This window comes from Triticum aestivum, chromosome 5D (assembly GCF_018294505.1).
Source record: "Triticum aestivum cultivar Chinese Spring chromosome 5D, IWGSC CS RefSeq v2.1, whole genome shotgun sequence".
NCBI classification, from domain to species: domain Eukaryota; kingdom Viridiplantae; phylum Streptophyta; class Magnoliopsida; order Poales; family Poaceae; genus Triticum; species Triticum aestivum.
In genome coordinates, this window is record NC_057808.1 from 163,017,860 (window position 1) to 163,089,948 (window position 72,089).

Sequence of the window (72,089 nt, forward strand, 5' to 3'; positions counted from 1 at the left end):
CCCCAAACAAGTCTCCACTTAAACCATTATTATGCAACCTCCGTGCAACAATGACCCCCAAGTTATATTGTTTATCTCCTAAAACAGCACTCTTGAGAACACTAAGATCAGGGACACACATGTGACATGCTTCATCTTTACCATTTATACACCTACCTATGAAGAGCAAAATAATGTATAGCAGGAAAATGAATGCTCCCTATGGTAGCTTGTGTTATGTCTCTAGATTCCCCCACTGTAATACTAGCAAGAAAATCTCTAAACTCATATTTGCGAGGTTCACTAGCACTACCCCATTGTGGAAGTTTGCAAGTAGTATTAAAATCCTCTAAGTCCATAGTGTAAGATTTGCCGTGGATATCAAATAGGACAGTGTGAGAATTATGTGAAGATGAAAATTTGAACCTTCTCACAAAGGAATCAGTTAGGTAGTAATACTGACGGCACTTATCTAGCATGAAGCCCTCTAGTTCGGCATTACGCACATATGCGTCAAATTCCTCCTTAATTCCTGCCTGGACCATGAAATCTTCCGACGGCCATTCACAAGGCCGCACTTGAGCTTCTCTTGGTGGTTCATGGTCCGGCTCACGCAGTGCGGGCCTGGGTCCTTGCTTCCTTGAAGAACCACCTTGGAACAATTTCCTAGACATATTTCTTCCTCTGAAAAATTTCTGAAAATATTAATAACTCAAAATAAAAGTGAACCAAACTCAACAAAATTGGTAGCAACTACTCCTACAAGTGCCTAGAGACTATATCATGCATTAGAACTACTTGGGACCATATAAATTTGACATGCAAGCTCAAGAACAAGGTCACCTAGGCAGCAAAAATTTGCAATGAATAAAGCACTAGAACAAAAACTAATTGGACCATTGGAGGAGTCACATACCAAAGAACAATCTCCCAAAGCAGTTTGTGAGTGGAGCTTTGAGCAAGGAGATCGAAAATCGCAGCAAAATGAGCAAGAACTCATGCTTGAGTTGGTTGGTGATTTTTTGGGAGGACGAAGGAGTGTGTGGTGGCTGGAATAAGTGCAGGGGAGCTACTAGGGGCCCACATGGCAGGGGGCGCGCCTAGGGGGTGGGCGTGCCCTGCACCCTCGTGGCCAGGTGCTTGCTCCCCCTGGTGTGTTCTCAGTGCCAGATATTCTCAAATATTCTAGAAAAAAACATATTTCATTTTCGGGGTATTTGGAGAACTTTTATTTTTGAGGTATTTTTTATTGCATGGATAATTCAGAAAACAGACAAAAAAATACTATCTTTGCTTTATTTAATCTAAATAACAGAAAGTAAAAGGAGGGTACAGAAGGTTGTGCTTTCTAACTTCATCCATCTCATGCTCATCAAAAGGAATCCACTAACAAGGTTGATCAAGTCTTGTTAACAAACACATTCCGAATAACCTAGAACCGGAGAAATTTCGAATAACACTATGTTACCTCAACGGGGATATGCACATCCCCAACAATAAGAATATCATATTTCTTCTTGACAGTAGGAAGAGGAAATTCAAAACCTCCAATAGTAATCGATGGAATTTTTCCAATAGAATTGATATTGTGGACTTGAGGTTATTTCTTCGGAAAGTGTACCGTATGCTCATTTCCATTAACATGAAAAGTGACATTGCCTTTGTTGCAATCAATAACAGCCCCTGCAGTATTCAAAAAGGGTCTACCAAGGATAATTGACATACTATCGTCCTCGGGAATATCAAGAATAACAAAGTCCATTAAAATAGTAACATTTGCAACCACAACAGGCACATCCTCACAAATACCGACAGGTATAGCAGTTGATTTATCAGCCATTTGCAAAGATATTTCAGTAGGTGTCAACTTATTAAAATCAAGTCTACGATATAAAGGAGAGAGGCATAACACTAACACTGGCTCCAAGATCACATGAAGTAGTTCTAACATAGTTTCTTTTAATGGAGCATGGTATAGTTGGTACTCCTGGATCTCCTAGTTTCTTAGGTATTCCACCCTTAAAAGTATAATTAGCAAGCATGGTGGAAATTTCAGCTTTCGGTATCTTTCTCTTATTTGTAACAATATCCTTCATATACTTAGCATAAGGGTTCATTTTAAGCATATTAGTAAAGCGCACACGCAAGAAGATAGGTCTAATCATTTCAGCAAAGCGCTCAAAATCCTCATCATCCTTTTTCTTGGATGGTTTAGGAGGAAAGGGCATGGGTTTCTGAACCCATGATTCTCTTTCTTTGCCATGCTTTCTAGCAACAAAGTCTCTCTTATCATAACATTGATTCTTTGATTGTGGGTTATCAAGATCAACAGCAGGTTCAATTTCTACATCATTGTCATTACTAGGTTGAGCATCAACATGAACATTATCATTAACATTATCACTAGGTTCATGTTCATCACCAGATTGTCTTTCAGCATCAGAGATAGAAATATCATTGGGATTCTCAGGTGTGTCTACAACAGGTTCACTAGAAGCATGCAAAGTCCTATCATTTTTCTTTTTCTTCTTCTTAGAAGGACTAGGTGCATCAACATTAGTTCTCTGAGAATCTTGCTCAATTCTCTTAGGGTGGCCCTCAGGATACAAAGGTTCCTGAGTCATTTTGCCCCCTCTAGTCATAACTCTAACAGCATTATCATTCTTCTTACTATGTAATTCATTGAGCAAATCATTTTGAGCTTTAAGCACCTGTCCTACTTGAGTGGTAACCATAGAAGCATGTTTACTAATGAGTTTAAGTTCACCATTAACACTAGCCATATAATCACTCAAGTGCTCAATCATATAAGCATTATGTTTCAATTGTCTACCAACATAAGCGTTGAAGTTTTCTTGTTTAACAATAAAATTATCAAACTCATCTAAGAATTGGCTAGCAGACTTATAACGAGGAATATCACCTTCATCAAATCTATAGAGAGAATTTACCTTTACTACCTGTGCCGGGTTAACAAGACCATGTATTTCTTCAACAGGCGGCAAATTAAGACCATGTATTTCTTCAATAGGAGGTAAATTCTTAACATCTTCAGTTTTAATACCTTTTTCTTTCATAGATTTCTTTGCCTCTTGCATATCTTCAGGACTGATAAATAGAATACCCCTTTTCTTTGGAGTTGGCTTAGGAATTGGTTCAGGAAGTGTCCAATTATTTTCATTAGTCAACATATTATTCAATAGTAATTTAGCTTGATCAACTGTTCTTTCCCAGAAAACACAACCAACACAACTATCCAGGTGGTCTCTCGAAGCATCGGTTAGTCCATTATAAAAGTTATCAAGTATTTCATTTTTCTTGAGAGGGTGATCAGGCGAAGCATTAAGTAATTGGAGAAGCCTCCCCCAAGCTTGTGGGAGACTCTCTTCTTCAATTTGCACAAAATTATATATTTCCCTTAAAGCAGCTTGTTTCTTATGAGCGAGGAAATATTTAGCAGAGAAGTAATAAATCTTATCCTCGGGACTACGCACACAACCAGGATCAAGAGAATTAAACCATATCTTAGCATCGCCCTTTAATGAGAACAGAAATAATTTAAGGATATAGTAGTAGCGAGTTTTCTCATCATTAGTGAACAGGGTGGCTATATCATTTAATTTAGTAAGATGTGCCACAACAGCTTCAGATTCATAGCCATAAAAAGGATCAGATTCAACCAAAGTAATTATCTCAGGATCAACAGAGAAATCATAATCCTTATCAGTTACAAAGATAGGTGAAGTAGCAAAAGCAGGGTCATATTTCATTCTAGCATTCAGAGATTTTTCTTTCAGCTTAGCTAATAATTTCTTAAGATCACTCTTATCATTACAAGCAAGAAAGTCTCTAGCAGTTTCTTCATCCATAACATAACCCTTAGGCACAACAGGCAATTCATATCTAGGGGGAGAATCTTCATCATCACTTTCATCAATATTATCAGTTTCAATAATTTCATTCTAGCCCTAGCAAGTTGTTCATCAAGAAATTCACCTAGTGGCACAGTAGTATCAAGCATAGAAGTAGTTTCATTATAAGTATCATGCATAGCAGAAGTGGCATCATCAATAACATGTGACATATCAGAATTAATAGCAGAAGCAGGTTTAGGTGTCGCAAGCTTACTCAAAACAGAAGGTGAATCAAGTGTAGAGCTAGATGGCAGTTCCTTACCTCCCCTCATAGTTGAGGAAAAAATCTTAGTTCTTTCATCTTTCAAGTTCCTCATAGTGATCAGCAGATATAAATCCCAAGTGACTCAAAGAACAGAGCTATGCTCCCCGGCAACAGCGCCAAAAAATAGTCTTGATAACCCACAAGTATAGGGGATCGCAACAGTTTTCGAGGGTAGAGTATTCAACCCAAATTTATTGATTCAACACAAGGGGAGCCAAAGAATATTCTCAAGTATTAGCAGTTGAGTTGTCAATTCAACCACACCTGGATAACTTAATATCTACAGCAAAGTATTTAGTAGCAAAGTAATATGATAGTAGCGGTAACAGTGGCAAAAGTAACAGTAGCAGTTTTGGTTTTGTAGTGATTGTAACAGTAGTGGCGGAAAAGTAAATAAGCGAAGAACAATATGTGAAAAGCTCATAGGCATTGGATCGGTGATGGAGAATTATGCCGGATGCGATTCCTCATGCAATATTTATAACATAGGGTGACACAGAACTAGCTCCAATTCATCAATGTAATGTAGGCATGTATTCCGAATATAGTCATACATGCTTATGGAAAAGAACTTGCATGACATCTTTTGTCCTACCCTCCCGTGGCAGCGGGGTCCTATTGGAAACTAAGGGATATTAAGGCCTCCTTTTAATAGAGTACCGGACCAAAGCATTAACACTTAGTGAATGCACGAACTCCTCAAACTACGGTCATCACCGGTAATGATCCCGGTTATTGTCACTTCGGGGTTAACGGATCATAACACATAATAGGTGACTATAGACTTGCAAGATAGGATCAAGAACTCACATATATTCATGAAAACATAATAGGTTCAGATCTAAAATCATGGCACTCGGGCCCTAGTGACAAGCATTAAGCATAGCAAAGTCATAGCAACATCAATCTCAGAACATAATGGATACTAGGGATCAAACCCTAACAAAACTAACTCGATTACATGGTAAATCTCATCCAACCCATCACCGTTCAGCAAGCCTACGATGGAATTACTCACGCACGGCGGTGAGTATCATGAAATTGGTGATGGAGGAAGGTTGATGATGACGATGGCGACGGATTCCCCTCTCCGGAGCCCCGAACGGACTCTAGATCAGCCCTCCCGAGAGAGATTAGGGCTTGGCGGCGGCTCCGTATCGTAAAATGCGATGAATCCTTCTCTCTGATTTTTTCTCCCCGAACGTGAATATACAGAGTTGGAGTTGAGGTCGGTGGAGCACCAGGGGGCCCACGAGGCAAGGGGCGCGCCCAGGGGGTAGGCGCGCCCCCCACCCTCGTGGACAGGGTGTGGGCCCCCTGGCCTTGATTCTTTCGCCAGTATTTTTTATTAATTCCAAAAATATTATCCGTGAAGTTTCAGGTCATTCCGAGAACTTTTATTTCTGCATAAAAATAACACCATGGCAGTTCTGCTGAAAACAGCGTCAGTCCGGTTAGTTCCATTCAAATCATGCAAGTTAGAGTCCAAAACAAGGGCAAAAGTGTTTGGAAAAGTAGATACGACGGAGACGTAAGCGTCTAGCTTGCTCGCCATGCAGCGGGTTCTAGCTAGCTAACTCGCTCACTCGCGGCGCAGCGGCAACTAGCTAGCCCGCAGTGGTGACAACAACAACAACAGCTAGCTAGCTCGCGAGCGGCGATGGCGACGTGCAGCGACAACAGCGAGATTTTGCGTGCTTGAAGCTCGTACTAATCTTAGGCCCGACAATTGTTTTCTTGATGTCCATTGTTGTTGTTTGATATGTATTGTTGTTCTTAATCAGATGTGGTGGATCCTGGTTCTATAGCTGTGCTTCGATTTTTTATGTTTGAGTGCACTGTGTCTCCTCGCCCGTGACCATGACGAAAGCAGGCATGGATGCACCGCTACAGAAACGCCACATGTCAAGGACGACAAGCTTACCGATATGTTTTCATTCACCAGTGTCTCGTGCACACAACAATACACACATGTAGGCAATGAGGATGCACACCAGTCTAAAAGGAGTAATATAGCACTATGCGTATGCAGATTCGGGAGTGGACGCCTAACCGGACTAGCGACGACGATCAGGCGCATGGTGCACGTAGCGGACACCAGCAGGCAGGATGCACATCTAGATGCCATCAGCAAGGGTGTCTTGACGATGATTGGCAGCAACCACATTAAGTGGCGAGTGACGATTTGATCCCATGGATTCAAGGGTGATCGGAGAACCACCAGCGTCGTTGCTACCTCTTGAGCATTGCGTTGGTTTTCCCTTGAAGAGGAAAGGGTGATGTAGTAAAGTAGCGTAAGTATTTCCCTTAGTTTTTGAGAACCAAGGTATCAATCCAGTAGGAGACCACGCTCGAGTCCCATGCACCTACACAAACAAATAAGAACCTCGCAACCAACGCGATAAAGGGGTTGTCAATCCCTTCACGGTCACTTACGAGAGTGAGATCTGATAGATATGATAAGATAATATTTTTGGTATTTTTATGATAAAGAGAAATAAAGATGCAAAGTAAAATAAACGGCAATAGAAATAGCTAAGTGTTGAAAGATTAATATGATGGAAAATAGAACCGGGGGCCATAGGTTTCACTAGTGGCTTCTCTCAAGATAGCATAAGTATTACGGTGGGTAAACGAATTACTGTCGAGCAATTGATAGAATTGAGCATAATTATGAGAATATCTAGGTATGATCATGTATATAGGCATCACGTCCGTGACAAGTAGACCGAAACGATTCTGCATCTACTATTATTACTCCACACATCGACCGCTATCCAGCATGCATCTAGAGTATTAAGTTCATAAGAACAGAGTAACGCTTTAAGCAAGATGACATGATGTAGAGGGATAAACTCATGCAATATGATATAAACCCCATCTTTTTATCCTCGATGGCAACAATACAATACGTTTCGTTTCCCCTACTGTCACTGGGATCGAGCACCGCAAGATTGAACCCAAAGCTAAGCACTTCTCCCATTGCAAGAAAGATCAATCTAGTAGGCCAAACCAAACTGATAATTCGAAGAGACTTGCAAAGATAACCAATCATACATAAAAGAATTCAGAGGAGATTCAAATATTGTTCATAGATAATCTTGATCATAAACCCACAATTCATCGGATCTCGACAAACACACCGCAAAAGAAGAGTACATCAAATAGATCTCTAAGAGAATCGAGTAGAACTTTGTATTGAGATCCAAAGAGAGATAAGAAGCCATCTAGCTAATAACTATGAACCCGGAGGTTTGAGGTAAACTACTCACACATCATCGGAGAGGCTATGGTGTTGATGTAGAAGCCCTCCGTGATCAATGCCCCCTCCGGCAGGACGCCGGAAAAGGACCCAAGGTGGGATCTCACGGGTACAGAAGGTTGCGGCGGTGGAATTAGGTTTTCGTGGGTGCTTCTGATGGTTTGGGGGTACGTAGGTATATATAGGAGGAAGAAGTAGGTCGGTGGAGCCACGAGGGGCCCGCGAGGGTGGAGGGCGCGCCCTGGGGGGTAGGCGTGCCCCCTACCTCGTGGCTTCCTCGTCTGTTGCTTGACATCCACTCCAAGTCCTCTGGATCACGTTTGTTCCGAAAATCACGTTCCCGAAGGTTTCATTCTGTTTGGACTCCGTTTGATATTCTTTTTCTGCGAAACACTGAAATAGGCAAAAAACAACAATTTGGGTTGGGCCTCCGGTTAATAGGTTAGTCCCAAAAATAATATAAAAGTGTATAATAAAGCCCACTAATCATCCAAAACAGAATATAATATAGCATGGAACAATCAAAATTTATAGATACGTTGGAGACGTATCAAGCATCCCCAAGCTTAATTCCTGCTCGTCCTCGAGTAGGTAAATGATAAAAACAGAATTTTTGATGTGGAATGCTACTTAGCATAATTTTCAATGTAACCCTCTTATCTGTGGTATGAGTATTCAGATCCGAAAGATTCAAGATAAAAGTTTAATATTGACATAAAAGTAATAATACTTCAAGCATACTAACTAAGCAATTATGTCTTCTCAAAATAACATGGCCAAAGAAAGTTCATTCCTACAAAATCATATAGTTTGGTCATGCTCCATTTTCGTCACACAAGAATGCTCTCATCATGCACAACCCCGATGACAAGCCAAGCAATTGTTTCATACTTTAGTAATCTCAAACTTTTTTCAACTTTCACGCAATACATGAGCGTGAGCCATGGATATAGCACTATGGGTGGAATAGAATATAATGATTGGGGTTATGTGGAGAAGACAGAAAAGAAGAAAGTCTCACATCAACGCGGCTAATCAACGGGCTATGGAGATGCCCATCAATTGATGTTAATGTGAGGAGTAGGGATTGCCATGCAACGGATGCACTAGAGCTATAAATGTATGAAAGCTCAACAAAAGAAACTAAGTGGGTGTGCATCCAACTTGCTTGCTCACGAAGACCTAGGGCATTTGAGGAAGCCCATTGTTGGAATATACAAGCCAAGTTCTATAACGAAAAATTCCCACTAGTATATGAAAGTGACAAAACAAGAGACTCTCTATCATAAAGATCATGGTGCTACTTTGAAGCACAAGTGTGGAAAAATATAGTAGCATTGCCCCTTTTTATTTTCTTTTTTTTGCCTTTTTTTTCTTTCGGCCTTTCTCTTTTTTTGGAACAATGCTCTATGAATGATGATCATCACACTTCTATTTATTTACAACTCAATGATTACAACTCGATACTAGAACAAAGTATGACTCTATATGAATGCCTCCGGCGGTGTACCGGGATGGGCAATGAATCAAGAGTGACATGTATGAAATAATATGCATGGTGGCTTTACCACAAATACGATGTCAACTACATGATCATGCAAGGAAATATGACAATGATGAACGTGTCATGATAAACGGAATGGTGGAAAGTTGCATGGCAATATATCTCGGAATGGCTATGGAAATGCCATAATAGGTAGGTATGGTGGCTGTTTTGAGGAAGATATAAGGAGGCTTATGTGTGATAGAGCGTATCGTATCACGGGGTTTGGATGCACCGGCGAAGTTTGCACCAACTCTCAAGGTGAGAAAGGGCAATGCACGGTACCGAAGAGGCTAGCAATGATGGAAGGGTGAGAGTGCGTATAATCCATGGACTCAACATTAGTCATAAAGAACTCACATACTTATTGCAAAAATCTACAAGTCATCAAAAACCAAGCACTACGCGCATGCTCCTAGGGGGATAGATTGGTAGGAAAAGACCATCGCTCGTCCCCAACCGCCACTCATAAGGAGGACAATCAAAGAACACCTCATGTTTCAAATTTGTAACACAACGTTTACCATACGTGCATGCTACGGGATTTGCAAACTTCAACACAAGTATTTCTCAAATTCACAACTACTCAACTAGCACAACTTTAATATCACTACCTCCATATCTCAAAACAATCATCAAGCATCAAACTTCTCTTAGTATTCAACACACTCATAAGAAAGTTTTTACTGATCTTGAATACCTAGCATATTAGGACTAATTTCACAATTAAAGCAAATTACCATGATGTTTTGTAGGACTCTCAAAATAATATAAGTGAAGCATGAGAGAACAATAATTTCTATAAAACAAATCCACCACCGTGCTCTAAAAGATATAAGTGAAGCACTAGAGCAAAAACTATATAGCTCAAAAGATATAAGTGAAGCACATAGAGTATTCTAATAAATTCCGAATCATGTGTGTCTCTCTCAAAAGGTGTGTACAGCAAGGATGATTGTGGTAAACTAAAAAGCAAAGACTCAAATCATACAAGACGCTCCAAGCAAAACACATATCATGTGGTGAATAAAAATATAGCTCCAAGTAAAGTTACCGATGGACGAAGACGAAAGAGGGGATGCCTTCCGGGGCATCCCCAAGCTTTGGCTTTTTGGTGTCCTTAGATTACCTTGGGGTGCCATGGGCATCCCCAAGCTTAGGCTCTTGCCACTCCTTGTTCCATAATCCATTAAATCTTTACCCAAAACTTGAAAACTTCACAACACAAAACTTAAAGAAAATCTCACGAGCTCCGTTAGCGAAAGAAAACAAAACACCACTTCAAGGTACTGTAATGAACTCATTCTTTATTTGTATTGGTGTTAAACCTACTGTATTCCAACTTCTCTATGGTTTATAAACTATTTTACTAGCCATAGATTCATCAAAATAAACAAACAACACACGAAAAACAGAATCTGTCAAAAACAGAACAGTCTGTAGTAATCTGTAACTAATGCAAACTTCTGGAACTCTAAAACTTCTATCAAAATAGGACGACCTAAATAATTTTTTTATTGATCTGCTGCAATTGGAATCAGTATTTTATCACGTTCTGGTGATTTTTAACAATTGTTTTCGTGAACAGAAAGTTTCTGGAATTTTCTGCAAGATCAAATAACTATCATCCAAGAAGTTCCTATAGGTTTAACTTGGCACAAACACTAATTGAAACACAAAAACAAATCTAACCAGAGGCTAGATCAAATATATATTCCTAAACAGAACCAAAAAACTAAAAACTAAAAATAAAATTGGGTTGCCTCCCAACAAGCGCTATCGTTTAACGCCCCTAGCTAGGCATGCAAGGATAGATCTAGGTATTGCCATCTTTGGTAGGCAATCCATAAGTGGCTCTCATAAGAGATTCATAAGATAATTTAATTTTCTTTCTAGGGAAGTGTTCTATGCCTTTCCTTAACGGAAATTGGAATCTAATATTCCCTTCCTTCATATCAATAATTGCACCAATCATTCTAAGGAAAGGTCTACCAGGAATAATAGGACATGAAGGATTACAATCTATATCAAGAACAATAAAATCTACGGGCACGTAGTTCCTATTTGCAACAATAAAAACATCATTAATTCTTCCCATAGGTTTCTTAATAGTGAAATCCGCAAGGTGTAAGTTTAAAGAGCAATCATCAAATTCGCGGAAACCTAACAAATCACACAAAGTTTTTGGAATCGTGGAAACACTAGCACCCAAATCACACAAAGCATAGCATTCATGATCTTTAATTTTAATTTTAATAGTAGGTTCCCACTCATCATAAAGTTTCTAGGGATAGAAACTTCCAACTCAAGGTTTTCTTCATAAGATTGCATTAAAGCATCAACGATATGTTTAGTACAAGCTTTATTTTGATTATAAGCATGAGGAGAATTTAGCACGGATTGCAACAAGGAAATACAATCTATAAAAGAGCAATTATCATAATTAAATTTCTTGAAATCCAAAATAGTGGGTTCATTGATATCTAAAGTTTTGACCTCTTCAATCCCACTTTTACCAAATTTTGCATCAAGATCTAAAAACTCCGAATTTTTGGGACGCCTTCTAACTAAAGTTGACTCATCTCCAGTCCCATCATTATCAAGATTCATATTGCAAAACAAGGATATAATAGGGGACACATCAGTAACTTTTAGATCTTCATCTTTATTCTCGTAAAAATTAGAAGAACACGCTTTCACAAAGCAATCTTTCTTAGCACGCATCCTAGCGGTTCTTTCTTTGCACTCATCAATGGAAATTCTCATGGCTTTGAGAGACTCATTGATATCATGCTTAGGTGGAATAGATCTAAGTTTCAAAAAATCAACATCAAGAGAAATTCTATCCACGTTCCTAGCCAATTCGTCAACTTTAAGCAATTTTTCTTCAAGCAAAGCATTGAAATTCTTTTGAGAAATCATAAATTCTTTAACACTAGTCTCAAATTCAGAGGGCATCTTATTAAAATTTCCATAAGAGTTGTTGTAGGAATTACCATAATTATTAGAGGAATTACTAGGGAACCGCCTAGGATTAAAGTTTCCTCTAGACGCGTTGTTACCAAAATTATTCCTACCAACAAAATTCACATCCATAGATTCATTATTATTCTCAATCAAGGAAGACAACGACATATCATTAGGATCAGAAGAAACACTCTTATTAGCAAATAATTTCATAAGTTCATCCATCTTTCCACTCAAACCATTAATTTTTTCTATCGCATGCACCTTTTTACTGGTAGATCTTTCGGTGTGCCATTAAGAATAATTAACCATAACATTATCTAGGAGTTTAGTAGCTTCTCCTAAAGTGATTTCCATAAAAGTGCCTCCCGCGGCCGAATCTAAAAGATTTCTAGAAGCAAAATTCAATCCGGCATAAAATTTTTGTATAATCATCCACAAATTCAAATCATGAGTAGGGCAATTACGTATCATTAATTTCATTCTCTCCCAAGCTTCTGCAACATGTTCATGATCAAGTTGCTTAAAATTCATAATATCATTTCTAAGAGAGATGATATTAGCGGGAGGAAAAATACTTAGAGATAAAAGCATCTTTGCACTTATTTCAAAAATCAATACTATTTTTAGGCAAAGACGAAAACCAAGTTTTAGCACGATCTCTAAGCGAAAACGGAAATAGTTTCAACTTAACAATATCATTGTCCACATCCTTCTTATTTTGCATATCACACAAATCAATAAAGCTATTTAGATGGGTAGCGGCATCTTCACTAGGAAGGCCGGGGAATTGATCTTTCATGACAAGATTCAGCAAAGCAGCATTAATTTCACAAGATTCAACATCGGTAAGAGGAGCAATCGGAGTGCTAAGAAAATCATTGTTGTTGGTATTGGTAAAGTCACACAATTTAGTGTTATCTTGAGCCATCGTGACAAGCAAGCGATCCAACACACGAGCAAACAAGAAGCGAGCGAAAAAAAGGCGAATGAAAAAGAGAGGGCGAATAAAACGGCAAGAGTGAAGTGGGGGAGAGGAAAACGAGAGGCAAATGGCAAATAATGAAATGCGAGGGATAAGAGTTTGTGATGGGTACTTGGTATGTCTTGACTTGTGCGTAGACTCCCCGGCAACGGCGCCAGAAATGGCTAGTTGCTGGGAGTCAAATCTTGACTTGACTTGGCGTAAGCCTCCCCGGCAACGGCGCCAGAAATCCTTCTTGCTACCTCTTGAGCACTGCGTTGGTTTTCCCTTGAAGAGGAAAGGGTGATGCAGTAAAGTAGCATAAGTATTTCCCTCAGTTTTTGAGAACCAAGGTATCAATCCAGTAGGAGACCACGCTCGAGTCCCACGCACCTACACAAACAAATAAGAACCTCGCAACCAACGCGATAAAGGGGTTGTCAATCCCTTCATGGTCACTTATGAGAGTGAGATCTGATAGATATGATAAGATAATATTTTTGGTATTTTTATGATAAAGAGAAATAAAGATGCAAAGTAAAATAAACGGCAATAGAAATAGCTAAGTGTTGGAAGATTAATATGATGGAAAATAGACCTGAGGGCCATAGGTTTCACTAGTGGCTTCTCTCAAGATAGCATAAGTATTACGGTGGGTAAACGAATTACTGTCGAGCAATTGATAGAATTGAACATAGTTATGAGAATATCTAGGTATGATCATGTATATAGGCATCACGTCCGTGACAAGTAGACCAAAACGATTCTGCATCTACTACTATTACTCCACACATCGACCGCTATCCAGCATGCATCTAGAGTATTAAGTTCATAAGAACAGAGTAACGCTTTAAGCAAGATGACATGATGTAGAGGGATAAACTCATGCAATATGATATAAACCCCATCTTTTTATCCTCGATGGCAACAATACAATACGTGTCGTTTCCCCTACTGTCACTGGGATCGAGCACTGCAAGATTGAACCCAAAGCTAAGCACTTCTCCCATTGCAAGAAAGATCAATCTAGTAGGCCAAACCAAACTGATAATTCGAAGAGACTTGCAAAGATAACCAATCATACATAAAAGAATTCAGAGGAGATTCAAATATTGTTCATAGATAATCTTGATCATAAACCCACAATTCATCGGATCTCGACAAACACACCGCAAAAAAAGAGTACATCAAATAGATCTCCAAGAGAATCGAGGAGAACTTTGTATTGAGATCCAAAGAGAGAGAAGAAGCCATCTAGCTAATAACTATGGACCCGAAGGTCTGAGGTAAACTACTCACACATCATCGGAGAGGCTATGGTGTTGATGTAGAAGCCCTCCGTGATCAATGCCCCCTCCGGCAGGACGCCGAAAAAGGCCCCAAGATGGGATCTCAAGGGTACAAAAGGTTGCGACGGTGGAATTAGGTTTTCGTGGGTGCTTCTGATGGTTTGGGGGTATGTATGTATATATAGGAGGAGGAAGTAGGTCGGTGGAGCCACGAGGGGCCCACGAGGGTGGAGGGCGCGCCCTGGGGGTAAGGCACGCCCCCTACCTCGTGGCTTCCTTGTCTGTTGCTTGACGTCCACTCCAAGTCCTCTGGATCACGTTTGTTCCGAAAATCACGTTCCCGAAGGTTTCATTCTGTTTGGACTCCGTTTTATATTCTTTTTCTGCGAAACACTGAATTAGGCAAAAAACAACAATTTGGGCTGGGCCTCCTGTTAATAGGTTAGTCCCAAAAATAATATAAAAGTGTATAATAAAGCCCATTAATCATCCAAAACAGAATATAATATAGCACGGAACAATCAAAAATTATAGATATGTTGGAGACGTATCAGTCGTCCTTGACGCCCGTCGACCAAAGTGACAATTGTGTTGGATTCACTGATTGCTCACATGATGGGTGGATGTGTTGCTGGATCCGAGTGGCACCGCAATGGCATCCATAGTCAGCACGACGTAGACATGGCCGCTCGGTTGCCTGCAATCCCGCTTCAGGTAGCAAAAGCTGGGCTGCGGGAGATATCAGAGGCCGGAGCTGCCAGGCCTAGGGGAGGATGTCGGCGTTGGATCGTCGGACACTGGGTGGGGCAAATTAGACTCACGGCGGCGGGACGCCATAGGCGGCGGCGAGTTGACCTTTGTAGCCTTGACCATCATCCAGTAAGATAGACGGGGATCTCGATCGAGGAGAGTTTGTCTCTTGGACAGGCTCCACCTGCTCTTTCTGGAAGCAGCCTAGCGGCGATATGGTCACTCGGCGAGATTTTTATGGAGGAACAGGCGTACCGGAGAGAGATGGGAAGATACACATTGTTGGACTGGAGTTATTTTTTGCGGGCAAACTTGAGGAGATGGGACTCCACCGCTTGCCATTGGCTTGGTATTATTGACGGACCATGGGTGGCTCTGGAAGCGGACCAAAAGAGGAGTCAAATCACTGGAATAAAAAGTATATTTGAAATTTATGACGTGACTGGCCTGCTGAGATGGAGTGAGGTGAATGGCTGCATGTTGGTTAGTAATGTGGATAGCTTGCATGCCAAAAAAAAGTTAGTAGAGATGAACTATTTATGTATAGATTATACTGTACTAGCAAAAATGCCCGTGCGTTGCTACGGGAGACACAATTGATGTGTATTTAAATTTAGTTAGAATTAGATGAGCAAAACACAACGATAGTTCATGCGAAATTTAATGCGCACCAAAATTTTAGACCCACACAATAGGAAGTTATATACGGATTCCAAATGAACTTAAATTTTCTATATAGAGCTATGATTCATCGTCATATTCTAGGTTAAAATAGAACTGGTTATCTTCTCCCGACTTGAAATATATTCCATGATGGTTGTAGATGTGATGTTCGCATGTGCTGGGTGGCTGGTGAGCACCAATTGTCAGCGATCCGTGCCGCTGTCACACAATATTAACAAAATAAAAAAGTGGAAATACTGGCATTTTACACAAACAATTCTAGAAAACAAAAATAGTAGGTACCAAGCTGTAGAGGTCCTAAAACATGGTTTCAATCTATACCAATATAAAAGACCCAAACGGGCAGATCCAAACCATCTCGACCGTCAAATCATGTTATCTAGCAGTTTAAATCGCTCCAATGTTGAGCACCAAACACGTTTAACGCTCTAATTACCCACCACTGCCATTGGTTATAAATACGTTTTGACTCAACGCTATCCCATGAAATCTGCCATGTAATTAATATCGTACCATTCCCGCGAAAAAAGTAATTGATATCTTACCAAATACCAACGTGCAACACATATATCTTACCTAATATAACGTGCAACTAATATCCTACCTAATATAAACGTGCATTGCACGTACATTATTACTAGTTGTAATAAGGAGAAGAGCGTACTGCCTTATCTCTGTAAATATCATTAATATTACTCATAATTCCTACATTATCTCCGTAAATATCATTAATATTACTCATAATTCCCCTTTTATCCCTCCAGAAAGAGGAAAGTATCTCTCTTCTGATTTCATGTATCTCTCCTTGTATTAAAAGAAGGAAACTATCTCTCTCGATTGCATGTATCTCTTACTTTCCTGGACTTACTGATTTACTTGCCACTAACCAACAAATTTGCCAAGGGTACTTTTGTCCTAACACCTCTATAATTGTGTGCCTTGATCACCGTGCCCAAAAAAATACACCTTACACAAAGGAACGGAGGGAGTAATAAAAAGCATAAATAATGAGATGACACGGTTGATTGACATATTAATACATTTTATGGAAGACTTTAATTGACTCGGTAGCATGTGATTTGCTTTTATTATTGGGCCTTTAGAGACCCATAGGAAAAAATGTTGTTAGCGTCGATACAAACGGCCATCGTTGCAACTAGAGAAACAAAAAATTGTACATTTCTAGAGACACATTGTTGTTGCTAATTCTTCTTTTCCCCACCATTGTCAATGGTGGTCAAGTTTGTCCGGATCACACGATCCTCCTCAACCATCTTCAAATATTCAGCCCATAATCAAATCATTCCTTTCCGAATCATACAGTCAACCGTCTTCAAATATTCAGCCCACAATCAGATCCGTCCTTTTAATTATTAGCCTCACATAATCCATTTTTACCTTATTAATTTGCTGCTTTCTAAATACTATTGGAATCTTAGAATCAACATGCTGTGAAGAAAGAGCAGAATAGCAGACAGAGAGACAGGGGACAGAAAAAATAACTCAAATAGCGGATCAACATGATGCTACTTGATCAATACCAAACCAAGATGCGTAACCATGACAGCTGGTGCTGAACTCAGATACACACACTAAATGTTTTGATATGCCAAAATAAACGCATTAAAATCTTTTTAATTATCCCAACTATTTTTCAGAGATTGCTCTGCCGTTGCTAATTATGATGTTGTGCTATACTGTTATTTCATATAGAGGGAGGTCAGGGAGGAGAGCAGCAGCCCGCTGTTGTGATTTTGTTCATGCTGCTGCCTGGTTACTACCACACATCTATACAAAGAACACATAGCACATAAGGCTGCTACCTGCTGCTTTCAAGGGGATACATACCTCTGTTGTAGCCGCCGCGGGCGACATTGGATGGCTCGACAGATGTTTTTGCTCCTCCGGCAAACTCGGCGGCGACATTGGACGTGACCCCGAGCATCTGCTTCGACCAGGGAGACAGTTGATTTTGCACCGTTGCCATACTCTGGAACAACCATGGCCCCATGGAAAGATATAGAGGAATTTGCACCGTGGCCATGCTCTTGTGGTCAGGCCACAACCGTCCCTTCATCTTCAGGCCACCGTCACCCTCGCGTTCCCTGTCCATCAGGCCGCACCCCACAAGCTTCTTTTCCATGTCCTTTGTCACCATCCCAGCAGAAGCTAACCCACAGCCGGGTGCATCAGCCGGATCAGATGCGTGTACGACGGCTTTGTCCATCGGAGTGGTGGCTTGTTTGCCTGTGACGGTCCAACCTCTGCACCAACACTCCCCCTTGGCCTCTCTCTCGGTCTGATCTCTCGCTGCGGGAGCCAAGCGGAAGGGTCCGACGGCACCATGGTAGAAGGGGCGGGGGGATCCGTCGCCGCAGCGTCGAGTATCGTCGGCGGTGGAAGGCTGCCGCGGGTCGCCGGCGTTGGAAGGCCGCGTGTGTGGGGCACTTGGGGTAAGGATAGGCGTGTCGGCGGGGTAGACGATGGTAGCGCGCGGCAACGACAGGCGGTCCGCGCGGGGCGCGTCGATGGGGGGGCGGCGTGCGGCGAGTGCGGCGAAGGGGGGCGGGCCGGCGGCGCGCGGCGACGGTGCGGGGCGTGGCAGGAGGTGGCGGCGCGCTGGAGTGGAGGTGGGATTGGGAGGTTGGATCGTGCGGGCAGCTGCTTATTTTCTTTTCTTTTTCTTGCCCGTACCGGTTCGAGTTTGACATATTAGTAGGACTTCGGGTTGAATACAGAAAACCACATGGACCTTTGTGTAAAAACGTCGCGACGGTGAACCTGAGAGACTCAACCCGTGCTTTATTATATTATTATTAGGGAAAGATACGAAAATACAAAGGTGAACATGGTGCGCGCGCACTCACATGAATAGTAAATTCATAAAAAATACTAGAAAAAAATAAAAAAATCTGAAATTTCGCGGTATGAAACTTAGTCGATCATTCTACTCACGTGTGAAGTTTCATGATGTATTGACACCCATGGTATTTTTAGTGAAGAAAATACAAATGTGACCATACTATTCATTAAACAATGTTTTTCAATATAGCTTCGATTTTGTCATTTTTGCCCAGATTACCGTGATTTCTTCGTGAAACTTCATATGCGAATATACCGGTTGATTGTGTATATTATAAAAATAAGTTCATATTTTTTTAATTTTTTCTAGCTTTTTTTTAAATTTACTATTCATAAAGGGTGCGCGCGCACCCATCTTCACCAAATCCGCGTGCAGAAAGATATGGTTACTTAAAAAAATAGCAAGGATACCCTGGGTTTTCCTTTCTTCCCCTTCGTTGCTTCCCCCACCTGCTCTCGTCGCCGTCGCTGTCTTTCTCTCTCTCCAAGGAGGCCAATGGCTGACGCCAACGAGAAGGCCCCTCCAAAATCGAACCTCGAAGCAGACCTGATCGCTTCGATCTCCCCCTCCTCCACTTCCTCCGGTGCTCGGAATGCCGTGGCGATCGAGAGCCAGTTCGCAGACCTCGCAATCTCTGACGAGCTACCCAAGCCTTCGGGATGGGGCGATGATGCCGTCCTCGGTATCGCCGGAAGCGATGAGATAACCGGAGAGATCACTGGAGGAAAAGTGCAGCCGGTGGCGACAGCGGATTCGAGGCCTCGGTTTCCGCAGCGTCACGCGGAGCCGGATTGTACTTACTACTTGAAGTTCGGAACTTGCCGCTTCGGGATGAAGTGCAAGTTCAACCATCCGGCGCGAAAGAAGAAGAATAGGGTGGGTATTTTGCGGCTGGGGTCAGTATTAAGGTTCTCGTTATTATGCTCGTCTTTTTTTTTGTTTTTGCCTTTTGGGAGATTTTCGTGTGCTTTCGATCTGGTTTTTGTGATGTTGAAGGGGGTTTGGTGATTCGTGGATGGGTTAAAGGGAGGCATCCTTTTGTAGTTTTTCCTTATGTTGTTTTTGTGTGTGCATGCATGTGGTTGTATGCAGGTGAAAGCGAGTGGGAGTAGCAGCAGCGGGAGCAACGACATCAGTAATAAAGCTTTTCCGCCGGACGATGATCAGGTGATTTGGCCCTTTAAGCTTCTTCTGCATGTGTGTGGTTTTTTGGGGGTGTTTGGTTTGCATGTGTGTGGTTTTTTGGGGGTCTTTGGTTCAGGGACTTTTTAGTCCCCGAGACTAGAAAAAGTTCCTAAAAAGTCCCTAGGAACCAAACGGGAGGGACTTTTTCTACAGGGACTAGAAAAAGACCTAGGACTTCTGAACCAAACACCCCCTTTATGTACATGCATGTCTGTCTTAATTTGGCACCCTTCTAAGGTTGTAGAAGAGATTAGCTTTGAGACTGTCAGTGGTTGGCTGGAGCAAGGGATGCCTTCTCTAATGGATTATATTTTAGAACTTATTTTGGTTGACATCAATATTGTCGACGATTGAAGCAGCACAAAGTTTGTGGAGGAGCAACTCCACCTTGCTGCTACAATGTGTACAACACAAGTGTTGAAGGAACAGCTTCAACGTGCTGCGCTAGATATCGCTCTAGAGGCGAATGTAGGTTGATAGGGCAAAGTCAGCAGAACTCCTAGGGCACAAGATCTACTCCAAGATCTTAGATAAGAACAACAAGTTCTATTATAGGTAGGGGTACATAGTCTGCCTCCAAAGTAGAGGCGAGGACCTCTATTTATAGGGCTTTGGGAAGCCTTCACATACTTCTACTTATAGCTGGAATACTCTAGAAAACAGTAGATAGGATAGAAAAGAAAAGGAAAGAAATACTACACTAGAGTGGAAGCATCTAGAAGTAGCCAAACAGATCTGGCATGTGTTTTCTTTCTTCTCATCTAGTGTTCCTCATCATTCTCCCCTGGTTGTTTGGAACTCGCCCTCGAGTTATCTTCATAGAGCGCTTCTTCTGGATGGTAGAGAGTCAAGTCCGCAACATTGAAAGTGTTGGAGATACCCATGTCACTTGGAAGATCTATCACATAAGCATTATCATTTATCTTCCTCATGATAGAGAAGGGCTCATACCTTCGCTGCCTAAGTTTCCCTTTAACACCTAAAGGCAGCCTCTTTTTCAGAGGTAGACCATCACCTTATCACCGACTTGGAATGATTTTGGCCTCTTTTTGCAATCAACAAGTTGTTTATATTTCTGATTTTGTGCTTCCAAAGCGCCGCGAATCTCTTCAAATAACTCGGTGTAATTATCAGCAAAGGACAATGCTGATTTTGAGTTTCCCCTTGATGGCAGCTTCACCAGGTCCACCACATGTGTTGGAACTTTAGTGTAGACAATGGAAAAAGGGCTCCTTCCTATGGATCTATGCTTGGAGTTATTGTAGGAGAACTCTGCAAGAGATAAAGCCAAATCCCATTGCCCCTTTCTTTCTCCACAAATGCAACGGATCAGATTACCCAAAAACTTGTTCACCACTTCCGTTTGTCCATTTGTTTGTGGATGAGCAGTGCTAGAAAATTTCAATTCAGTGTTGAATTGCTTCCACAAAGTGAGCCAAAATGCAGCAAGAAACTTGCTATCACGGTCTGAGACAATGGACCTTGGAACTCCATGAAGTCTGACCACTTCTCGAAAGAATAGGTTTGCCACATGATGAGCATCCGTTGTCTTGCGGCATGGGATGAAATGAGCCATCTTAGAGAATCTATCCACGACCACAAATACAGCATCACTTCCTCGTCTTGTTCTTGGCAAGCCCAAGACGAAGTCCATAGAAATGTCCTCCCGTGGAGCAACAGGAACAGGCAAAGGCATGTATAACCCTGTGTTCTGGACTTGGCCTTTGCAGGTCTGACATACGGGGCGCCGTTGAACGAACTTTCCAGCATCTCTCTTTAGTTGTGGCCAAAAGTAGCGAGCTTCCAGGTTAGCGATAGTCTTGTCCCGTCCAACATGGCCACTAAGATCACTTGAATGGAGCTCTCTAACCAGCTTGTCACGTAAAGAACTTCTTGGAATGCACAAACGATCATTTTTGAAGAGATATCCATCTTGCATCAAATAGTCATCACCTAATGGTTGGCCCCTTGCGTGCTTTACCCAAACATGGCCAAAGTCTTCGTCACCCTCATACAACTCCTTTATTTGACCCATGCCCGGAAGTTCAGCTTCAAAAGAAGTCAAGAGGCATGCACGACGACTCAAAGCATCGGCCACTCTGTTAGTTATTCCAGATTTATGCACGATGAGATAGTTAAACCTCTCAAGATATGCTGCCCATCTTGCTAGCATGCGGTCAACATGCTTTTGATTTCTAAAATGCTTCAAGGATTGATGGTCACTATAAACAATGAACTCTTTAGGCAGCAAATAGACTTCCCAAGTTTTCAACGCTCTGAAAACGGCGTATAATTCTTGCTGATGGGTACTCCATTTCTGTCTAGCTTCACTTAACTTCTCACTAAAGAAAGCAATGGGCTTCCTTTCTTGAGATAGGACAGCTCCAATGCCTACTCCACTTGCATCACACTCCAACTCAAAAGTCTTGTTGAAATCAGGTAGTACCAAGACAGGAGCTTGTGATAGCTTTTGTTTAATCTCATTGAAGCTAGCTTCAGCTGCTTCTGCCCATTGGAACTTCCCTTTCTTCAAACACTCGGTAATTGGTGCCATGATAGTGCTGAAATTCTTAACAAATCGCCTATAGAAAGTTGCAAGGCCATGAAAGCTTCTTACCTCAGAAATGGTCTTAGGAGTTGGCCATTCTCGGATTGCTTCAACCTTAGAATCATCAACACGAATGCCGTCACATGTTATGACGAATCCTAGGAAAAGAAGTTGTGTTTGCAGGAAAACACATTTCTTCAAGTTGACGTAGAGCTCATTTTCCCTTAGTACTTCTAGCACCTTCCGAATGTGATCAAAGTGTTCATCCTCATCCTTGCTATAGATCAAGATGTCATCGAAATAGACCACAACAAAGTGGGATAAGAAGGGTCTAAGGACTTGATTCATTAAGTGCATAAAGGTACTTGGTGCATTTGAGAGTCCAAATGGCATGACTAGCCATTCAAACAACCCTTCCTTTGTCTTGAAGGCGGTCTTCCATTCATCCCCGGGTCTTATACGGATTTGATGATATCCACTTCTTAAATCTAGCTTTGTGAACACTCTTGCTCCACTAAGCTGATCCAACATATCATCCAGACGGGGAATAGGGAATCTATACCTTACGGTGATCTTGTTAACGGCTCTACTGTCCGTACACATGCGCCAAGATCCATCTTTCTTTGGCGCGAGTAGGGCTGGTACAGCACATGGGCTAATACTTTCTCGAATGTGCCCCTTTTGCAACAATTCCTCCACTTTCTCCTTCAATATACCATGCTCCTTTGGGCTCATTCGATAGTGTGGAAGATTAGGAAGACTTGCTCCCGGAATTAAGTCAATTCTATGTTGAATTCCTCTCATCGGTGGCAAGCCATGTGGCTCCCCAAGTATGTTCTGAAATTCTGCCAATAAACCACGTACCTTTGCTGGAATTTCAACAGTCAGGTGCTCTTCTCCCTTTACAACAAGTGCAGCACACAAATCTGCCTCCTTCAAGTCTTCCATAAACTCATGAGAGGTATGGGAGATAGTTAACATAGTTTTCCCCTCCTCCTTAGAGGTATTACCTTCGGGTTTGTTTGGTAAGATAATGATCCTTCTCTTGTTCCAAATGAAAGAGTAAGAATTTTCCTTGCCCTTGTGTGTAGTATCCACATCAAATTGCCAAGGCCTCCCAAGAAGAACATGGCTGGCATCCATGTCAACCACATCACACAACACATTTGAGCGATAATGCTTACCCAAAGAAAGTGGCAGGTTGCATTGTTTGGTGATCCTCATATTCACTCCTTTCTTGATCCATCCAATAGTGTAGGGATTTGGATGATCATGGGTTTCAAGCTTTAAATGGTCCACCAACTTCTGGGAGATAAGATTCTCGCACCTGCAACTATCAATCACTAGTTTGCATACCTTGCCATTCACCGTGCATTTGCTCTCAAATATTTTCTTCCGTTGTGTGTCATCGAGTTGTGGTGTGGAACATAGGACACGCTGGATCACACATACCACCTCTTCACCTTCTTCTTGACAAACCTCTTGTCCGTCTACATCTTCAGATTCGTATTCTTCCTCATCGCTTTCACCATCATGGATAGTCGTGTTAACAAATTTCCTTAGTGGGCAGCCGCTGGATATGTGTCCCTCTTTACCACATTTATAGCACTTTGGGCCTTCATTTGCCTTACCCTTGCCTCTAGTTTGCTTCGGGATGGGCTGTTTTGTCTTTGGTGGAGTGGTCTTTTCTTCCACTCTATTAGGTTGGCTCCTAGATGAGCCTTCGGTATGAGGATATGAGGATATGGAGCCTTAGTTGTCTTTCTCATCCTCACAAACCTCTCGGCCTTTAAGGCTAGAGCTTGTGCTTGATCAACGGACCAGATTTGTTGCATCATCAATCGATCTTGAATAGCATCATTGAGACCATTGATGTACCTTGCAACTTGTTGCTCTTCAGTTTCAGCAAGGTTGCACCTCACTTGTAGCCTTAGAAACTCCTCCGTGTAGTCTGAAACAGTCCTATTTCCTTGAGCACAATTTTGAAATTGGATAAATAGGATCTGGTCATAATCAGCGGGCAAAAATCTCCCTTTCAAGAGGCCTTTCATTTGTCGCCAAGTTCTAACACGAGGTTCTCCTCTGAGCCTGCGCTCCTCTTGAACGCGATGCCACCATGCACCGGCTCCTCCTTTCAGTTTGTATGCGACCAAAGGAACTCTACGATCTTCCCGGAACCTCCATGACCTCAAAGAAAGTCTCCACTTCATATAACCAATCCAGGCACCCTTCAATGTCAACATTTCCATTAAAAGTTGGGATCTCAGCTTTCACCTTGTATGTATCTCTTGCATATGTAGGGTTGGGTACTCTCCGATATCCGTAGAGATCTGCTTCTTCAAGGGCATCATCATATTCTTCACCTTCAGAAGCTTCAACATAAATTGGCCTTCTTGAAGCACGTTGAATAGCACGTTGTTGTGGCGGTCTTGCTCCAAGATTACCTCTCCTTCTTTGTTGAACATCTTCTTCTTAGATGAATCTCCTTCATCGGCAGCAGGGGGGACACCCTTTCTTATCATCTCAACCAGCTGACCAAATCTCCGATTAAGATCTTCACGCAACTCTTTGATTTGTTGTTCTGCAGCATCCATCCTCTTCTCCAATTGCTCCATTGCTTGCTGCAACTTACTCTCGAAGAGGACAGCAAGAACTAGTATGGGTCAACGAGGCTCTGATACCACCTGAAGCAGCACAAAGTTTGTGGAGGAGCAACTCCACCTTGCTGCTACAATGTGTACAACACAAGTGTTGAAGGAACAGCTTCAACGTGCTGCGCTAGATATCGCTCTAGAGGCGAATGTAGGTTGATAGGGCAGCAAGAGTTCAGTCCAGAACTCCTAGGGCACAAGATCTACTCCAAGATCTTAGATAAGAACAAGAAGTTCTATTATAGGTAGGGGTACATAGTCTGCCTCCAAAGTAGAGGCGAGGACCTCTATTTATAGGGCTTTGGGAAGCCTTCACATACTTCTACTTATAGCTGGAATACTCTAGAAAACAGTAGATAGGATAGAAAAGAAAAGGAAAGAAATACTACACTAGAGTGGAAGCATCTAGAAGTAGCCAAACAGATCTGGCATGTGTTTTCTTTCTTCTCATCTAGTGTTCCTCATCAACGATGTGGGTAAAGCAGATCAGATTGAGAAATAATAAGAATTACTTATGTCTTCACACTTGTTTGTGACATATATTGAGCGATTTGGAAGCACATAGAATTTGTAAGCTGTGAAATTGTAGTTACTAGATGATACCCCACACGAAGTTGCGGGAATTGTTTGCTATATATATTTTGAAATAAGTTGGAACATGGATATTTGATTATTTTATAGATGTATAAGATATTTATGGAATATAAAGAGCGGAGCGGATCTTTTCCCATGCATGGTAGCATGTTGAGGTTGCCACTTTCTCATGCATTGTTGCATGTTGAGGTGACATAGATGCATGTTGAGATAAATAGAAGTAGTGGGGATCACTCTCGTAGGTATATAGGATATAGGATTGGAGATCACATGTTAAGTTCCACACGTCGTGTCTACAATTATGTGGGTGTGTTTGGATGCTGCCCTAGCTAGCCCTGCCAACCGTGGGCGTGCCAAAAGTTTGGCGCAGAATTCTGCCGCCCGCAACTCGCCCGATAGTTGGTGGAAGCTAACGCGGCTAGGGCGAGCCAATTAATTGGCCCTCATCCAAACGCGTGCCCACGCCTGGTCAACGATCAACTTTTGGCTGGGCTGCTCTTGGCTCCAATCCAAACAGCCTCTATAAGCCTGTATCATATCGTTGCAGTTATAAACTAGATGCTCTCTAGATGTTTACCTATTAACTAAATGTTCATGTGGTTTAGTCGTATGCTTATTCCTTCAATGTTCATGGTGGATCTTACAGATATTTGCAATTAATTTACTCGTCTGATCCGCACCCATTACATTGTATTGTTTCGTTTGCAAGCACCTAAATAGGATATATCTTGTCTTCATACGAAACTGCACCTAGATTGTTCATTGCAGCCATTGTGTTCTGGTATCACATTTCAGTGTATTTTCTAGTGTAAATTGGTCACATTCCAATTCGGCTGTTTCTATAAGGTTGAAGTGAGTCTCTTCATAATTTGTTGCTTTTTTGGCAAATGCACAAACGAGACGTATTCAGCTGTTTGATGACCAGTCCTGTGGAAGTTTCAATTGCCCTATGGTTATATGATAGTTATAATTACATACGAGATAGGATGGTATTTGGATGTGATTTTCACGATGCACTTGCAGTGCACCTTAATTCTGCCCCCCCCCCCCCATTGGGGATACTATATGTTATTGAGATTGTATCCTTCTTGGTTGATACATGTAGTAAAAACTTCGTACAGTTTATAAGCACCCAAGCCACAAATCACTTGACAAAGTTCTTAGCCTGGATGAATGACTCTACTGGCTTATTAATGAAGGCTTTGGCCTTCAGTTCTTGCACATGATGCTTTTTGTTTCTAAAATTAAATAGATAGGCACATCATATTATGAATTCATGATATTCCTTTGAAAAATCTTGTGAAGTTCATTGTATTATCTTGAATTGTTAGGAGAGCCCTCTATAAAGATAGGCACATTGGAGTCATTATGATTATTGATTAATCAAGAGTGAGTTAGATGTCATGTCATCATCCATATGTTTTAAGGATTACAAACATTTCTGTGCTGGATTTCCCAAACTGACAGATATGGGCCAACGCATGTGACCACCAATTGATGCCTTCAACCAACAAAAGATAACCAACACAATGAACTCACACAATGTTGTGCCTTGCTAAGCATGTATTGGGGAATTTGCAAAATCTTGACCACGAATCATAGTAATAGTCAAGAGACCCTGCCAACGCGGTATTAAAATAAAACGATTCTGCGGCCTACATCAATCCCACGTCTAAGGACTAAAATAGTCTAGACGTGAGGGGGAGTGTTGAAATATATTGCCCGCCTCCCTCCATCAGTTCGGACTTTTGGATGAGTTGGCTGGAGCATGAATTCAATAGGAACAACACATGTTACATCTCACTATATATAAGGGGAAATTAAGGCTTTGTAACGTTACATGGTGTGCCCCAAACCAATGAGGGGTCGTTGCCATGCATCTGATATTCACCATACCATATAATGATATTATAACTACATAAAGTGTTTTTACTGTATGAACTATACAGTTTACAACTATATACAATTGTCGCAGTGGTAAAGCTGCTGCCTTGTGACCATGAGGTCACGAGTTCAAGTCCTGGAAACAGCCTCTTGCAGAAATGTAGGGAAAGGCTGCGTACAATAGACCCAAAGTGGTCGGACCCTTCCCCGGACCCTGCGCAAGCGGGAGCTACATGCACTGGGCTGCCCTTTATACAACTATAAACAATTGTCATTTAGCTTGGTATATTTTCCCTTTTTTCTCAGTATGTATAGTTTGCTTAGGGATGGGCATTTTCCAACCAAAAAACGAGACTGAACTGAACCATTCTAACCGAACTGTGCGTTAAATCGTGTTTCAGTGTTTCGGTTTGGTTTAAAACCTGGCCACTGCTTGGTGTTCGGTTGTTTGTTGGTTTCCAGTGCAGAGAAACCGTAAACGCTGAATTACCTGTACTACATGTGACCGCTTCATCCCTCGGGGGTAGCAAGCCCCATACAACATACGCCCAGCCGTCAGTCATATGATTACTTCATATGAGGTGAATCGTCCCAGTTGGCACATACACAATCTGGGTTGGCAGTTTCCACTTTCCACAAAACGTAGTAGCTACCAGACGGCGCTGTCTCCAGCCCTAGGAGGCGAGGCGATCAAACAGTCATCCTCCGGCCAACTGGCGCACACCGGTGAATTCTCATTGGTCACCATTAGTTTCACGATGGTTACAACTCCGACTAGCCGCCCGCACAATATTAAAAGAAGTACCCCTGCTGCTTGAAGCTTGCAAGTAGGTAACACCACAATGAGTCCATGACTAACTCTACCTAACACCGCAATGTAATCTAAGTCGATGGCTAGTGTACTCCTCCAGAAAATACATCTTGATTCATGCAAGCACTAGACTACTAGTGCATAGAAATTGAAAGTAATTAACATATGGCTTACATTGCGCTTAATTAATTCAGTTCTATGTACAGTATAATGGTTATCAAATGAAAGCTTCTCAGTTTCGGTAGTATATCTTGATTTAGCGGCATCAGAATATTGATCAATAAATATTCTCATTTTTTTTATCAGTATATAAATTTTATGCTAAAGTTGGGAGCTATGTTACAGAGTAAATGACAATTGGCTATGAGGCTGCTCATGGCATGCTGCATCTATTGATGGTGCACATGGACTTCGGTTTCTCGGTTAACCGAACAAAGCGAACCGACAAATTTTGGATTATAAGATTTGGTTTCCATTTTTGTTAGGATTTTTTTGGTTGTCATTTTACACAAACCGAAATTAAAAAAATCCGGATAAACTGAACTTAAGTAACCACATAAACTGAATGTGCACCGTCAGCTTATCCACCTTTTCTGCTTTAATTGCTGATTGCATGCAGATGATCTAATTAAATTACTCTAGAAAATATGGTAGGTCTTAGAAGCTTGAAATGATCACGTTGTAGGTTGAGTTTATAAGGTTTGAATGATTACGTATGATCGTTTCTGTGGATATTTCAAACAATTGATGTTGAAGCATATTAGTGTGTTCAACTGTCAATTTCCATATGGACGTTTTTTCTTTTCCATTTATGATTCTTTGGGTACTCTTCGATTTGTGTTTCAGTTTTCTGTCGAACTTTGCTGTAGACTCCTAAAGAAGAATATGAAGATCTTGTTCCAAATATTTCAGCTGAAGTCGATTTGTTGGTGAGTCTTATTTACTTTTTTTTCTAGAAGTCATTGTGAACTGTCTATTGTTTTGAAGGATTGAAGACTATTTGAAATAAAAAAATGATTGGTCAACTACAATTCCACACTATCGCTGTCCTATGTGGTTTACTTTTCTGACCAATCCTGTTGTATTCCAAAAGGAAAATAATGAGTTTGACTAGCTTGAAGCTCTTAAGAGTTATATATATTTAGCCATGTACCCCCTTGTATTTTCCCTGTTCTCTATGGGATTTTCTGCATATTGTATTGCACCTGTACATGTATATATACTGGCCTATGGCCACTTGGAAATACAAGTTGCATATTTCCTAACATGGTATCAGAGCCTTGTTTCTTTTTTCTCGCACACGCAACTTGTGCTCTCTGGATCCAATCTCATCTCGCTTCACTGCTGCCTTCTCTCGCCGGCCGTCCCTGTCTTCTCCACCCACGTGCCTCTTACTGAGCTGCTGCTCCTCCTTCCACCTCGTTGCTGGTCATCTGCTGGTCTGCAGTCACGCCTGACCCACGCAGGTGGCCCGCTGCATACCTGCTGCAGTCCGTGTGCTTCTGCTTCCATCCTGCTGCCACTGCTGAATATCCCACGCAGGTGGCATGCTGCCCCACTGGCCCGCTGCTCCACCCATCAGCCGCCGGCTGGCAGCTCTGCCCCGCAGGCCTGCCCCAACGGCGATCCAATCTCCCCACCCGCGCGTTGATCCATCCCTGCGAAGCAGCCCGCTGCTTGATCTGGCTGCTCGTTTGCATGTTGACCCGCACGCCCGTCCGCACATGGCCGTTCGCTCACTGCCTGATTAGGTCGGCTCGTGACAGGCTGCCCGCCTCCTGGCCTTCCTTCGATCTCATTCAAGCGATGAGCAGCTGCCACTCCTGTGTTGGTCAGATGATTTGGCTGATTTGGTAAAAAAAATGTCTAGGTTGTCGAGCACGATTTGTCTCCCTTGTGGCCAGCTCATTTTTGACGGTGTTCCTTACACTGATCCTGTCTCTCGTCCCTACGGCGTCTCTCGGTGCTTGGTGCTTGTCCGCATGTGGTGCTGTTCCCTTTGAAGTCTTCCGCAGGCTGTGTTGGTCGCTCTTCAACGACTCGTCTTGCGACCTTCGCACATGGGGATTGTCGCTCTACACCGACAACTCTCACGACTTCCACCGGTGGTGTTGGTGCATACCGCTCCAGCGACTACGCTTTGCACCCGTGCCATCCCTTGACAGTTGGTGCTTGTATGGATGCAACCTCGTCTTCTCCACCGGCTTCTGCAAACGATACTAGTCATGTTACATTGCCTCATCTAGTGGCTTCCACAGGTCACCATGACCGCTCCTCTTTCGGTGTTGCCGCGTTGACTTCTTCATATGTGTCCTTCATTGAGCAGGAGATCGTGCGACTTCGTGACTTGCTGATTACCTATGACTCTCCATTGCCGGGTGCATCTACGTCGACCTCTTCAACTGAGCCCCTGACCGAGCAGGAGATTACGCGACTTCGATGCCTGCTTGCTGCATCTTCTGGTTCTTCATCGTCAGGTTTCGCTGGTTCTGCTACTGACCCTTCTGGCCTTCTACACAGGCAGGCACATCTCCGTGGATTCTTGATACTGGAGTATCTTTTCATATTACTCATGATTCATCCACTATGTCCTCTGTTGGATCTCTTGATTCTCCTGTTCATGTTCTTACTGCTGATGGTACCTCCCTCCGAGGCAGGCATTCTTAGCACTTCGTCTTTTCATGTTCCTGATGTTGCTCATATTCCTTGACTTGCCATGCAGCTTCTTTCTGGTGGTCAGATTGTTGACTCTGGTTGTCGGGTCATTCTCGACTTTGACTCATGTTCTATTCTGTACTGTCACACCGGTGCTCTCCTTGGTGCTGGCCCTCGGTATCCTTGACTGGCTTCACCATCCATCCACTGCCACCGCTGCCAGTCTCTCCTTGGTGCTGGTCACTTGTGTGGCTCTCGTCTCTCAGCCTTAGTTCGACATGGTCTTCTCGGATCAGTCTCCGGCTATGCGTCTTTAGACTGTCAGGGTTGCCGGCTTGGTAAACAGGTCCACGTGTTGTGGATGCGTCTACTGATGCGCCATCTAGTTTTGATGTGCCATCTTCCTCCTCTCAGCCTACTTCTGGCATGCGTCCTCGCCCGCTTCCGCCTGTTGATCACCTTGGTTTTTCAAGCGCCGGTGCTGCTGTTTTTGAGCCTACCTCTTATCTGATGCTGTTGTTCATCTCGAATGGCAGCTTGCGACGGCCGAGGAGCTTGCTGCTCTTGAGCGCACCGACACGTGGGATCTTGCTTCTCTTCCTCCCCGTGTGCTGTCCCATTACTTGTAAGTGGGTTTACAAGGTTAAGATTTGCTCCGGTGGTCCCCTTGAGTGTTACAAAGCTCATCTTATGGCTTGTGGCTTTCAGCAGGAGCATGGTCATGATTACCATGAGACTTTTGCTCCTGTGGCCCATATGACCATTGTTCGCACACTTCTTGCTGTGGCCTCTGTTCACACTGGTCTGTGTCTCAGCTTGATGTTAAGAATGCCTTTCTTAATGGTGAGCTGCGTGAGGAGGTTTACATGCAGCCACCACCTTGGTAAACGTCATGGTTTGCCGTCTTTGTTGCTCTCTCTATGGCCTTAAGCAAGCCCCTCGTGCCTGGTTTGTTCGTTTTGCCTCTATAATGACTGCAGCTGGTTTTTCAGCGAGTGCTCATGATCCTGCATTGTTTGTCCACCTTTTTCTGCTCATGACGGACCCTTCTTCGATATGTTAATGACATGATCATCACTGGCGATGACCGTGAGTATATTTCCTAACAGAAGCAACTGCAAAGGTGTGCTTCCACAATATGTGGGCATTGGAAAGGAAAGGATGCTACCATTCCTAATTGTGCCAATTTGAGAAAGAACTAATAATAATCCTTAACTTCTCAAGGAACCCTTCATGAGTGGTTGTGAATGATTGACTTGTTTGATCCTTTTGATCATTGTTCCCTAGGATCATGAATCGAACAGCTTGAATTATCAAGTTTGGGGTTATTTATTTCATGAACAGTGCATAAGTTTTTTTTTTCTTTTGCTCTATTTCACAGAGTTGTAGAATCCCAACATATATAATTTATGTAGGGCTTTGTTGACAAGGAGAATACATCTAACTTAAGAAACCTTAATAGGACATCACATGAGGGCAACAATTCAGCATTCTATGTAGTGTATAAGATGTCTTATCTCTCTCTGTTGGGTAGATTTAGTAGGAACATCATTAGCACTGTACATGTAGTTGACAAGTGAATCAGCAAGCACAGTTATCTGAAGTATTTGGGGTTTGAAAGTATGTCTGCCTTTATTATTTCTTACTTCTATTTTTCTTGTTACATGTAATTGATGCGAAGAAGGGAAGAATGGAGGCAATGCAATTTAAGGTTGATACGTGCATCTATCTTGGATATTATTATGCACACTAATGCTTGAGTTTGCTTAATAAATGTAATGGAAGGAATTGAAAACCCTCATCCATTTTCTTGGCAGATTGCTGATGAGACTGAAAAAGGATTCTATTTGAAGAAGTTTAAAGAGACAGAACAAAAGGTTTACAAGTTTTTGCATTATAAGTTGGCGCCCTGCAGTACTGGCTTGATAGTCCCACTTCAGAGGCCATAATCCTTTTTTTAACATGTATCTTTAGTGTTGTATATTGCTGTCATTTATCTTAGACATTTCTCCATCTTATACATTTATCCGAGGTCTCGGTTTACCCATGTATGGTTTACCCATGTATGTTAGTTCATGAGTTCGTGCTACTGAACTAACGTAGTTATCAAGAGTTTACACTAATAACCTGATAAAATAAATTCATGCTTGCACAAAATTTTCTCTCCGTTCATGATATAAAACTATATACTGATAACCTTTGATGATCTATCTAGTTTTGAAGCCTTTGGTTTATATTTTGATCATTTTGTCTTCTGTTTCTAACCTGTTGAGATTCTGAAGGTTGCTAAAGAGAAAAGAAAGGAAACTGTTTCAGAAGGTAGTGCTCAGGAGGAATGTAAGGTTTGTTTCTGATCCTTCAGCCAGTTTGTTGATCATGAATATTTTCTCCGATGGTTAGGTTTAATTGAATTCGAATGATATCCACATTGAGTAGAGAAATCCAATCTGTTGGAATTCAATCACCCAACTCCTCCACTTCCTGAGATATGGTTCCACAGAACCACTACTAGCAGTGAAGCTTAGCTGAATCACTCAGCCCCCGTCTCTGCTGGAGCTGAATCACCCAGCTCCTCTGTTGTTTCTCACAACATGCACAAGTACACAGGCTGTTTCGGTGACTTGCTGCCTCACAGAGCCAAAGCCCTCTTATTGATGCACTACAAGCTTTCCTTACAAAGATGGCATACATGCCTATTTATAGGCTACATGAACCTACCTTAACCAATACAGCTCAGAAGTAGCTAGCATTGGTACAATCTGGATAGCAGTTGGACCTTTGCGCTTGTTAAAGAATAGCTGTTTTGATCTATCTGGAATTTGTAGGTAGGAGTGTGAGCCCAGTGATTCCACTAACCCACATCTTGTTTGGGAGTTAGGCTACCCAAATACGAATATATTGTGCATATTTGTGGTTTGGATGAACCCCTCAGATCATTTTTTAAACTTAAATTAACGCAGTATTACTCAACGCCTGGAGGATGCAAATTTGGGGAATCTTGCAGATACCTACATTACGAAGGGAAAGAAAGGAAAACAGAAGTTGCAAAGGTTGAGCTGAATTTTCTAGGTCTTCCACTTCGTCCAGTAAGTTACATTCATTTCTTCAACTTGTATCCCTGGGTCCGTTTGACTCACATTTTGTTGTTTTGGTGAGTTTTTTTTAATGTTTCATGCTCTAGAGATACTTTTGATCTTAGGGGATGTGCATATCACTGACTTAAAGCAGTTTAGTATACATCCATATCAAAACTGATGTTCAAGTTCAACAAATGTTGGAAGGTACGGATATGACAGAAGTTTCCCTTTGGTAAATGGTGTACTAAGTGGACAAGGGACAAAAACATCCACATATAACTTCTCTTTTTTGTTTCCCCTGTATCAGTTTGCCTTTTGGGGTTGAAACTTTAAAGAATACTGCAGGCAGAAGTTTCCCTTTGATAAATGGTGTACTAAATGGAAAAGGGACGAAAGCTAATCCACATAGAACTTCTCTTTTTTGTTTCACCCATATCACTTTGCTTTTGGGTTTGAAACTTTTAAAGAATACTACAGGCAGAAGTTTCCCTTTGATAAATGGTGTACTAAATGAACAAGGGACAAAAGCTAATCCATATAGAACTTCTCTTTTTTTGTTTCACTTGTATCAATTTGCTTTCGGGGTTAAACTATAAAGGATACGAAACAATATGAACTCAATTCCCCAGAATTGCATTTACAAAATAAAGAACTTTCATTAATTAAGCAAGAAAAGAAAGGTTGGGCTATCTCTGACATGCAGGTCGGATCGCAGCCCTGCAAAAACCCTGTACTCGACACTAAGCCCAAACTGAGCAAGCTCATGGGCAGCCCTATTACAAACCTTGTTCATCTTAGATTCTTTGTAGTCTGTAGGTTGTGGACGATAAGTTTGATATCCTCGATCACCCCACCCGCCATCGATCTGTTTCTTTCCTTAACACAGCAAGTACCATCAAAGCATCACTCTCAAGGTGGAAGGGCTTATCAAGGTATGCCATCACCATCCTCAATCCTTCCAGGCACACAATTGCCTCAGAGGGCGCTGTGCTGTCACATATGACCAGGCTGAATAGATACTGGCCGCCTCTTCTCGGGCTACTGCCCCCTATGATGTAGGGCAATACCCTAATCAATGTAATTTGTCCCGATGTTCATGAATTGGAGGTGGATTCGAGGAAGAACGCGAAGAACACAAAGAACATGAGGGGAATCACGAAGGGAGACACAAATCAACACATATAGATGCAATAAAAGATACACAAAGATAGATCCATGATCTAAATCATCCAAAGAGTGATATGGAACAAGATAGTTCTTCCCCAAGTCCTAGAACAAGGAGGTCTTGATGATTCTATGATGGGAATCCTTCTCCACATGTGGAGGTCTTGAATCCACTAGGGATCTTCTCCATTGGAGGCCTTGAGCTCCAATGGAGTCTTCTCTCTCTCTCTCTCTCCCTCTCCCTCTCCCTCTCCCTCTCTCTCTCTCTCTCTCTCTCAAGAGGAGTCCCACGGGGGGTGATACATGAGCTAAGCTCTAGTGTAGTTCTAATCTTAGCTAACCCTAGAAATGAGGAGGTGGAGGTTTATTTATAGTACAAGCCACGAGTGGTTAGGTGGGAAGGAGATACATGGGCCTCAGGCCCGACCGTGCGAGCAGGCAGGTGCCGGATGTCCGGCCTCACATGAGGCGCCGGATGTCCGGTCATGCGGGCGTCAACCTTCGGGTGCCCTCTCGCCGGAAATCCGGCAGGGGGGCGGATGTCCGGCCTGTCAATGTAGCTCCGGATGTCCGGCCGCTGATGCAGTTCAGTCGCCTGTTGGCGCCGGATGTCCGGCCGTTGTAGCTTTAGCAGCACCGTCTTTTTCCGTCTTCGCTTCCATGCTTCCCTCGCAGATGGTGTAGTCGTTCGTTGGCGCTTGCACTCCTCGTCATCCGTGAAGCTCATGCACACGAGAGGAGTGTCAAGTAGTATGTGAAGTAGATGTTGCATGTGTCACTTGCCAAACGGCCTCTTGACATGGTGGTGTCCGCAGGATGCTCCGCATCACCCTAGGTATCAGTCCTCGCATCAGCAAGGTAACCAGCGTTGGCATTAAGCTTAATCCGTCCATTCTCTGGTCTTCCCCACATGGTCACTGCAGTAGAAGCTTTGGGTTGCCCATGCCAACTGAGGTTGAGCTGTGTCACCTGTTTCCCTTTACATCTGCCTTGATCCGGTTCAGCATTTAGGTTTTGGAGGGACTGGAGATAATTTTGCAGGAAGAGAACAGAACTTCCAATACCGCTCTTCCCTGTGTCAAAAACAATATCATTCCTAAGATGCCATGATTGCCACCAGAGTAACATAAGCTTCATCTCATCTCCTCATTCGCACCATCCAGAACCATAAGGACCCGGCCCCTCTCCCACTGTATCTAAGACTCTTCTCTGGTGGCAGCGTCCAGACACCCTGCATAGCAACGGTGAGCTTTCGCCTTCGTTCACGTCATTACCGCATCTTCAGGTTCCATTCCACATATACCACAGGTTGGAAGGCCATCCATCTTACGCTTCCATCGTCGTTGCTGGACATCCAGGGATCCATAGCAAGCTTCCAGGCAAAAACTCCCAACTTTGGGGGGCACCTTTGGTTTCCAGCTCCATCAGGCTTTAGTGCTGGTCCCAAGTTGAGAGTCTCTGGATTATAAATTGACCGGCAGCTTATAGGCGCTATGAACAGAGAATATGCCATTCTTTTCAGGATGCCATGCAATAAAATCTTCACCACATAGTACAACAACAACAAAGCCTTTAGTCCCAAACAAGTTTGGGTAGGCTAAATAAATAAAAAATCTTCACCACATAGTAAAAATAAAAAATAAAAAATCTTCACCACATATTAAAAAAAATCTTCGCCAACAAAAAGGGGAGCCAAATCTGAAGTACGTCAGTAGCGTCTTGGGGGGTGAAAGATGGATCTAATAAGGTTTTCATCCCATTGTTTCATGGCGAGGTCTATCATATTTTTAATCCATCACATCCTTGAGCGAGAAGATCTGTCATAGATTTTGGGTTCCCCCCTTGAAATCCAATTATTGCGGCAAATTCTAATGTTACCTCCCTTGTTGATACTCCAAATAGCTCATGCTTAAGGACCTCCAGACCATGAGTGATCCCTTGCCAGCAAGTTGAGTAATTTTGTTAAGCACCACATCAAGCAGGTTGCAAGGTAGTAGCTATAACTCGCCAGGCTTGCCTTGCAAATTGCAATCAGTGCTTAGTTGAACAACTGCAGATCTCTATAGCCTATTCCACCTGTTAGAAGAATAGCAACTTGGTATTGTCAGGAGGCAAAAGCCATCATATATACATGTACAGGGGGAGGCCAAAGACCAAAAGGGCACCATAAATATAACTCCTGTTAGAAGAATAGCAACTTGGTATTGTCAGGAGGCAAAAGCCATCATATATACATGTACAGGGGGAGGCCAAAAGGGCACCATGAATATAACTCTACCCCCCCCCCCCCCCCCCCCCCCCCCCTCAAACTTATGGTGGATCCACAACACTGAGTTTGGAGAGGTAAAACCCATGTTGCGCTTAGTCTGGGCCTTCGTGAAGAAGTCCGCTAGCTGTAACTCGAAGGTACACACTGAAGAGCAATAACATGGTCGTGCACACCAACGCGCACAAATAAAGCATCAACACCAATATGCTTGGTAAGCTCATGCTTCACGGGGTCCCATGCAATACTGATACTACCTGTATTGTCTGACAAGAGTGTAGTAGGTGTAGTAACAGTAACACCAAAATCCTCAAGTAACCAGCATAACCAAGTCATCTCTGCCGTGAGAAGAGCCATAGCTTGCAACTCAGCCTCTGCACTGGAACGGGAAACCGTAGTCTGTTCCTTCGTCTTCCAGGCAATGAGAGAACCACCAAGAAAGACATAGTAAGCAGAAAGTGAATGGCGATCTGAAGGATCACTAGCCCAGGTGGCATCTGAATAGGCCTGTAGCTGTAATGAGGAAAGAAGAGACGGTGAGAGATCGTGGACGAAGATATCATAGAACACGAAGAAGGTGACTATAGTGAACTGAAGTGGGAGAAGAAACAAACTGACCAAGGATATGGACAGGATAGGAACTATCCGGACGAGTGACAACGAGACAGACAAGACTCCCGACAAGATGAAGATAACGAGTCGGATCAGACAAGGGCTGACCATCGGAAGCACGATGGTGAACATTAAGCTCCATAGGAGTCTCAACAGTGCGCTCATCACTAAGAGCCGCACAAGCAAGAAGATCCTGGATATACTTTTCTTGGGAAATAAAAAAGCCATTAGAAGTGGAGGAAATCTCAATCCCAAGAAAGTAACATACTTTTCTTGGAAAATAAAAAAGCCATTAGAAGTGGAGGAAATCTCAATCCCAAGAAAGTAACGAAGAGGACCAAGATCAGTCATAGAAAACTGCTCGCTGAGACAGGCCTTGACAGAGACAATGTACTCAAAGATCATCGCCAGTGATAATCATGTCATCAACATATAGAAGAAGAGTGCGACCACGAGCAGAAAGGTGGACAAACAACGTTGTATCATGAGCACCGGGGAAAAACCAGCTGCAGTGACCACTGAGGCAAAATGCTCAAACCAAGCGCGGGGGCTTGCTTAAGGCCATAGAGAGAGCGATGAAGACGGCAAACCATGCCATCAGGAACTGAATACCGAGGTGGTGGCTGCATATAAACTTCGTCACGCAACTCGCCATTAAGAAAGGCATTCTTAACATCAAGCTGAGACACAGACCAGTGGCGAAGAGAGGCCACGACGAGAAGTGTGCGAATAGTGGTCATATGGGCCACAGGAGCAAAAGTCTCATCGTAATCACGACCATGCTCCTGCTGAAAGCCACGAGCCACAAGACGAGCTTTATAACGCTCAAGAGAACCATCAAAGCGAGTCTTAATCTTATAGACCCACTTACAAGTGATGGGACGAACATGGGGAGGAGGAGAAACCAGATCCCACGTGCCGGTGCGCTCAAGTGGAGCAATGTGCTTTGCCATCGCAAACTGCCATTGAGGATGAACAACATCTTGATAAGAAGTCGGCTCAACAATGGCCGAAAGACCATAGCGAGAAGGAGAATATCAGTCAGAGGCGGGCAAGGCCGAGAACGAAGACCATAAGTTAGCTGAGAGGAGGAAGACGACACACCAGAAGTAGATGGCGCATCAGTGGACATATTCACAACATGTGGACGACGAGTGTAATGGAAAGGGAAAGAGGGAAGAGGAGCAATCGCCGGAGGTGATGGTGGAGACAGGGAAGTCATCGGTGACGAAGGTGAAGACGAGGAAAGCATCGGTGATGAAGGTGGAGATTCATGCGGCAAGGAAGAAGAAACTGTGGGAGAGGACAACCAGATCTGCGACAGCGGGAGGAAGGGTAGAAATATGGTGCACAGAGGGAGGTGTATCGGGAAATGTGAGAAAAGATATGTCCTCCATAGAAAAGGTCAAGGAGGATGGACGCGGGTAGAAAGGACAAGACTCATCAAAAGCCACATCTCGGGAAATACGCATCCGATGACCGACAGGATCCCAACACCGATAACCCTTATGCTCATCGCTATATTCTAGAAAGACACTCAACATACTGAGCGGTCAGTTTGGTGCGTTCATGTGGGGCAAGAACATAGCAAACACAACCAAACAAACGAAGTGCCGAATAATCAGGAGAATGGTTAGAAAGACGCTCGAAAGGAATACCACTCTGCAGAGCAGCAGCTAGCTGCATTTTGACGAGATATGTGGAAGTGGAAATAGCCTCAGCCCAAAAGTGAGGCGGAAGAGAGGCAGCGATCGTCCTCGCACACGTCGTCTCAAGGTGACAATGCTTGTTACTGCTGAAAAGAGCTAGCAGATGCAACAACAGGGGTCGCACGACTGTCGAGGTGGCATCAAAGGGAAGACGAAGCCAATCAAGCTCCTAGAGACCATCATGGCGTTAGGGGCCAGCACCAAGCAGAGCGCCTGTGCGACGATCCTAAACAGAACATGAATTAGAGTCGAGATTGACCCTACAACTAAAGTCAACAATCAGACTACCTGAAAAGAGCGGTATGCCATGTCGAGGAACATGGGCAACAAAGGGAATATGAAAGGAAGATGTGCTAAGAGTGCCTTGACTAGCGATAGGGAGGTGAGTACCATCAGCAGTAAGAACATGAACAGGAGATTCGACAGGTCGAACGGAGGTCAAAGTGGAAGAATCATAAGTCATATGGAAAGATGCTCCAGTATAGAAAATCCATGGGGATGTATCTGAATGAGGAGAAGGTGGTCTCTCAGTGCCAGAAAAGTCAGTCACAGAATGCGTGCAGATCCTGTCGGAGCAGAATCCAAGCTTCAAGCAGGCAGTGGAGTTGTGCAATCTCATGCGTAGACAGCGACACAGCTGAAGAAGTTGAGGTAGAAACACTCGCTGGCGAAGAGCGGACGCCACTACCCGTGGAAGCCGCGTGAAGAGTCAACGGAGAGCAGCAACTCGGCGTCGAGCGACATGTGAAAGCCATCAGGGGAGTCGACGTAGAGCGACCACCACCAGGTACGGCCGCCTCCATAGGAGTCAATATAGAACGGCCATCATCACGTGTGGAAGCCATCAAACGAGTCGATGTAGGGCGGCCATAACCACGTGCAAAAGCCACTAGAGGAGTCGACTAGAGTGGCCATAACCACGGGCGGAAGCCGCGAGAGGAGTCGACGAAGAATAGTCACAACCGCGGGCATAAGCCGCGAGAGGAGTCGACGTAGAGGCGCTGCCGAACGCGGAAGCCATGAGAGCATCGGCAGAAGTCGCCTCAGGGGACGACGACACAGACGTACGAGCACCAAGCACCGAGGAAAGGCACATGTGTGAGACTGGGTCAGTGTAGGGAACACCGAAAACACCGTAGAAAATCACTGGAGAGCGGGTGAGAGACACCATGGCAGATGCTTGTTTTTTTAGGGCAAAAGCACAACAATCAAGCTTGGGGTCAACAGCCGAACAGAAGCCAGAAGTTGACCAATCAGCCGAATAGCATGGCAGCCCACCAGAACCCCAATCAAAGTATATAGATAGATTCATGCGGGCGCAGCAGCTACCAATCCACACGGATACACACGTATACAGCCGTGAGAATAGGTCAGCAGCCGAACGAGCTGAACAGGAGTTGAGCCAGAGTCACAGAAACTGAACCGAGCCGAGCTGAGCCACAGGAGCTGAGCTGGTTCGAAGCAGATCAACTGCACGTATTCGATCTGATGAGGACAAGGCGCACACCGCTACAGCAGAGGACGCCCGCGTCGATGTGGGGCCGGCGGCGGATGTGCTCACAGATGGAACTGAGCCAAAGGCCTGGCGGCGGGCACCCTCCGGTGAGCAAGTCACGGAGATGCACAGGTGGCGGCCGTCAGTCGTGGCCGGAGATGCATAGGCGGCCAGGAGGACGGAGATGAACCGGTGGCCGGGAAGACGGAGATGAACCGGCGGCCGGCACGGCGAGCAGAAGGCTGGCAACTGTCAGACGCGGGCGGAGAAGGCCGGAGATTCACATGCAGCCGGTGGTCGGACGCAGCCGGGAGGTCAACGATGTACAGGCAGCCGGCGGAAGACGCCGGGGATTGATCTAGAAATCAAGAGAAGATCGAAAAAAAATCGATCTGAATAGCACGAGTTGCAACGTGCGGTGGAGACTCTAAACCTGGACCTGATACCATGTTAGAAGAATAGCAACTTGGTATTGTCAGGAGGCAAAAGCCAACATATATACTTGTACAGGGGGAGGCCAAAGGCCAGAATGCAAAAGGCCAAAGGCCACCATAAATATAACTCTAACACCACCATGCAACTTCGATCTAGCAATTCTGTCCCAGGCCATCAAGTGGGTTCTCCTCTCATCGACCTCACCACCTCACCGAAAATTCCGGATAATCTGTGTGAGCTCCTCACATATCTCAGAATTTCATGTTGATCTGGTGCCAAAACCAAAATGCTTGCATGGTTGAACCTACTGTAGATACGTTAAAGTTATACCAACACTGCTGTTTCTTAAATTGGATATTTCATGCAAATGTGGTGTTTATGATCTTGCAGGGAGGAAAAGAGTGTCCGTACTATATGCGCATTGGGAGCTGCAAATTTGCCACCAACTGCAGATTTCACCATCCGGATCCTACTAATGTGGTTTCAAGAGATCCAGTGTTGGAGCATGAGAATGGCGATATTCCACAACAAAATGTTCAAGCATCTTCTCAGCTGAATGTTCCAGTATGGTCTGCTGACCAAAGGGCATTGAATGAGCACTGTGCTCCTTTTTTAGCTCCAGCATCCTCATACAGTGCGGGAATGATTCCACCTCGGGGAATGTATCCATCTCCAGAATGGAGTGGGTACCATCAGGTAAATATGTTTATATTCATTGGAAAAAGTTCCTTCCACTCAAGTGGTTTCTATGTAGTCTCTTTTTTGAAAGGATAGTGGTAGGGTGGCCCCTACATGTTGCCATGTAAATCTCAACAGGTGATATTGGGGACTGTTGCAGGTTGCTTTTCGCTTGAGTTTAGAAAACGTAACATTTAGCAGACTTACAGACCTTTGTATCGGACTATCGGTACTGTTCGTGACATTAAAAATCTTCTTTCACGCTGGCACCGTGTCGTACATCATCTTACTGTATTGTGAGAACTGATGAATTAAAAAAAATTACCATGTCCAATTTGCCAAATCTATATGTTTAATGTTGAGACCTTATCTTAATGTATCTAGTTAATGTTCAATTGTTTTTTTCAGGTTCCATTAGGTCCATACTACCCTCCTGGAATCTCTTTTCATCATTTTCCAGCTCCTCCTGTGAATCATCCTATGTACAGAGGAGCAGATGTACCGGGACATCAAGAACTGCCCTCCGATGAATACCCAGAGAGACCTGGCCAACCTGAATGTCAACATTTTGTTAAAAGTGGGTTTTGTAAATTCAAGGCCAAGTGCAAGTATCACCATCCAAGGTCACTTGTGCCTCCACCAACAGCCGGAGCTCTTAGTCCTCTTGGCTTGCCACTCAGATCTGTAAGTTGTTTGGTTTGTTCTTTTTGTTTTATTAAGTTGTGTTAGACAATACAATGCAAGGTGCTTGTAAAAATAAACCAGTTTTTGCTTAAGCACTAGACTAGTGCTTGTTCCTATAGAGGTTAATTAAGCATCTGTGCTATACAAACAAGGACCGGTGCCTAAGAAAAACCTGGTTTGTTTTCACAAGCACTGTTCTAAACACCTTGCATGGTACATGGCCTTGTTATGTTTAGATAAAGGTGAGAAATCTGTGATATTTCGATGTAGTTTCGGAAGGACAGAAAATATGATTTTGACATTCAGTGGAGCATGTTAATTCTGAATTTCATAGTTATAACTTATTTTTGCCTTTTTGGGCAACATTGTTATATTAATTTTGTAGGTTTGTATTTGTTTCGTCTGATCTGGCCTCTGGATTTGCAGGATCAGCCCGTGTGCACATACTATGAACGTTATGGAGTCTGCAAGTTTGGACCAGCTTGCATGTACAATCACCCTTTTAATTTTGGTCATCCTGTATCCGCAGCAGGGCCACCTCTCTCTGCTCAATACCTCACTTCAGGAAACTACACGGTCTAGCAAGCAGGGCCGATTTTTCTCTGTGGTCGCCATGATGCTTGGAATAACACTTCCACTTGTAAAATAGCGCAGCTGAAAGTTGCAGGGTTTTCATGTTGACGATAGAGATCTGGTTTGCAAGTCAGCAACGAAGTTGCATGAAGTTGGGTGCATAGCCGCTGGGATTCGTAGAAACTAAACACGTTTCGATACATGACACTGCTGCCCCTTTATATTGTAGAGCACTTGACGGTTCGTACACAATTGTTGCGTCACTCAAGCCCACTTTTTCATCTCAACTGTTCTGCGTTTACAATTTTATATTACTAGTTAGCGTGCATGTATTCCTAATCAATTTAAAAAGTAAATGTTTAAACAAAGTAAGCAAAAACTACTCTAGCGATGCACTATAGTTTGTAATAGTAATATTACAAAATCAACAGATAATAATAATGTACTAATAATAAACTAACGATTTTCATTTACACATGAATGATGAATTTATTTGTTGTATTGAGTGGAGGAGATTCCTTGTTGGGGAGGAGTCACTTACATATTGAAGCTTTTGTCGGACACTGCTGCATTTTATTTTATTTTTGACGAAAAGGCTGGCAGCGCAGCTTTTCATTGATATTGGGGGTTAAGAGTACAAGGGATCTACAGAAGCTTGGAAGCATCGTCATTAGATTACAGGCACCAGAAACGTACAAAAGTTGGTTAGGGTACTTCAAAACCACCGCTTTTGTCAAGTGAATAACAAATCGCACTGATTCGAAACTAAGCGTGTCTAATAGCAAAACTGACGGGTGGGACCCATATGTCTGGGCTGATGTGGCGAAGACTAGTCCTAGTCAATGTTTGACCTGCTGAGGTGGAAACGGGTCCCACTTGTCTGTCTAATACCTTCTTCCTCCTCCAATTTCTCTCCCTCCCCTTCTCATCAACTCCACCGGCGGCTGGAGGCCGAGCTCAAGGAGGTGCACCCGCCGGCAAGCTCTGCCCCATCCCCAACGCCATTGCCCCGCGCCTGTAACGCCTCTGCCCTGCGTCCGCGCCTACAGCGTCGCCGCCCTGCGCCTGCAGCGCCGCCGTCCCGTGCCCGCCGCCATCCCGCGTCCGCTTGCAGTGCCGCTGCCCCACACCCGCACCTGCAGCATCGCCACCCCTCGCAGCGCCTGCAGCGTCGCCGCCCCCGCCCGCCGCCATCCCGAGTCCGCGCCTGCAGCGCCACCGCCCCGCTCCCGCACCGGCGGTGCCACCACACGTCTGTGGAGGAGGTCGCGAACGACAGGGTAGGCGGGGCTCCGGGTCGCCGGATCTGGCCATGGGCGTTGCTGCGGGTCTTCCAGAGCCGAGCTCAAGCTCGACCTGAGCCCCCCTCCGCCCGACGCCGGTGTGGTTGCCGCCGCGAGCCCGGGGACGGACAGGGAGGGGGCTGCGGGGAGGGGGCGCCGGGCGTAGATGACTGCGGCGCACTAGATTCGGCCGGCGCCCGGCGGGGAGGCGTGTTGAGAGGGACGGTGCCAGGCGGCGGGGAGGGCGGCGCTGTTGGAAGTGAGGGAGGGAGATATGTGGGGAGGAAGAAGGAGAGAAGAGAGGAGGTGTGACTGACAGGTGGGACCCCCATCCACCTCAAACATTGACTAGGACTAGTCTTCTCCACGTCAGCCCGGACAGACGGGTCCCACCCGTCAGTTTTGCTATTAGACGCACTTAGTTTCGAATCAGTGCGATTTGTTATTTACTTGCCACAGAGTTGGTGGTTTTTTATGATTTTTGATAAAAGCGGTGGTTTTGAAGTACCCCAGTCATAAATCTGGCGGCTTTCATCAATTTAACAGGGGCCATGTTGCGCTCCCCGCCTCTGCCCCGCGGGCGCTGCCGCGTTTCGTCCAGTCTAGCCATGTTGCACTAAAGTGCGGCCTCCGCATTGACAACGATGCTGCTCTTGCTCGATCAAAATCCATGCTAGGCTCCTTGAGCTTTCCGGTCACCTCCCCCGACCTAACCTCTGCTTCCCCGCTCCTGGCCTCCTTTGCTGCTCTTCAGCTTGATGAAACCCTTGCCGCCGCTTTCCTCCAAGCTTGCTATGGTGGCTCCGCCATCGAGTTCTATGTCCATAAGATCTCGGACCACCTTCTCCGCTTCCACATCGCCTCCAGCGAGGTGGCTGACCTTGTCCCTCACTATGCCGTTTTCAAGCGGCGCCTCGTCTCCCTTGTCGTGCTGCCGTTTGACCTCATCTTGGCCACCCCTGTGCGGCCTGCGACGGCATTTCTATTCTACTGCCGCTCTTTGGCCTCCGTCCTTTCTGTCTCATCGGACCTCGGCCTTGCTTTTGAGCGCCTTGCATGGTCACGTTTTCGCTCCCCCGTCACTCTCCAGGCTGGGCGCCCTGCCCATGGGTGCCGCTCGTATGCAAGGATCATCTAGTTCCCATACGATGTTGGGGCTGTGTTCCTTGGCCTCCTTCTGGCTTGCCTATTTGGTGGCGATCATGAGGCTTTCAACGTCACGATGGAGGAAGAGGGCCGCTTCTCCTTCACCGTTGCTTCTACGGATGTCGCCTGCCTTATTGCCAGTCTTGGTGACTTTTGGCGGCCCGGCATCCTGCTCCGGTTCCCCTGCCCGCCGTCATCCCCGTCCCCGTCGCCGGCGGGCTCCGGCGCCCCCGCGTTTGCGGGGCTCAGTCTTGCCGCCGCAGCTCCCTCCCTCAACCTGGCTTCTGCGACTACGAGCTCCGGGCCGCTGCCTCGCGGGGGCGCTAAGGTACGTCCTGTTCGTCCTGGTACTCGCTTTCGTAGCCTGATTTTGCATGATTACCACGTAGACATTACTGTCAACACCAAGGACTCAAACCTTAGCCCAACAGTTCAAGTGTGGGTTGCAGTTAAGCTTCTAAAACCTGTAGTCCCAACTGTTAAGCTAGTTACTGATGCCTTGGACCACCTTTTTTCCGATACAAATGTTTTTACGTGCAAATCGTACATGCGAGACTCTTCTGCACTTGGGTCTCCTCGGTAGATGTCAGGTCCAAAATGGTCTCCCGCTCTCCTTGTGTCCTCTCCCATTTCGAACTTTGCTTGTTTGAATCCCAACAACTTGCCCAGTGTGCTCTTGACACTTTTCCGGAGGTGGACTGTTCATCAACGTTCTACCTGTCCTCCCAAACACATGCCACCCCTACAGTGCCCAATCGATTCTTGGCCGTTTCTCGACCAACGTTCAATCCAAAGACTCGACGCTCGCTACTGCCAGCGCACTATCGTCCGCTATCCAGTCTGGTCCTCTCATCTCTTCGGGCCCTGTCTCCTCGCCATTAAATGAACCAACATGTGTGCATACGGAGGGGTCGGTCTCCCTCCCATTAAATGAGTTAGCATGTGTGCATTCAGACATGGCTTCGATCACGTACGACTGCACCATCCCTGCCCTTCCCACAAACATGCATGCTTCACCACCCGCGGCCCTTGACGGTGTCATGGACTAGGGGGTACTCACCACGTCGTCTCGTGACCAGCTGGATCGGGCCGAGGACCCCATGGCAGTTCATTCATGATTAGGACATCAATACCATTGTTACACCCACAGCCCCTACTGCTACATATACTTGACCAATTACTAGAGCTCGCGCACGTCAATTAAATTACCAGGTACTTTCATTTCTTGGTAATGATTCTAATGTTCATGAGAATATGATGCTGCCTAAATTGGATACATTTGTTTTGCTTACAAATGAAGGGCCTAGCTTGGAGAAAGATGAACATTGCAGCATGAACAAGCATGGAGTTGATGGCATGCGCAAGGGGAACAAGAACGGAGTTACAAGTGATGATTTTAGGACTTTGAAGCCACCATAAGGAGTGCATGAAGCCTTGGACGAAATATACAAGATGCTACTTCATAAATTTCGTCCAGAGACTATTCTAGGTGCCGCGTCCCCTTATTATTGGGCCAGGCCCATGTAATTTCTAAATACATAAGTATAGGCTGTTTTAGAGTCCGTATGTGTGGGGAAACAAGAGATAGGGTTGGTTTCGGACCCCTTCCCCAAGGGCCACGAAATTCTCCCCTCTTCCTCCATATATACAGCCCTTATGGCACCGTTTAGAATTGGGGGTTTTGTTTAGATTAAAAGTTCGCCATAGCTGCAACTTCGCGTACTTCGTTTGTGTTCAACGACCAGACAAAGGCGTCACAGAACCCCGCCTTGATCAATAAAGCTTTCCTCTTATATTCGCAATATCCAGATTGCAATCTTAGTTTCTTGCTTGTTCTTCGTTTGCTCGCAGGAAACAGACCTTCGTGGTCAGGTTGATCGTGCTCCGGCGTGGTCAATAACCCTCGGAAGTTGGTTTAGCGATTGCTAAGGCACAACGTCTCGCACGTTCGTAGTCGGATCATCAAGGTCGACTCCCACAGAAAACGATAGCCAACATCTCATCGAAACATCGGGACACCTTCGTCTCTATCAAGTGGTATTAGATTTCCAGGTTGCTCGGTGAGATTTTACAGTTTTTCGTAGTTTAGATCGAGTCTGTTCTTCATACCTATAGTCCACGAAAAAGCCAAAAGAAATTTAGGGTTAGTTCATCCTATCCAAACCAGTCTGAGCCTTTGCATAGTCTTTTCAGTATTTTGCTTTGTTGAATTTGCGGTTGCATCGCTGTGTCAAGTTGCTGGTCTTAGCGTCTAGTCTTTTAGAGTTTTGAGTTCTGGTCATAAGTTGTCACGCCGCCACCGCACCATCATCATCGCCCCTGCCACCTACCACCACCGCTTATCCGCCACCAGGGGCGGAGACAGGGGGGGGGGCGAGCAGGGGCTAGACCCCTGCCAATCCTTCGCCCCCCAACGATTTCTAGTAGGTAGTAGTATACGTAGTATACTGTATATGCGCTAATTGGCCGGAGATAATCACATCATTAGCCCATATAAGATTTTTTTAGAGGAATTAGTCCATATGAGTACTCATATAATAACTATCCTAGACGGAAAGCCCAATAGCCCATGTCATTGTCAATCCATCCATGCGGCCATGCGATCAATCCATCCATTGATCGTGTCCCTGCACTAGGGCATTGTTTGCCGCCTGACGCCCAGCCGCCGGCTGCCCGGCTGCCGCTCCCGCCTCCCGCTCAGGTAAGGCGCTCACCACGCCGCCGCCCCCCCTACCCTATCGGCTGCGCTGATCTGTCGTCTTTGTCCGCTGTGTGTCCAGTGTGTAAGGACTAAGGAGGGAGTGCCGGAGGAGAGGAGAAGGCTTCATTACATCAGAGTTTTACAGTGAGAAAGGAAGATCAGATGGACAAAGGTACCAGTATGTACTTGTAGCTATCAGTTATTATGTATTAAAATCCTACTATCCTAATCTGGTGTGTTAGTGTTGTCTACAAAATAGTGAATTAATCTATTAATCATGGTTTTCCTTTATATAGTAGTCAATGAGGAAGCGAAAAGCACCAACAACTAGGGGGATAAATTCCTTTTTCACGCCAGTTGGGTCAACTTCAAGCTCCAACATTACTGGTGCCGAAAATGTGATTCCATCTGAGGAGCAACCTGTTGCAGATAACCAAACAAATGATATTCCTGTTGATATGCAAACTGATGAGCAACAGGTTATGGCACCGGAAGAAGTTGCAGCAGGAGAAGGTACAGTTGAAAGCACAAAATATGTAAGGGACCCCGGCATGCGCCAGCAAATTTGGGAACTCCCTCATGATGAGCAAGAAGAAGCAGGCCGCTTCTATATTTTGAAGGGAGCTTATCAACCATACATGAGAGAATATCCATATAATAAAACAGGAAAAAATCGTCGTCGATTTCAATACAGTTATTTCAATTCTTTTCCTTGGCTTGAGTATTCGATGGAAACACATCGTGCGTACTGCCTACCTTGTTTTCTCTTCACAAAAAGGCCAAGTGGAAGGTGTGGCTCTGATGCATTCACGGTCAAGGGATTTAATAATTGGAAGAAGGTGAATGATGGAAACGAATGTGCTTTCTTAACTCACATGGGCAAAGATTCCAACTCCGCTCATAACTTTTCTCAGCGGTGTCATGATAATCTGAAAAATAGTTTGACTCACATCGACAAGGCAATGGTGAAAGTGTGTGCAAAAAAGGTCGCAGATGCAAGGCTAAGGCTTAAAGTTACAATTGATTGCATCAAGTAAGCAAACTTTTCTGTTTTGAGAATTCAAATATTTTATAATGTACAATAAAGCAAGTTATGACATTTTTTCTTGTTGATTTCATCAGATGGTTAACATTCCAAGCTTGTGCTTATAGAGGCCATGACGAATCTCCGGGATCAAGTAATCAGGGTAATTTTCTTCATCTGGTGAGGTTCTTGGCTTCTTATAGCAAAGAGGTGAATGCGGTTGTTTTGGAAAATGCTCCAAGGAATGCGAAGTACACCTCCCATACAGTGCAACTAGAAATCCTCACATTACTTTCTAGTAGAGTTAAGGAAAAAATTAGAGATGAAATTGGTACTAGCAAGTTCTGCATAATGGTAGACGAAGCACGAGATGAATCAAAGAAAGAGCAAATGGCATTGGTTCTTCGATTCCCGAGCACCGAGGGGTTCATACAGGAGCGTTTTCTTGATGTAATTCATGTCACTGATACTACTGCTTTGACTCTCAAGAAGGCAATTTGCAAAGTCCTTTCTGATAATAATTTGAATGTCCAAGACATTAGAGGACAAGGCTATGACGGGGCAAGTAATATGAGAGGTGAATGGAATGGATTGAAGGCTCTAATTCTGAATGACTGCCCTTATGCATATTATGTGCATTGCATGGCTCATCAGTTACAGTTGGCGCTTGTTGTCGCGTCAAGGGAGGTACATGATGTGCATAACTTTTTCCAAAATGCAAATTTCATTATAAATGTTGTTAGCGCATTGACTAAACGTAATGATGAGTTGTTAGCAAATAAAGCTGCGGAGATTGCTCGCGAAATTGAATTGGGAGAACTCGATACAGGAAAAGGGAAAAATCAGATAGGAACTTTACAAAGACCTGGCGACACTAGATGGAGTTCCCACTTCAAGTCAATTCAGAGTTTACAGAAGATGTTTGGCGCTACAGTTGAGGTCCTAAGGAGTATAGCAAATGACCGTGCAGCCTCGAAATATTCTAGAGGAGATGCCGTAGGAGCCCTAAAAATAATTATGTCATTTGATTTTGTGTTCATTTTACATCTAATGGAGAAAATCATGAAAATCACTGATGTTTTATGTCAAACACTCCAAAAGAAGTCACTAGATATTCTGAATGCATTAGATTTGGTCTCAACCACAAAGGTGCTACTTGGTAAGCTGAGAGAAGATGGTTGGGATCCCCTTCTTCAGGAGGTTCAATCTTTTTGTTTGAAGCATGAGATTGACATCCCTGATCTGAATAGCAGGTAACATATTTTTTCTTGTACGTACAATGTAGAATATTATTTATCATATTTACTAATATATGATGTGATTTGTAGGTATGTAGATGTAACAAAGTCTCGCAAAAAACATGATAACACTACTACATTACATCACTACAAAGCAGATGTGTTCAATGTTGCCATAGATCAGAAAATGGTTGAGCTAAATGATCGTTTCGGTGTTCAAAACACAGAGCTTTTGACACTTTGTGCATCTTTGGATCCACGACATGACTCATTTGACGTGTCTAATATATGCACATTAGTGGAAATTTTTTATCCTGCTGACTTTTCTAGTCAAGAACGAGCTCATTTGGAGTCTCAACTTCCCCATTTCCAGCTTGATGTTTGCAACCATCCGGAACTAAAGAGTTCGCCCTCACTTGCTGATTTGACTATTGGATTATTTAAAACAGGTAAAGTTGCTACATACTCAATGGTTGAATGATTGATAGATTACTGCAGTTGTTCATAACTTTTGCTTATTTGATTGCTTGATTATTAAATACAGGTAAAGTTGCTACGTACTCAATGGTTGATAGATTACTACGGTTGGTCATAACTCTTCCGGTGTCAACCGCAACAACTGAGCGAGCTTTTTCAGCTATGAAACTAGTCAAGACACGTCTTCGAAACAGAATGGGAGACGACTTTCTTCGGCATTACATGGTCGTCTATATTGGGAAGGAAATAGCTGCAAAGATCACATCTGATGAGATAATCAATTTGTTCGACACTGGTAGTCGTAGAGCTGAGTTTAAGCTAATAGATATGCAACTTCATTTTATAGGTCTATGAATATTTCTTATGCTTTGTCCTCAATGTTATTACGAGACTTAATATGTCATGATATTTCTTCCATTCTAAGCATTGGTTTCTCGCCCCCCTCATGTTCAAATCCTGGCTCCGCCCTGTCCGCCACCGCTCTGAATCCGTATCTATATACCACCACCAATCTGTATCCATATACCACCACCGATCCATATCCATATACTACCACCGCTACCACCACCGCTGCCCTATACCACCACCAATCCGAGTTCCTTTCATATTAGGTTTGTTTTCGAGATCCATCTAGTTTCCGATTCGTGTTTCCTTGCCTGAGTAGGTTTCGAAAAGAAAAAAAAACCGGAGACCTCCGGCAGTTTTTAGGCCAAAATTTTGGCGACCGAAAATATTTTTTCCCTATCCTATTTTTAGGCTTTTCTGAGTCTTTTGAGACACTTGCCATCATAGTGATTTTTTGTCGCACTTTTTCATCGTCGCTGCCCTGATTTTCGAAAAAAAATAGTCAATTTTTTTTTCGTGCCCATCCTGTCAGTTTGACCTGGGAAGAGTTTTGAGACACTCGCCATTATAGTGTTTTTTCGCAAAAAAAAGAGGAGCGCCAAAAAACAGAGCAAAAAAAATTCCAGAGTGTGCTTTTCCCTTGTTTACGTGCAGCGCCGTGATTTTGTTAGTGTTCTAGGCTCGCGTCTCTAGCACGGTCTAGCCTAGGACTAGCACATTACCGTCGTTGAGCGTTTATTCAACTTTGCATCTCTGAACTGATTATTGCTGACCCTTTTTGCTACCATATTATAAGCCTTCCCAGCTCCACATACATCTACATCCTGCGTTTGACTCTCCCTGGTAATCGCTCTATCCAAGATTTGAGAGTTTTGACTACATCGGTTGCCGATCACCGCCTGCTGCTGGGTAAGAACTGGTAAGAATTTGAGATTTGCTTGACGAATTTGTGACACCCACCACCACCACCACTTGTTAGTAGTCTGTAGGATCATATTCTTATGTGTTTCTATTGCTGCTAACCATGCCAGGATCACAAGCCGACGAGATTGACTGGGAGAACTTAACAAACAAGGAGCTTCATGATAAGTTTCAGCAAATGATGACTGAACAGGTGCAAGATGTGCTGAATTTTTTTGAAGAGGCCATGGTTAAGATCACTGGCCTTGAGAAGACATTCGAAACAAAGCTCGATAACAGATTTAATGAACTGCTTGCACGTCTTCCACCACCGGCTGCACCTGCCGCACCTCTGCAACAACAACAACAACAACAACAACAACAACAACAACAACAACAACAACAACAACGACGACTACCTCCACGTCGCGAAACAGTCCTCCGCCGAGCAAGCCGTGTCCCTCTTGAGCCTGGCCAACCTGTTGGTGCTGCTGTTGATACTTCTGTGGCTCCTGCTGCTGATGAGGAGGAGGATGATTATGCGGGAGATTACGAGGATGAGGTTGATCAAAATCAGAACTACGTGCAACCACCAGCACCCGGTCGTCCACATGCAAATAATCGCAATGGTAGGGCTGCATTACCAGCTCAGGTACGAGATCATGACCATCTTCCTAAACTGAAATTGAATATTCCACCATTTAAGGGTAGATATGTTCCTGATATATATCTTACTTGGGTGTTAGAAACCAAACAATGTTTTACATGTTTAGAATATCCCGAGGAGAGACGTGTTGCTGCTGCACTTTGTGCTTTCACTAGTTTTGCTTGTGTATGATGGTCTGAACATCGTAGATTATATCCGAATAATATTCCAACTACTTGGGCTGCTTTGAAAACTGCTATGCGTACTCGTTGGGTTCCACCATATTATCAACGTGAATTACTTCAAAAATTGCAGCGTTTAAGACAAGGAAAAAATTCTGTAGAGGAGTATTATCAGGAATTACAAACTGGCATGATTAGATGTGGTATTGTTGAGGATAATGAAGCTATGCTTGCACGTTTTATGGGTGGATTAAATAGAGAGATTCAGACCATTCTAGAGTATAAGGAGTATAATAATATCACTCGTTTATTCCATCTTGCTTGTAAAGCTGAACGTGAAGTGCAGGATCGACAGGCATTGTTGCGAACTAACTTTTCTGCAGGTTGACCTTCATCATGGACACCACGTGCATCATCTAATTCCACTGCACCGCACCTCCATCAGGTGCCACCTCCAACCGTGATACAAGAAAGCAGGCACAACCACCACTATCTGCCAAGAGCACACCTGCCGGACCTACACAGAGCTCTTCTTCTTCCATGGCATCAACAGGGCACACAAGTGATATTATTTGTCGTCGTTGTAAGGGAAGAGGTCATTATGCGAGAGAATGCAAATCTCAGCTTGTGATGATTGCTACTGAGGATGGTGGGTATGAGTCCGCTAGTGACTATGATGAGGAGACTTTGGCTCTTATTACACGTGAAGAACACGGTGGAGATGATTCTGATCATGAGACGCAATACATGGCTCCTGAAGATGCTGACAGGTATGAATGTTTAGTTGCTCAACATGTTTTGAGTGTGCAGGTTACACAAGCGGAGCAAAATCAGAGACATAATTTGTTCCATACAAAGGGAGTTGTGAAGGAACGTTCTATTCGCGTCATCATAGATGGAGGGAGCTGCAACAACTTGGCTCGCATGGAGATGGTGGAGAAGCTATCTCTCACCACAAGACCACATCCACATCCTTACTACATCCAATGGTTCAACAACAGCGGCAAGGTTAAGGTAATACGTACTGTTCGTGTGCATTTTAGTATCTCTACATATGCTGATTATGTTGATTGTGATGTGGTACCTATGCAAGCATGTTCCTTATTACTTGGTAGACCATGGCAATTTGATAAAAATTCTGTACACCATGGTAGAAACAATCAGTATACTCTTGTTCACAAGGATAAAAATATTACTTTGCTTCCTATGACTCCTGATTCCATTTTGAAAGATGATATTAATAGAGCTAATAAAGCAAAACAGGAGAAAAATAAGAGTGAAAATCAGATTGTGGCAAAAGAATTTGAGCAACAAATGAAGCCTAATAATAAACCATCTAGTGTTGCTTCTGAAATTAAATTGAAAAGTGCATGTTTACTTGCCACCAAATCTGATATTGACGAGCTAGATTTTAGCAAACCTATTTGCTATGCTTTTGTGTGCAAAGAGGCATTATTTTCATTCGAGGACGTGCCTTCCTCTTTGCCCCTTGCTGTCACTAACATTTTGCAGGAGTTCACTGACGTCTTCCCACAAGACGTGCCACCGGGATTACCACCTATTCGAGGGATTGAGCATCAAATGGACTTAATTCCCGGTGCATCGCTACCCAACCGTGCACCATACCGTACCAATCCAGAGGAGACGAAGGAGATTATGCGTCAAGTACAGGAGCTGCTCGAGAAAGGTTACATACGCGAATCTCTTAGTCCTTGTGCTGTTCCTATTATACTAGTGCCTAAAAAGGATGGTACGTCGCGTATGTATGTTGATTGTAGAGGCATTAATAATATTACTATTTATTATCGTCATCCTATTCCTAGGCTAGATGATATGCTTGATGAATTGAGTGGCTCTACAATATTCTCCAAAGTTGATTTGCGTAGTGGATACCATCAAATTCGTATGAAATTGGGAGATGAATGGAAAACAGTATTTAAAACTAAGTTTGGTTTATATGAGTGGTTAGTCATGCCTTTTGGGTTAACTAATGCACCTAGTACTTTCATGAGACTAATGAACGAAGTTTTACATGCTTTCATTGGACGATTTGTGGTAGTCTATTTTGATGATATACTGATTTATAGCAAATCTTTGGAAGAACATTTGGAATATTTACGTGCTGTTTTTATTGCTCTACGTGATGCACGTTTGTTTGGTAACCTTGGGAAGTGCACCTTTTGCACTGACCGAGTATCTTTTCTTGGCTATGTTGTTACTCCACAGGGAATTGAAGTTGATAAAGCCAAGATTGAAGCTATTGAGTGTTGGCCGCAACCCAAAACGGTCACACAAGTGAGGAGTTTTCTTGGACTCGCTGGTTTCTATAGGCGTTTTGTGAGAGATTTTAGCACCATTGCTGCACTTCTCAATGAGCTTACCAAGAAGGATGTGCCTTTTGTTTGGGGTACCGCACAGGAAGAAGCCTTCACGGTATTGAAAGATAAGTTGACACATGCTCCTTTACTCCAACTTCCTGATTTTAATAAGACTTTTGAGCTTGAATGTGATGCTAGTGGAATTGGATTAGGAGGTGTGTTATTACAAGATGGCAAACCTGTTGCATAATTTTCTGAAAAATTGAGTGGGCCTAGTCTGAATTATTCTACTTATGATAAAGAATTATATGCTCTTGTTCGGACTTTAGAGACATGGCAACATTATTTATGGCCCAATGAATTTGTTATACATTCTGATCATGAATCTTTGAAACATATTAAAAGTCAAGCTAAACTGAATCGTAGACATGCTAAATGGGTTGAATTCATTGAGACTTTTCCTTATGTCATTAAACACAAGAAGGGTAAAGAAAATGTTATTGCTGATGCATTGTCTCATCGCTATACTATGCTTTCACAACTTGACTTCAAAATATTTGGTTTGGAGACCATCAAAGATCAATATGTGCATGATGCTGATTTTAAAGATGTAATGCAGAATTGTAAAGAAGGAAGAACATGGAACAGGTTCGTTATTAATGATGGCTTTGTGTTCTGTGCTAACAAGCTATGCATTCCAGCTAGCTCCGTTCGTCTTTTGTAGTTGCAGGAGGCGCATGGAGGAGGATTAATGGGACACTTTGGCGTGAAGAAGATGGAGGACGTACTTGCTACACATTTCTTTTGGCCAAAGATGAGACGGGATGTTGAGCGTTTTGTTGCTCGCTGCACTACATGTCAAAAAGCTAAGTCACGACTCAATCCTCATGGTTTATATATGCCTTTGCCTGTACCTTGTGTTCCTTGGGCGGATATATCTATGGACTTTGTTTTAGGTTTACCTCGAACAAAGAAGGGGAGGGATAGCATATTTGTTGTCGTGGATAGATTCTCGAAAATGGCACACTTTATACCATGTCATAAAAGCAATGATGCTGTTAATGTTGCTGATTTGTTCTTTCGTGAAATTATTCGCTTGCATGGTGTGCGGAATACTATTGTTTCAGATCGTGATACTAAATTTCTTAGCCACTTTTGGAGATGTTTATGGGCTAAGTTGGGGACTAAACTGCTTTTTAGTACTACTTGTCACCCCCAAACTGATGGACAAACTGAAGTAATCAATAGAACATTGTCTACTATACTTAGGGCTGTTTTGAAGAATAATAAGAAAATGTGGGAAGAATGCTTGCCTCATATTGAATTTTCTTATAGCCGTTCGTTGCATTCTACTACTAAGATGTGCCCTTTTGAAATTGTGTATGGTTTCCTACCTCGTGCACCTATTGATTTGTTGCCTCTTCCATCTTCGGAGAAGGTTAATTTTGATGCTAAACAACGTGCTGAATTGATCTTAAAAATGCATGAGTTAACTAAGGAAAACATTGAGCGTATGAATGCTAAATATAAACTTGCGGGAGATAAGGGTAGAAAACATGTTGTGTTTGCACCTGGAGATCTTGTTTGGTTACATCTGTGTAAGGATAGATTTCCTGATTTGCGCAAATCAAAGCTAATGCCACGTGCTGATGGTCCTTTTAAGGTGTTAGATAAAATAAATGATAATGCATATAAACTTGAGCTACCTGCAGATATTGGGGTTAGTCCCACTTTTAACATTGCAGATTTGAAGCCTTATTTGGGTGAGGAAGATGAGCTTCCGTCGAGGACGACTTCATTTCAAGAAGGGGTAGATGATGAGGACATCAATACCATTGTTGCACCCACAGCCCCTACTGCTACATATACTGGACCAATTACTAGAGCTCGCACATGCCAATTAAATTACCAGGTACTTTCGTTTCTTGGTAATGATTCTAATGTTCATGAGAATATGATGCTGCCTAAATTGGATACATTTGTTTTGCTTACAAATGAAGGGCCTAGCTTGGAGAAGGATGAACATTGGAGCAAGAACAAGCATGGAGTTGATGGCATGCGCAAGGGGAACAAGAACGGAGTTACAAGTGATGATTTCAGGACTTTGAAGCCACCATAAGGAGTGCATGCAGCCTTGGACGAAATATACAAGATGCTACTTCATAAATTTCGTCCAAAGGCTATTCTAGGTGCTGCGTCCCCTTATTATTGGGCCAGGCCCATGTAATTTCGAAATACATAAGTATAGGTTGTTTTTAGAGTCCGTATGTGTGGGAAACAAAAGATAGGGTTGGTTTCGGACCCCTTCCCCAAGGGCCACGAAATTCCCCCTCTTCCTCCATATATACAGCCCTTAGGGCACCGTTTAGACTTGGGGGTTTTGTTTAGATTAAAAGTTCGCCATAGCTGCAACTTCACGTACTTTGTTTGTGTTTAACGACCAGACAAAGGCGTCACATAACCCCACCTTGATCAATAAAGCTTTCCTCTTATATTCGCAATATCCAGATTGCAATCTTAGTTTCTTGCTTGTTCTTCGTTTGCTCGCAGGAAATAGACTTTCGTGGTCAGGTTGATCATGCTCCGGCGTGGTCAATAACCCTCGGAAGTTGGTTTAGCGATTGCTAAGGCGCGACGTCTCGCATGTTCGTAGTCGGATCGTCAAGGTTGACTCCCACAGAAAACGATAGCCAACATCTCATCGAAACATCGGGACACCTTCGCCTCTATCAATTCATTGGCCACTTCGGGCAGCCCATGCCGCATACAAGGAGGATTCCACAAGACTTGGCGCCCAAGCCAAGGACTCTCCTAAAACCCTAGGCCTCTGGTGTGTTATATAAACCGAGGCCAGGCAAGTCAATAGGACATCTCATATTCATTACTACAATCTCGTGGTAGATACATGTACTCTGTACTACACCCATATGAATACAATCAAAAGCAGCATGTAGGGTATTATCTCTTCGAGAGAGCCCGAAGCTGGGTAAAATCCTGTGTCCATGTTACCATCGCTCCAAGACGCCTAGCTTAGGACCCCTACTACGAGATACGCCGGATATAGAACCGACGTTGGTGCTTTCATTGAGAGCCTGCTGGGTGATCGTCACAGATCGATAGGATGATCAGGTGATATTTTTTCAGTCAGATCTATTTCATGTAAATTTTCTCTCCTGCAAAATCATCGCTGCCGCGTTGTGCTATTTGTTTGCAATCAGATCAGATCCGGACTCTCAGGTGGTATGTCGAATCCGGGCTGGCGAAACGTGCTCGTAAATAGCAGCATAGATGGCGGACTTGCTACTAGGGTCAACCCCGAAATTAACAAAGAGGTGCAATTTAATCGGCAGCGACCCAGCCGAGGAGGTGCACCCGTACTGCCCACGTAGTGCAGCAGAGGCGGGCCAGTTGACAGGCGCTCAGATCGGCAGCAATAGGGAGGCTCTCTTCCTTCTCTTTCCCTTTCTTTAATCTACTAGTGTTTACTTGTCATCTGCTACTTTCGACTAAACATGCATAAGACAAATGCTAATGTACTAGTACTACTAGTATTTGCAGCATGTTTTTCAAGGTTTGATTGATTAAAGGTGGAGCTGGTTTTGCATGTAGACTATACTTGACGTCAAGGAAAAAACAAGGCGCCAGCATCTCCACATTGTCATCGGACTTGCAGTTACCATCAATTTATCGAATTGCGAGCGGATGCAGGTCTCTTCTTGGCCACTGTTCCCAAACAACAGCAACGGATGTGAAACACCGATCGGGGGTACGATTCAGGCCCCGGATCAGTCTGTTGCTGCTCTCCTGCAGCACCGACTCCCAGCCGTCAAGGGCTGATGCCGCCCCACGCGTCCCACAGCCGTACACGATGTGGTCTCAAGCATCCACACATCCAGGGAAGTCTCTTTGCTTCGTTTTCCTTACAAATATTAAAGCTGCTGTGATCCGGCCATTGCTTCTTTTTATTTAATATGTGTAGGCTGCACACCAACGTCATCAAAACCAATGTATTCCAGTCGAGCAGATCGGCCGTGTTGTATATTGGTCGGCCCGACGCAGTTTCGAGGCACTCCGGCCAGGACTTCCCTCGTCCATAATCACCTTATCCGCCATCAGTTTGGACATTGTCGGATAAATCACCAGGTGCAATTGTTCTAGTTATTCACATTGTGCATATTAATAATATTTCAAAGAGTATTTTCTGCTCGTCGACGATTGTTCGTACTGCAGGTTTTGCAGTCTGGTCTACCTTGAGGCCGTCGTCTTAGGGCGATCCGATATGCCGTCGCTGTCCCACACTCATCTTTTCGTAACCCGGGTGACCCTGCAAATTCGGATTTTGTCACCTCGTCACGCCGACGCCCTGCAACACATCGGCCTCGCGCTAGGCCAAATCTCCTTTAATAATTTATTTTACATAAAAACTTTTGTAAAGAAATTTTCTTTTCTTTATTTTGTTATTATTATCTGTCTTGTGCTACTTCATGCATGTAGACGGTGTCATGGCGGGCCGATGTCATCATCCCGCCTGCGTCGACCAAGTTTTGGGGTCACCTCGATGCGCGTCCCTCTGCCGACATCTCCGTGCGGCCACTCCGCCGTGCCGACTTCGGCGCTCAGGCCATGTTTATTTAATTATTTACTTCGCTTGAGTTAATTAAGCAGAAGAACCTTTTTTTAAAAAAAGGGTATATTATTACCATCATTACTTGTTAGTACCTTTGTCTTGCACTATTTTTTGTGCACAGGTAAATGATTTCGGTCGGGCAGCGCTATTACCTTGGCACACCAATGTGCTGATGTGGGGGTTCTGTCGTCACCTTGCCGACCTACCGCATCACCTCGGCTGGACCAGGGGCTTCATCATCACTTCATTAACACACGCTGGGGGCTTCGGCGTCACACTGCCGGCCTGCTCCATCGCCGCGGTCGGACTTGGGTTTTCACCTCGCCCATCGACTATGCTGCGTCACCACTTCATCAAGCCGAGCTCTTTACTCGGACACCTCAGGATCGGCTTGGCGGCTGGGACCTCGCCCCGCCGTAAACTCGGGCCACATCATCTACACCGAACACATTAACCAGCTAAGTCGCTTTCATGCTCAAGCTTTTTAATTTACGTTCGGTTCGACCACACATTATAATTATGTTAAAATTTATTTGTGAAAAGCGTTGTTTGTTCAAAACGCTTCTTTTTCCCAAGTCAATTGGGGCCTCCTAAATTTATATGAGCCGCTTTATAGTAAATGTGTTTTCTTCTTGGTCATTGCAAAGTCTTTTTCTATCACTCCTTTTTCGACGCGAGTCTGCGGTCAATAGCCGGATAGCTTGGTTTCTCTCTAAAGCCGCTCGAGTTTAGTTTGCTAAACGCTAAACTGGCCCTTGAGAAACACTCCGCCTTCGGGATAGGGAGGTTGAAGCCGAAGGCTGACCCGCTTGAAGTCTTGAGATCGGATGTGTCATATTAATGCATGACAGAAGCACACAAATTTTAAGACCAATTTTTGGATTGGCACCGAATACTTGATCTAGTTCGAACGTCAAGTTTTTACTGCAGTTTTTTGGTTTTCCGAGCCAATGGCACTTTTTAACTATTTGTGTGTTTCCAGCATAAGTCTCATAGTGCAACACCGGACACCTTTAGAGATTCTGTAAAAACATTCCCGGATATTGCTATATATGCATCGGTTTCGAATTGCGTGTTCGGTCAATAGTTGGGTTGCCCGGCTCCTGTGCTTGCCTCCTATGTTCCGCTTTGTCGGCTAGGTGTGCAAAGGGAGAACCACTGCAATTGTGTTTCCAGCTCGAATGGTTAAGCGCCTCAGTGGAGAAAGCCGAAAACTGACTGGCACAATGAGCGTAAACTGGTCAGCGATCCGATGACTGCGTTAAACTATAAGATCGATGGAGGTCACCCCGTGTTAAACGACGAGCCTTTCATAACATTGGCCAAAGTGTTAATGGCTAGACCGTGGTCGGTGCCGAGCACTAATCGGGGGCTCATAGCTAGACTCCGCAACTTTAAGCTCCTATGACTAAGTGAAAGTTATAAAGCCCGCATATCTGGTTGCCTTGTTTCCGCTAACACAACCGCCTTCGGGCACCGAGACGTCCACTAAGGGTTGTTTTGTTATTGCAGAAACACCCTGCGTAGCGTCTACAAAGGGGTGGAAGCCGAAGATGGGCCACTTTCAAATGATAAACGGTCGCAACGGAGTCAAAATAAACATATATCATCAGCGTTTCTATTCATTATACAAGCGCTGCCTTTCATGATTATCGTTATAAAGCCATAAATATGCATCAATTTGACTTAAGATTTTGGCCAAGCTGGGTTGCCTGGCTCCCGTGCTTACCCCTACGTAACCGATTGTTTGGCTAGGCGGTAAAGGGAGCACCTCTATGATTGTTACTACCGGGTCATCCGGGTTAGTACCTCAGACTGGGTGAAGCCGAAAGCTAGCCATCTTAAAGGATATAATTGGTCAGCAACGACGGAAGTGAAAATTTTGGTTCATTTAGACCACAGAGTTCGGAAACTTTCCCCGAACTAAATCCTCAATATTTTCCTCCCACATTGATCGGAGGTGAGGTTTCATGATCATGGTCAGCATGACAACCCAAGGAAAGAAACCGATAGCGGGACTATTTTCCTTGGAAGATGTTTCTTACATTAAAAAGTAATATAACATATCTCTCCGCGTACCTTTGTTTATAAAACTGTATGACCGGATTGCCTTGTTTGCCGTAAATCTTTGTCCTTATAAAGGCTTTATAAAGTAGGGCAAACACTCCCCGGCTACTAAGTTTATACAATGCGGATCCGAGCATTAATAATGTAAAAACACTTGGACACATAGGATTATAAATTGCGAGTAAAGTCGATTTATTGCAGCCCATCTTTTAAAGAGCAAGGGGCACAATCTCGCTGAGATAACCAAGCAAACTTACATAACGCTCTCATATTTCCCAAGTGGCATCGATTTCCTATCTATTAAGCCCCTTGGGGCCGACCTTGGTGAGCCCAGCTTTCGCTGGCTCTAGCTCCTTTAAGAGATCTTTATTCTCTTTTCGAGAAGTTTGTGTTAAACACAACAATTTTTCTGTCTAACGGATGTCGATCCTTAATTCGGCCACCCGTGCCCACATTAAGGCTCGGGGGCTACTGGGCTTCATGCTCATTATTTATAAAAATTTAAAGGGCTAATCGATCCCCTGATCTGGTGTTGCCACCCGACCAGTGGCTCGGGGGCTACTGCATTGCCTTTGCAATGCAGAAAATTCAAAGTGCTTAGTGTTCGGCATGACCGAACTATGGACAGATGTGTTTTCGGACAACAATAAGTACCATCTGGGACATACTCGGCGTCAAGCTGATATATCACGGCAACTTCTCGCGACCCTCTCTCAGGGGCCCGTCCGCCGATCACTATTACCTCTAATATATTACACTGCGTTTCTATTCCCATGTATCCTGCCGAGCTAGGAGTTCATCCTCAGGCCGATTTCATAAACTGAGTCTCAGGAGCTACTAGGATCAGCGGTTTCATATTTTCCTTCAGGTGCATCTCGGATTTTAGGCCGACAGACACCTTGAGGGCTACTGGCAATACATCTCATTAGCAAATAAATTTACCCGCATCGGAAATAAAATCCGCAAACAATCAGCCCATGACCGAGGTGCTGAACCACCTCGGAAGCAGTTCGGCATATAGCTCGGATGCAAGTGGCTGGCTCCTTAGAGGGCATTTCCAGCATTAAGCTCGGCTAAACTCCTTCAACTTTTTTGAACCAAGGTGATCCATGACATCTCGGATATAGTCCGGCGTTGGAGCTTGTATATAGTCCGGCGTTGGAGCTCGGATACAGTCCAGCGTTGGAGCTTGGATATAGTCTGGCGTTGGAGCTTGGATGGAGTTCGGCGTTGGAGCTCGGACGCAAGAGGACACGGCCGCACGGGAAACACTTCAAACCCGAGGTGTGGCATAAAAATAACAAGGCATTAATAAAGGCCGAAGACTTAAAGGGCTCCTGGGATACCCGACGTGTAAACTCTTCAGATTGACTTCGGCGATCCTCAAGATTGAAGAGGAGAAGATTTGTTGAACCCGTTTTCAAGACCGACGACCGAAGATGAAGAACAGTTCGGAAGAACCGAGGAGCGTCCCCAACTTGAAGACTGGTTCAGGGGGCTACTGATGGTGTCATGGACTAGGGGGTATTCACCACGTCGTCTCCCGACCAGTTGGATCGGGCCGAGGACCCCCATGGCGGTTAATTTATGGGCCACTTCGGGCAGCCCATGCCGCATACATGGAGGATTCCACAAGACTTGGCGCCTAAGCCAAGGACTCTCCTAAAACCCCAGGCCTCTGGTGTGTTATATATACCGAGGCCAGGCAAGTCACTACAAAAAAAGACACATCCATGACATTTTGGGCCGAACGATTTTTTTTTGTCATACATATGACACTTCTATGACGATAATTGTGACAAAACCCGGTATCATCATAGATGTGGTGGGCTCCTACTTCTATGACAAAAAATCATGACAGAAAATGGGCTTTTAGTCCTGGGTGGGCCGGAGATGCAGCTGCATGACATTCTTTGGGCCGTCCATGACGGAAAAAACCGTGGTAGAAGCGAGGGCGAGGAAAATTTCGGGGAGTTCCCGGTTACGGTGGGAGGTCGGGGGCCGAGTGATGCGCGTTTCTCTCGTACACGTACGCGCGTGTGTGCGAGGCTTTGGCTCTAACTGAACCCGAGCGAGGCGTTGGGCTCTAACTGAACCCGAGCGATTGCACTGCAGGCTACGCGTTACTAAACCCGAGCGATCGATCGATGGCTGTTAACTGAACCCGATCGAGCGATTCCTTCGCTACTGCTGCTAACTGAAGCCGATCGATGCTGCCTCTGGGATGAACAGTGAGCGTTGCGGGGGGGGGGGGGGGGGGGGTTGGATGAACTGTGAGCGGTGGCGTTGCCTCTGGATGAACAGGACCCCATGGTGTGGTGGAGGGCTGGATGAACAGTAGATGGTGGAGGGGTGCCCGTGGAGGGGTGGTTGAACAGGACCCCGGGGTGTGGAGGGCTGGATGAACAGTAGACGGTGGAGGGGTGCCCATGGAGGGGTGGTTGAACAGGACCCCGTGTGTGGAGGGCTGGATGAACAGTAGACGGTGGAGGGGTGCCCGTGGAGGGGTGGTTGAACAGTAGCCGGTGGAGTAGCGCGCGGTGGAGGCTGGATGAACAGGAGCCCGTGGAGGCTGGAGGAGGTCGACGGTAGCCCGTGGAGGCTGGAGGAGGTCGACGGTGGAGATGAACAGTATCCCGTGGAGTCCCGTTTTGCGGTACGCCACACCCCTCCCGATGAACAGGACCCCCGTTTCGACCGTAGGAGATCCGTTTCGTCCGTTTTGCGGTACGCCACACCCCTCCCGATCAACAGGACCCCCGTTTCGACCGTAGGAGGTCCGTTTCATCCGTTTTGCGGTACGCCACACCCCTCCCGATCAACAGGACCCCCGTTTCGACCGTAGGAGGTCCGTTTCCTCCGTTTTGCGGTACGCCAGACCCGTCCCGATCAACAGGACCCCGTTCCGAACGTAGGAGATCCGTTTCCTCCATTGTGCGGTACGCCAGGCCTCGTTTCCATCGCCTGTTCCGTCCAAGCCCCCCCGATGAACACGACCACGCATTCCGTTCCGACCCAGTCGGTTGGCTCCCACGCGTTCTGTTGCCTCCCGATGAACACGACGCATTCCGTTGCCTCCCCATGAACACGACGCATTCCGTTGCCTCCCCATGAACACGACGACGACGATGTTTCTCCGTCCCGACCCAGCCATGTACACGAGCCCTGGCCGTACGTATGCGCGAATAGGCATTCGAGACCCTGCCCGTATGTACACATACGTGGCCATATTTTCCTTCTTGTACCCTGGCCGCTGTACGTACGTGTACATGCTACGTGCGCGCCTCTACTACGACACGTACGCGCCTCTACTATGACACGTGCGCGCCTCTACATCCACCAGTATATATGTACGTACACGTTCGCGACCAGAATGACAACGCTACGTACGCTTCAACCAGGTGGGTCCCAACTGTCAGGCACTTCCTTGCGTGCGAAGATGTAGCTGGTGGGTCCCAGCAGTCAGGGGGGCGAATCGTTTTGTTTTTTTGCCCGGACGCACTTCCTTGCGTGCGAAGGTGTAGCTGGTGGGTCCCAGCAGTCAGGGGGAAATATTTTTTCATGAAATATGGTGGCCCGTCCGGTGGGTCCCCGCTGTCAGGTGGAGGAATAATTATTTTGCGCGTAATAAGGAGGCACTTCCTTGCTGCGGCCGTGGACCCAGCTGTCAGCGTCTCCATGCACAGTACTCTTTCGATGGAAGTCGGTCGTTGACCACATTGACCACGCCGCGCCGAGAGCACCACGGCGGTGGACGACGACGAGGCCTAGGAAGGGGACGACACGGAGGCTGGGAAGACTTGGCAGTTGTTTCCCACGCGGAGGGGAGTACGACTGTACGAGGGTTTACTGGTTCGTCTGCCGTCGCCGGAGAATAACAACAGGTGTGGGTGAGTAGAGGGATGGCTAGGCCAGCGATGGGAGTACGGTGGGGCGGTGAGGCCTGCGCGGCAGCACAGCCGGCCGCGGGGAGGAGGGAGCAGGCAGTCCCGCCGGCGCTTGTTTGAGCGGCTGGAGCAGGAAGAGCAGAGAATGAAGAAGCACGACGGCCGTTGGATGGACATCCAACAGTCAGTGCTTGTGCGTCAACCTTTTTTTAGGAAAGCCTCAAATTTGTGGAAAATAGCATACAGCCCATCTGCCATTATTTCTAATAATTTACAGCCCATTTGCTAATTCTTGAGGTTTTTTTGGAGCCCATATTCTTTTTGTTAGCATTACAGCCCATATTGTGGCCACGGTTAAAAAATTATACGAAATTTTGCATATTTCGGTGCGGTCCGAACTGTTTTTAATCCCGAAATTTTGACTCACATTCAAACTGATTTAAAAAATAAATGTATATCAATATAAAATCCAACAAATTCTCCACGCATAAAAATTAATGTAATTTAAAATCTCGAAATGAAAAAAAAAAGATATTTGAAACTAGTTGCCGGTTTGATGTGTTTAAAAAAATGTACAGCCCATTTCTCATTACTGATGGGCCATTTTCTCGGCTAGCCGAATGAAAGCTCTCCTCGTCTTGAAAGATTTGCAGCCCAACAGGCCTGACAAAGCGACTTACTTGGCAAATCACAAAAAATTTGGGCTGTGGTCGTGGACCCAGCTGTCAGCCTCTCCACGTACAGTACTCTTCCGATGGAAGTCGTTCCTTGACCACGTTGACCACACCGCACGGAGAGCACCACGCCGGTGGACGACGGCGAGGCCTAGGAAGGGGACGACGCGGAGCCGGGGAAGACGCGGCAGTGGAAGCCCGCGCGGAGAGGAGTACGAGGGTTCACTGGTTCGGCTATGGTGTGAGGCTGCCGTCGCCGCAGGGCCTGGCCAGCGGTGGGAATAGTAGGGGGCGGTGAGGCCTCTGCGGCAGCACAGCCAGCCACGGGAGGCAGGAGCATGCGGCATGACCGGCGCTGCTTTGGGCGGCTGGAGCAAGAAGACCAGAGGTTGAAGAAGCACTACGGCCGTTGGATGGACATCGTACGGTCACTGGAGCTAGAATCGTTCATATTGACTAAGTTGACAAAGCCCTTCGTCCCCGTCAACTTAGTAGGCCCACAAGTCAGCCTCCCACCAAGGTGGGTCCCAGCTAGCCGGGGGAGTATTCATTTTTTGTCCATAATAAGGAGGCACTTCCGGTGGGTCCGAGCTGACAGCGGGGGGAACATTTTTTTTCGTGAAATACGGTGGCCCGTCCGGTGGGTCCCAGCAGTCAGGGGGAAATGATTTTTTTCGCAAAATACTGGTGGCCCGTCCGGTGGGTCCCCGCTGTCAGGTGGAGGAATAATTATTTTCCGCGTAATAAGGAGGCACTTCCTTGCGGCTGCCGTGGACCCAGCTGTCAGCCTCTCCACGTACAGTCCACATCCGATGGAAGTCGTTCCTTGACCACGTTGACCACCCCGCGCCGAGAGCACCAGGGCGGTGGACGATGGCGAGGCCTAGGAAGGGGACGACGCGGAGCCGGGGAAGACGCGGCAGTGGATGCACATGCGGAGAGGAGTACGAGGGTTCACTGGTTCGGCTACAATACCGTCGCCGTAGAATAACAGGGGGTGTGGGTGAGTGGAGGGATGGCCTGGCCAATGGTGGGAGTAGTAGGGGGTGGTGAGGCCTCCGCGGCACCACAGCCGGCCACGGGAGGCAGGAGCAGGCGGCACGACCGGCGCTGCTTTGGGCGGCTGGAGCAAGAAGACCAGAGGTTGAAGAAGCACGACGACCGTTGGATGGACATCGTACGGTCACTGGAGCTAGAATCGTTTATATTGACTAAGTTGACAAAGCCCTTGGTACGTCAACTTAGTAGGCCCATAGGTCAGCTTCCGAAACGGTGCGCCCCAGATGTCAGGGGGAGGAATCATTTTTTGGGCGGGTGAAGCTAGAATATCCGACATTGAAGAAGAAGCACGGCATCCGTTGGATGGACATCCAACATCCACTGCTGCTAGAACCGTGTGTTGACTATAAGTTGACAAAGCCTTGCATACGCGTCAACTCTGTTTTTTTCTAGGGGACGCGTCAACTTAGTAAGGCCAGAAGTGTGTGGCAGAGAACTTATAGCCCATTTGAGATTTGTAAGAATTTGTAGCCCATTTTTGAATTCTAATGGAATTTACTACAGCCCATTTACAGTTTGTTAAAAGTACAGCCCATTTCAACCAACCGTTCAAAACAGAATTCAATAAAATTTCCCACATTTTGATGGGATCCGAAATATTTTTATCCCGAAATTTCTAGTCAGATTAAATACAATTTCAATATGAATTTATATTACGTAAAAATGCAACGAAACATTGCGCTCACAACAATTAATGAAATTAAAATTTTCAATTTCCAAAAATAATATTATATAAAGTAATCACGTGTTTGGTGCATTTTTTATAGTTACTGCCCAGTTTTTATAATTACATCCCATTTATTATTTCTTAAAGCCCATTTTCTTGTTAAGCCTAATGCATCCCTCCTAGGAAAGATTTGCAGCCCAGCGGGGCGGAGAATAACAACTTGACCTTGCCTGGGTATTCCTAAAAAAAGTATAGCTGGGCTAGCCATTTTCAGCTTGAAAAAAAATTAATATCTGGGCTGGATATCTGGCCAGGGCTAGACGGGCCACAGCCCGCCCAGTTAATACCTGCAGCGATGTTTTCGTTGTTGTTCAGAGGAGAAAAAAATAATATCTGGGCTAAACATCGAAAAACTCTGCAGTGCTCACACCTCAAAAACACAAATACTGCTCGAGCTGCTTGGTCCCAGCTGTCGGCCGCTTCTTGTGCAATTCTCTCGTTTATTGACTACTACATATGTTGACAATGGTGTGGGACCGTGATGTCAGGAAACCAGGAGGAAGCAAAATAAATTATAGTTATATATATATATATATATATATAAAATAAGGAGGCACTTGCGTACGTGAGGCTATGGACCTGGTGGGTCCCCATTGTCATCCTCTCCAAGTAAAGTCATCTCCTCGCCCGCGCGCGCTTTCCGCGCGAAATAGTCAGTGCCGCCCACCCCGCTTCCCAGTGCAGGCGATTGCTCCGCCTTCAAATGACACAAGTGCCGTCCGTCCGTCCATCTGCCGCCCACATTAATGATACGCGGTTGCCGAGGCGGCTACTTCGGCGCCACACGTCCGTCCCTCCGCCCGCCCACCATTGCTATATAAACTGCTGCGCCGGCCATAGCCGCAGTCATCCGCATCCGTTCCCTTTCTCCTGTCCACACCACTACTGCCCACCATGGCTTCCTCGCGCTCCAGCGCTCTTTGGGACGGGCGGACAACGGACCACAAGGAGATGGCAGCCATTGCTGCCGACCGGCTGGCCGGCAGGCAGCCGGAGGACAATGACGTCCCAATGGAGAACATGGTAGTCGACGATCCGGCGCCAACCCCCTCCTCCGCACCATCCTCGCCGGTGCATTGCACCATGACCATCGGCGAGGCCCGTGCCCAATATATGGACAGGGTGAGGCAGATGCGTGAGGAGCAGTTTCGGGAGGCGCAGGCCGACGCCGCCTACAACCACCATCTCCTCCAGGAGCACCTGCAGGCGGAGGAGCAGATCACCGTGGAGCGGGCGGAGCAGGAGGCGCTGCTCGACTCATACCGCTCCACCCGCAAGGGCCGCCTCGAGCGCTGGCGGTACCGCATGCTGGTGGTGGAGGCTGCGGCCGCCTACAAAGAGGCTAGCAAAGAGGGCGATGAAGCGGGCGAGGCGCTGTTTGGCGAGACCGAGGATGAGGCAGAGGATAATGTCGGCTCCGACGAGCCCCCGCTCCGCTGGCGTCGACGAGGCCCTGCTCCGCCAAGGCCCCGCGGCACCAACAACGAGGCAGAGGACACCGCCGGCTCCGCCGAGGCCCCGCCCCGCCAACAACGAGGCAGAGGACATCGCCGGCTCAGCCGAGGCCCCACCCTGCCGGCAACATGGGGGAGGATTTCCACCGCTCCGCTGAGGCGCCGCCCGCCGGCAACGAGACAGAGGACATCGCCGGCTCCGCCGAGGCCCCGCCCCGCTGCCAACGAGGCCGCGCCACACAGAAAACGAGGAAGAGTAGAACACGGTAGGTCGCCGCCGCTTGGGTCCAAGTAAGGCCACCGCTGCTACCCTCCGGTTGAAGCCAAGCTAGGCGGGTTGACCATTGACGGCCGGTTAGCTTCTTGGCGGCGACGTGGAGTCGAAGAGCTGCGCTGGAGAAGAACGCTGCTTCTACTTAACTGCTGGTGCAGTTGGCTGATTGACACGTGGGCCCAACAGGCCACATGTCAGTTACGCAACTACACCTGCAGTTAAGTCATTGAAGCTTCTGTTCGGCTCAGCGGGACACAGGTGGGTAGCTTCGGTTAATTAATTATACCTCTAGCGCACCCCTTTTTAGTTGAAGAATGTATGAAATGTAATGAAATCCGACATGTTTATATGAAATCCGACCGTGTATGAATGAATTTATTTCGATTAGTTCGAATTCATGTATCACTGGCATTGGATGAACATGCAAAACAATACGTACTAGCATTATTCCCAGGGTGATCACCTCGTTTGCAGCAGTTTCACATGTACTCCCTTCAGTCCTTTCTAGTCTGCATACAAGTTTTGTCTGCAGTCAAAGTATCTCTACTTTGACCAATCTTATACAAAAAAGTATGCACTTTCACAATGTGCGAAGTAAAAAGGAACAAAAGGAGTACAAAGAGTTTGAGCAGCTTTTTAGCGTTTCTGTACATTGCAATCAAACACACAGGCCTGGCAATTCATAGAGAACATTCAAAACAATCGATGATTATGCATCTCAGTGACTCACATGTCAGAGGCAATATTTACTTCACAACTAAAGAATAAAGAAAAAATTGATCGACGCTGCTGACAGCAAAGGGCGTCCCATTCGAAAATATCAAATGCATGTCTTGCTAAAATCAATGAGCAAAATTTGACAAGGTTGTCCCATTCCAAAATATCAAATGCCTACGATTGTGGAATGGGCAGGGTTTGCCATCAGCTCGGACATTGACATGGCACCTCGTGCTCAATAAACCAGCTGTTCTTTTTGTGCAGTTCCATCAAAATCAACCAAATTTGCGCGTACCTTGTATGATTTCGCCCTTATATGTTGCAATGCCTTGAACTTATCGGCACCTCCTTTCTTGTGGTGGAAATGAATGATTCGATGTATTCATGAACATTTTGTGCAGTTCCCATTGAAATCAAGCTGAGCACCCCTGTTTGCACAAATACAAAAAAGTGATTAGTATAAAGCAAACTGTACTACAAATTGATAGTTTCAATAGGCACATACATGGTCCATGTAGAGCACACTTTTAGAAAAATGGAACTCACCAGAAAGAATCCTAGAACAACATTGTACTCGCGCATCACAGCAAAAAAATGGAGATTTGTCAGTCCTTCTGAGCTGAAGTTAGTTTGGTCTTGTGGGGAGTAATGTAACCATCCTTCAACTCCTCCTTCTGATGAGAAGATAGATAGGGCTTCTTCATCCTGGCATAATCGGAACTAGTCACTTCACGTACTCCATAATCTTCTTCAGAGGAAGATGATCCTGTTGTGCAAAGACAAGAGGACTACTAAATGCTAGCATCCCTGTTTGCTCGAAAAAAGGAAAGGAAATATTTAAA

The 72,089-nt window shown here is 44.9% G+C and overlaps 1 protein-coding gene across 4 annotated transcripts; it reads left to right on the top strand.

Moving 5' to 3' along the window:
• Positions 1-18,894: 18,894 nt before the first annotated feature.
• LOC123119956 (zinc finger CCCH domain-containing protein 65) lies at positions 18,895-43,788 on the top strand. Of its 4 annotated transcripts, none has more exons than XM_044539935.1 (10): positions 18,895-19,356; positions 19,573-19,647; positions 29,023-29,082; positions 32,493-32,519; positions 32,626-32,685; positions 33,091-33,150; positions 33,769-33,894; positions 41,957-42,262; positions 42,653-42,928; positions 43,355-43,788. In XM_044539935.1, exons 1-10 carry the CDS (start codon positions 18,976-18,978, stop codon positions 43,508-43,510), a joined length of 1,527 nt encoding a protein of 508 aa, XP_044395870.1. In that variant the 5' UTR covers positions 18,895-18,975; the 3' UTR covers positions 43,511-43,788. The 4 variants fall into 4 exon arrangements, with proteins under 4 accessions (XP_044395870.1, XP_044395869.1, XP_044395871.1 ...); XM_044539934.1 differs by having other exon boundaries at positions 18,896-19,356; positions 32,490-32,519; XM_044539936.1 differs by lacking the exon at positions 29,023-29,082 and having other exon boundaries at positions 18,896-19,356; positions 32,490-32,519.
• Positions 43,789-72,089: the final 28,301 nt, after the last annotated feature.

What these genes read in the sequence shown, in the direction of transcription:
- LOC123119956 (XM_044539934.1), top strand. Translation starts at nt 18,976, where the DNA reads ATGGCTGACGCCAACGAGAAGGCCCCTCCAAAATCGAACCTCGAAGCA. An exon ending in CAGCTGAAGTCGATTTGTTG is followed by an intron (nt 29,083 to 32,489) that starts GTGAGTCTTATT and finishes ATTGATGCGAAG; the next exon opens with AAGGGAAGAATGGAGGCAAT. An exon ending in TAGGTCTTCCACTTCGTCCA is followed by an intron (nt 33,895 to 41,956) that starts GTAAGTTACATT and finishes ATGATCTTGCAG; the next exon opens with GGAGGAAAAGAGTGTCCGTA.